Below are 72089 nucleotides of genomic sequence, written 5' to 3' on the forward strand. Positions count from 1 at the left end.
AAGGTCGTCTCCGCAAGCCATGTGAATATGGAGAAGAAAATCCTCGATCCATACCGCGGGATCGGTTGTTCCATCATATGATTCGATATTCACGGGTCTAAACCCCTATGGGAATTCATGCTTCATTCCTTCGTCAGTGAAGCGGAGTGGGTGTGCGGCGCCTCTATATTGGGCCACGTCGCGACGTAGCTTAGATGGAGTCCGTCTGCAGTTTTCGGCCCAGGCATAACTAGACTTGTCCCGTCCGAATAGGTAGCCGACATCGCGTGTCAAGGCACGTCCTCGTGATCCGTAGATCGACCTGTTGTGTCGTGCTCTACTGTCCAAGTTCTGCCGAGGGTCGTATGTATGACCCCGAGCTGTTTTGTCTCTATTTTTTCTTTGGGGTGAGGCGGGCTGCTGTTCGGCTTGAGCTGCCGCTTTATCCCGACTGCATAGTTGTCGGTTAGCCGCATTGCCCCGATCATGTGGTACAAGTGCCGGCGCCTCCTCATCGAATTGAGGTAGCAATCTGCGCTTCAGGTAACCCTTGGTCATGTGCTTGGGGCCGTATTCTTCGGCCACTAGGATGTCTATCCATCTATCCTTGAGCAGGTCTTGGTCAGTGTAACGCCCCGAGACCGATGTGCCAGGTGTCTTCCAGTTATTCGCTGTTGTTGCCTTGTCATTGCTTGCATGTCATGCATTGCATATCATGTCATCATGTGCATTTCATTTGCATACGTGTTCGTCTCTTGCATTCGAGCATTTTCCCCGTTGTCTGTTTTGCATTTCGGCGCTCCATTCTCCTCCGGTGGTCATTTCTACCTTTCTTTCATGTGTGGGGATTAAACATTTCCGGATTGGACCGAGACTTGCCAAGCGGCCTTGGTTTACTACCGGTAGACCGCCTGTCAAGTTTCGTACCATTTGGACTTCGTCTGATACTCCAATGGTTAACCGAGGGACCGAGAAGGCCTCGTGTGTGTTGCAGCCCAACACCCTTCCAAAGTGGCCCAAAACCCACCTAAACCTCCTCCATCATCTCGGTCGTTCGATCACGATCGCGTGGCCGAAAACCGCACCTCATTTGGACTCTCCTAGCTCCCTCTACCTATAAATATGTGGCTCTCCCCGATTTTTCGTGCAGTCCAAACCCTAGATCCAACTCCCTCATCGCTGCCGGACACTTCTCCACCGCGCCGGACAATGTCCGCCGCCGCTGCCACCTCACCCGGACCAATCCGGAGCTGCCACATCGTCACAGCCACCTCCCTCCTCCAATCCCGCTGCGCCACGTCAGCCTCGCCCGCGCCCACTTCGCCGCGGCCCGCGGAGCCCATCGCGGGCCCGCGCAGGCCCGCGCGCCGTCGCCGCTCGCCCGCTGCGGCCCGGACACCGCACCGCCCGGCCGCACTTGCTCTGTCGCCCCGCCGCCGCATGCCTTTGTCGCCGGTCGCCGGCTCCGCCATTCCCTGCCGGCGACTGCTTCTCCCGCCGGCGAGCCGCCCGCTCGCGCCGCCCAGCATGCTGCGCTCCACCGTCAATCGCCGCCACCACCGCGCCTCCCTGCGAGAGCCCGCTGCCGGCTCGGGTTCGCCGCCCATGGACGCTGCCACCCACTCCGGCCGGCGAGCGCGCCGCCGCACCTGCCATGGCCATGCCGACCCCCCTCCGCCCGCGCCATGACCGGATCCGAGGTCCTCGCGGCCGGATCCGCCCGATCCACGCCTCCCCGCACCTCCCCTGTGACTCCCTCACCCTCCGGCAGCCTTCTCCCTCCTCTCCGGCGAGGATTCCGGTGATCCTTGATTTCCGCGCCGGATGTCCCCGAGTTTTCCACGTTTCATATGCACATGTTCATCGCCTCGTAACTTTGCATCCATAGTTCCGATTCATGCATATAGTATATCAAAGTGTTCGTCTCAGAGAGTACATCATTTCATTCCATTGCATCATTTTCATTTGAGTTCATCTTGATGCCCGAAATACTGTTAGAAGAATGCTACTTGAGATGATTGTCAGATCTGCTGCTCCATTTAGCTATTTGTCATTTTTGCCATGATTATTGTGTGCATGATATGCCCATGAGCTCTACATGTGTTTTGTTAAGGGTTTTGCCATCTTTCCAGAGGTGCAACCCATGTATTTTTGTGATGTGTGTGGTGACTAGCACGAGCTTGCAAAGTGAGGCACTTGGCAATGCTGATTTCAGGGACTTAGTATTTCCACTAAGTCCTTGACCTATTTATCTCATTATGCCATATGTTCATGTTGTTTCCTAGTGATCCGTGCCTCTTTTGAGGATGATCAGTAAGGTTGTTTTGTTAATCTTGTAGTGCTCTATCCATCCATGCCTTTGTTTTCAATTATGGAGCATCCTAGCTTGAGTCAATCGAGCTCTACTTTTGCTACTTCGTGAATTTGGGCAGATTGTCTACTTGTTAGAGATTTTGCCGAGGATGTTGTAGTTGATCCGTGCATGCTATGTTATTGTTCTTGCCATGTCTAGATTGTATAATGTGTATTCTTGATGGGTGTATGCTTAGATTGTCATGACTTGCTCTGTAGTGAGTGCATCGAGCTCGTAAACATGCCTACTTGATATCTGTTTCAGCATGCTCCAGTTTTCACTAAGTCTGTGATCTGATTATGTTTTTGCCATGTTCACATGCTTGCAAATGTATTTTCTGATCCCTTTTGGCTCAAGGTCACTAAGGGACTTTTGTTAAGCTCTTTGAGTAGCTCCATGCCATGCTTTACTTTGACATGTTCAGGCCCTGTAGCATATAGTTTTCATGCTCCAAAGTGTGCTACCTGGTCTGAAATTCCAGACAAGTGTTAATTTCAGTAAGTCTGAGATCTGTTTACCATATGCATTTTTTCCATGCTTGTTTGAACCTGTTAATGGATGAATTGGCCGTAGCTCAGTGTTCATATTTTGTTAAGCATCTTGAATGGATTCCTGCCATGTATTTTGATGCCATGTTTGGGTGCTATAGTATGTTCATCTCATTGCATTTAGATGGCTACTTGCTGTAAATCGCAGACCGGTGTCATATTTGAATTGCTTGCCATTTCCAAACCGTAACTCCGTTTCCGGTGATCTTTATATCGTTTTCAAGCGATTTCATCTCATCTTTCCAGTGGCACCCTTGGTTTTCCATGTTGAGTCCAGGTTCATTCATTTCTTGTCCAATCATGCATATGCATCGCATACCGCATCCCGCATATCATATCATGTTCATGTGTTGGTTGTTTACTATCTTGTGTGCTTCTTTTCCGGTGTTTGCTTCTTTGGGTTGGTTCTGTTAATGTCGCGTTGTGAGGACCTGTTCGTCTATGTTCCGTTTGTCTTCTTCATGGACTCCTTCTTCTTCCTTGCGGGATTTCAGGCAAGATGATCATACCCTCGAAATCACTTCTATCTTTACTTGCTTAGATGCTCGCTCTTTTGCTATGCCTATACTGCGGTACCTACCACTTGCTTATCATGCCTCCTATATTGTTGAACCAAGCCTCTAACCCACCTTGTCCTAGCAAACCGTTGTTTGTCTATGTTACCGCTTTGCTCAGCCCCTCGTATAGCGTTGTTAGTTGCAGGTGAAGATTGAAGTTTGTCCCTTGTTGGAACATGGAGATGTTGTTCCTTGTTGGAACATGTTTTACTTGTTGGGATATCACAATATATCTTATTTAATTAATGCATCTATATACTTGGTAAAGGGTGGAAGGCTCGGCCTTATGCCTAGTGTTTTGTTCCACTCTTGCCGCCCTAGTTTCCGTCATATCGGTGTTATGTTCCTGGATTTTGCGTTCCTTACGCGGTTGGGCTATTATGGGAACCCCTTGACAGTTCGCCTTAAGTAAATCTCTTCCATCAATGCCCAACATTGGTTTTACCATTTGCCACCTAGCCTTTTCTTTTCCCTTGGGAGTCGCGCTCCTGAGGATCATCATTATTTTACCCCCCCCGGGCCAGTGCTCCTCTGAGTGTTGGTCCAACTTGTCAGCCGCCGGTGGCCACCAGGGGCAACTCTGGGCTGGCCTACCGGAAGTTTGGACGATCCGGTGTGCCCTGAGAAAGAGATATGTGCAGCTCCTATCGGGATTTGTCGGCACATTCGGGCGGTGTTGCTGGTTTAGTTTTACCCTGTCGAAATGTCTTGTAGAACCGGGATACCGAGCCTGATCGGAATGTCTCGGGAGGAGGTCTATTCCTTCGTTGACCGTGAGAGCTTGTGATGGGCTAAGTTGGGACAGCCCTGCAGGGATTTGAACTTTCGAAAGTCGTGCCCGCGGTTATGGGCAGATGAGAATTTGTTAATGTCTGGTTGTAGATAACTTGAACCTTAACTTTTTTAAAATGAGTCAACTGCGTGTGTAACCGTGATGGTCTCTTTCCGGCGGAGTCTGGGAAGTGAACACAGTGTTGGAGTTATGCTTGACATAGGTTGTTTTAGGATCACTTCTTGATCATACTTTTATCGACCGTGCTTTGCCTTCTCTTCTCGCTCTCATTTGCGTATGTTAGCCACCATATATGCTAGTCGCTTGCTGCAGCTCCACCTCATACCTTTACCTTACCCATAAGCTTAAATAGTCTTGATCGCGAGGGTGCGAGATTGCTGAGTCCCCGTGACTCACAGATACTCCCAAAACCAGCTTGCAGGTGCCGATGAGTCCGTGCAGATGACGCAACCAAGCTCAGGAGGAGCTCGATGAAGATCTTGTCCTTTGTGTTGTTTCGTTCTAGTTGATCAGTAGTGGAGCCCAGTTGGGGTCGATCGGGGACCTTGTCGCATTTGGGGTTCTTCTTTTATTTTGGTTTCATAGTCGGACCTTGATTGTATCTGGATGATGTAATGTTTTATTCATGTAATTGTGTGAAGTGGCGATTGTAAGCCAACTATGTATCTCTTTCCCTTATTGTATTACATGGGTTGTGTGAAGATGACCTCACTTGCGACATTGCTTTCAATGCGGTTATGTCTCTAAGTCGTGCTTCGACACGTGGGAGATATAGCCGCATCGAGGGCGTTACAGTCAGCTTGAAGCTGCTGCTGTTTCTTTTTCAGGCTCCTTGCCGTGGCTAATAGCCGGCGTTTAAAGCGCTCCTGCTCAGGAGGTTCCTCAGGCATGATGAAATCCTCGTCGCCGAGGCTCTCCTCATCCTCGGAGAGCGGAAGATAATTACTGTCCTCCGAGTCTTCATGTATGGCCTATTCATGCGGGCTATCATGTCCATCTTCCAGTTCATCCTGTTCGGATGTTGCCCCAACAGGGGCTTCATTGTCGTCGGCATCGTCCGGGGTGTTGTTTTCTCCGGCGCCGGTATTACTGTCTTTTGCGCGACGTGACTTAGAGTGGCACCGCTGACGCCGGCGTCTGGGCTGTGTCTCGGGAGGTTTATCCTCAACTGGATCTTCTTTGTCATCGTCGTTAGTTTCTTTAGGTGTATCCATCATGTATATGTCGTATGAAGAAGTGACCGTCCCGCGTCCGGTGAGTGGCGGGTTACGGCCCTGCTCTTCTTCGACATCGTCGTCTATACCGTCGAAGTCTTCGGCGCCATAATCGAGCATGTCGGTTAAGTCCTCGATAGTGGCTATGGAGTGGGTGGCGGGTGGGAAGCAAGATTCTCCATCATCAGCCCCTAGTTCGAACCGAGCATAGTTCGACGGTGAGTCCCCCGCCAAGGACATGTTTTTCAATGAGTTTAGCATGTCGCCCAAAGGCGAGTGCTGGAAGATGTCTGCGGCGCTGAATTCGAAGATCGATAAACAATCAAGTACGGCGTCCGCGGGCTCACATGGTTCGAAACTTACGGCCGGAGACGAGCCCGGAGTTCCGGTGGCATAGGTATCGTGTGAGATCAAGTCTATGTGCGGCTCCAACGTCAGGGAATCTGTGGCCTCCGTGCCGGGGTTGAGCTTCCCGTCCTTGGATGGTGCAGTCTGCTCCGGATCTAAGGCCAGAGCGGTTACGGGAGCTGTCTCCTGGATGCAGTCCGACGACATATTTAGGCCATGTCTCCCGGGGTGACCAGGAGTGGTAGCCGCGGTCTCGAATCTGGCGAAGATCAAGTCTCCACGGATGTCCGCAACATAGTTCAAGCTCCCAGATCTGACCTGATGCCCAGGGGCGTAGCTTTCGATCTGCTCCAGGTGGCCAAACGAATTGGCCCGCAGTCCGAAGCCGCCGAACACAATGATTTGTTCGGGGAGGAAAGTTTCTCCTTGGACAGCGTCATTATTGACGATTGAAGGGGCCATCAAACCTTTTGGCGACAACACAGTGGAACTCTCAATGAAAGCACCAATGTCGGTGTCAAAACCGGCGGATCTCGGGTAGGGGGTCCCGAACTGTGCGTCTAAGGTCGATGATAACAGGAGACAAGGGACACAATATTTTACCCAGGTTCGGGTCCTCTCTATGGAGGTAATACCCTACGTCATGCTTGATTGATCTTGATGAATATGAGTATTACAAGAGTTAATCTACCACAAGATCGTAATGGCTAAAACCCTAGAGGCCTAGCTTGTATGGTTATAATAATGAGTATCCCTCCAGACTAAGTCCTTCGGTTTATATAGACACCGGGAGGATCTAGGATTACACAAGATCGGTTACAAAGAAAGGAATCCACATATTTGGTCGCCAAGCTTGCCTTCCACGTCAAGGAGAGTCATATTCGGATACGAGTGCAGTCTTCGGTCTTTGTATCTTCACAACCCATCAGTCCGGCCCATGGCTAACAGGCCGGACGCCTGAGGACCCCTTAGTTCAGGACTCCCTTACCCCCCCTTCTTTTTTTTTCTTGTTTGTTTGTTCTGTTTTCTCCTCTTTTATTTTTTACATTTTAATTTATCCATATTAATTAAAATTTGCAAACATTTGAAAAACATGTATATTTTTATTTAAAAAAATCACATTATTGAACATTTCTAATTCATGAATGTTTGTAAAGTTTGTGATTTTTTTACAATAAGCAAATTTTTACAAATTTGTGAAACTTTTTCAAATTCACAAATAATGTTTGAAATTCATAATATTTTAAAATTCACGTTTTTTAATTCACAATTTTTTTAAAAAAAATCAAGATTTTTAAAAATAGTGCCATCTTTTTTATTGACCGAACTATTCAACCAAATAAAGTAAATACAATAGCCTGTTATTCCGAGCTAGAAGTGAAGCCAATGGGAAAAAAAACTAAGCGAGTGAGCATGGCATGGAGCTGAGCTGAGCGAGCGGGAACTTCAATTGCCATCCCATGTAAGTTACATAAGCAATTTCATGGTTTCAATGTGGAATAGTAGCTCACAGGGGGCTCACATAACCATCATCGACTAACAACCATGTAGCAACTCCACTCCCCATGTAGAATAAATACAGTCTTTAACAGCAGCCCCACACGATATATGAATGAAAATAAAACACCACAAAGAACAAGAACGTCACGGTGAAGCATGCGTTAGCCTCCGGTAGGCTAGTATGGTCTAAATCCAATGCAAGAAGGAACATTCTCTTGGTAGAAGAGGCTGGAAAAGATGATGACTGACTCGTCATAATGGGGAGTAACTTAGACTAGTAACATCACATTTTACTAGGCTATGTTACTACCGGTAGTAACATATGTGTGTTGTCATGTTATGGTTCATTTATTAGTCTATAGACTCATATTGTCTTGGTATGTGTGATGTTACAGTAACTAGCTAAGTTACCATCATCACCTCTCTCATCATTAAATATGTGCCACATAAGCAAAACTATCTTGAAAAGTGTGATGTTACTCCCACTGTGGCCAGTCTAAGGCTAGCCATAGTGGGATAACTTAGGTAGTAACTTAACACACCCTAAGACAATTTTGCTTATGTGGCAAGTATTTAATGAGGAGAGAGGTGCTTGAAGTAACATAATATGTTACTGTAACATAGCGTTTCCCGAAGTAAAATGAGTCTATGAGGCAATAAATGAAACTATCTATGACACTACTATTAAGATACTTTGCACTATGAAGGTAGTAACTTAGACTAGTGTCATATGCATGACACTAGTATAAGTTAGTTCCCACTATGACCAGCCTAAAGGTGGTGTAACAGTGAGCTTGTAGAAGTTGCACGAAAATGATATGCTTGATGTTCTTATTAGAGAGAAAAAAAAAAGGATAGCCCTATGTCGTGTATAGTCATACACTTGCAATTTTTCATAAAGAATTCGGCACTTGAATGTGTGACAATCCATGGAAGGCCTGATTAGTTACATCAAAGAATACACAAACCCAATCGTAATACAAATGAAGATTGAATAAAAACAACATGTACCATCAAATCAATAATCCAAGCATGGGGAACGAATCCTCTGACCAAACACACCACACAAGCAAAGCAAACACACACCGCATAATATGTACGTGCACGGGACTCCCCGTCGCGCGGCCCTGCACCAGCACCACGTACGTACCACTCAGATGTGCACGTGGCAGTACACCCGGTCGAAGGAGCTGGGCGAGGCGAAGTCGACGGGCACCAGCGGGCAGCTCGCGCGCATCTTATACCGCCGCGTCCTCACCAGGCCGTACTTGAACCACACCTTGCCCCGGACGTGCACGTCCAGCGGCAGCGTCCCGGCGGACCGGTCCTTCTTCATCTCCCGCTCCACGTCCCGCGGCACCGGCTCCCGCGCCGCGGGGGCCGCCACCACGATCCTCGTCTCGTTGCGCGGCGGCTGGCGGAACCCCGGCACCTCGGCGCCGCCCAGGTACGTGTCGCCGTACCACACGCCGACGTCGAGCGAGCGGTACACGGCGGTGCGCTTGTTGGGGTTGTAGGCGCGGAGGACGAGGGCGAAGGTGCCCTGCAGCGCGCCCCCCGACGTGAAGTTGAAGCCGCGGACCGCCGCGTGGTCGACGGAGAGCTGCAGCTTCCCGGGCCGGACCGCCAGCCAGATGATGACGATGATGGCGACCACGACGAGCAGCGCGAACAGCGTCGCCGCGATGCACTGCCCCGGCGTCGGGCGCGTGCGCCGCGTCGCGCTCAGTGGCCCCGCCATTGATCCCTTCCTTCCTTCGCCCCGGAGCTCAAGACGACGCACTGCTTGAGCTAGCTAGGTTCTGTGGGAGAGAGAGGTGCTCTGTCTTGGCTTGCTGGAAACGGATTGCGTCGCCGCGTCTCTATATAGTGAGCTGCGGGACGATGCTTTGAGTGGCGAGGAGAGGTTTCTGCGAGGTGTCACAACCTGTGGTTGGAGTATACGTAGCAGGCGGTTTTGGTACGTTTTGCATGCGACGAGCCGCCGGCCGTGGCGGTGGTGCAACCAGTTCTTTTCTTTCACAGGCAGCGGTCAATTCGCCGTGGGCTCTAGAGTTTGGGCGGAGCTTTGGTTTTGGAATCCTTCTGGCTCACTCCTACGTAGGAATCGATGCGCGGCAAGGAAGGGAAAGCATATTGACAGCCCACGAATGGTGCGCTCACATCACATGTGGAGCTTTTTTTACTTTTGGATCAAAAGACGGGGGTTTACGGAAGAACCCAAGAATGCGGAGGACTCCGGAGAAAGGTCTCGCGCCTTCTTGAGTTTTTTTTTTTTGAACATTGGCAGTAGAGCAGCCAAATTCATTGATCAGAAGAATCGTTACAAGAACCCAAGAATGATGAATATTTACTTTTATACATGATATGCATATTTTATTTGAAATATATGAACATTCATAATGATGTGTATGAGCATATCCCATTGTTTGCAATATATGAATATTTTTCATTATTTAAATGGATTATGGTCATATGTTTAGATGATATCGGTTGTAATAAGATCATATGGGATGAAGGAAGTATTAAATAACCACATATTTCTGGAAATGTATAAAAAATATATATAATGTGGGTTGTACTAGTGGCTAGGCTATATAGGAGCTCTTGAGGCGATTTGTTTCTTGTCCTTTGCTAAAGTCTAAATTTGAAAGAAAAAAAATAGAAGCACTCAGATTAGCAAAATGGCTGAAAGTGGCGCTTACAGCTGCGTTTACATGGAAGTCCAGGGCACCTAACCAGTGCCGCTTCTTCGCATGGCTTGCCATCAAGGACGACGTCCGACAGATTAGCAAGGAAAGGACTACCGCACCAAAGCGGCTGCCCGTTGTGTGACCAGCATGAGGAGACCATGAATCACATCATGATTGGTTGTGTCTTTGTTCAAGAGACCTGGACACAGATTTGCAAGACTATGGGAAAGTCGGAAAGGGCCCCACTATCGCAAGAGACACTACCTGACTGGTGCATCAGGCACGAAGAGAGTGGAGAGCATCGGAAGGCGGTGAGGGCCATGTGCCTCCTCGCCTTGTGGGAAATTTGGAAACACCGCAATGTTATGGTGTTCGACGGAGCTATGCCTTCCACACGACAGGTTTTACATCGACTTGTTGATGAGGGACGAATACTGATTCTGGCAGACCTACTACGCGGTGTAGCTGAGGGGTTCTTCAACAAGGTGGCAACATGGGCGAGTAGTGAGTAGTCTGCATAGGACAATTATTATGATGGAGGTGGCCGTTAGGTCGCTTGTAATTAAACTGTAACCGAGATCGCGGAGGAAGACTTCCCTATCCTCTTTAATATATGATACGCACACTCATGCGTATTTAAGAAAAAAAAGGATGAGCCTTCGCTTTATGAACCGCTAAGGAACAATCAATTTGACAACCAGCTTATTAGTTTGGGCCCACAATCAGATTTTTCTCCTTAGAATCAAGCAGGTTATGCGTCCAATTTGTTTGAGCAAACTCGGTGCAGTTAAATACTTCCTATGTCCCATAATGTAACATGTTTTTGCAAGTAGTTTGAAAAAACGTTTTACATTATGGGACGAAAAGGAGTACTTTTCATGTTTCTGTTTTTTTAAGTTTCTTGTTTATTCTTTTCATCAGCTTCCAAAACATCACGAAGTGTACACAACCCACCTTAATGGCCCAGTTTATTAATAAACATGTTAGGGGGCGAGTGAGGTGTTTTGCCTGCCAAAATTAACACGCTTCGAAGTTTCAGAATAAAATGTAAGCATATATGTATGTGTGTGGCCCCAGATAAAAAATATTGCTTTCAGAAATTTTAGACAAATATTTTAGTGGCAGCGTATATGTATGCTTTTTATGGAAGGGCGTATATGTACGAACTCACTAGTTAAGTAACCCCTTGCAAAAGTCATTCCCTACCTTCTCAGGCGTTGTCAAGTGGTGCACTGCATGTCGAAATCTTACAAACCGTGCGTCCAAATCTTGATCCGTTTCATCATTGAATTTCTCGCGTTGAGATCTTCGAAGTTAAACCCATGTTAATAGGTTTCACAAACTTTTTTCAGTAAAAAGAAAACGAGAAATCAAAAAAATACAAAAAAACAAAAACTGGTAAAACAAAAACAAAAAAGGTAAAAAAAGAATAACATTAAAAAAAACCAGAGTCCGGAAATGAGGTTGCAGTTTTCACGTATTTTTTGCATTTACGAGAAGCACAAACTTATTTTTTCCCTAAAAGCACATTTGTGCTTCTCGTGGGAGAAAATCTGTGCTTCCACACGAAGCGGAAGCATATTTTTTTCCTTTTTGAGAAGCACAACTCTGCTTCTCGTAGAAGCAAATCTATACATCCATAAGAAGCAAATCTATACTTTTTGTGCAATCATAGTTTTTTTTTCCTTTTTGAGAAGCATAGGTGTGCTTTCTCGAAAGCAAATCTTGCTTGTGTGAAAAGCTAATTTGTGCTTTTTTTTCTCTCCAAAACCTAGAAAAACTCAAACGAACAAAAAATCAAAAAGCAAGAAAATCATCAAAAACATGAAAACATGTGCAAAAAGATAAAATTAAAATTCAGAGGGGCGCCAAACATGGGACACATGGCGGCGGCTAGCCGTATCACTTGGCGCACTTGCAGGCCAAGAAAGTGAACCTTGCAGGCAGATCCTATTTGACGCTCGTTAGCTTCAAAATGTAGTGGCTTCGCTAAAGCTCTTCCTCTCGACGCCCCGGTTTGGGCCGGCTCACGTTCGCTTCGTTGTTTCTTATCTTTTCTGTTTCCTTTTTCTGTTTCTGTTTCTATTTCTATTTCTATTTTATTTTACTTTTTACTTTTCTGTTTATTTTTTTCGTGTAATATACATAGTTCATTAAGTGTTACAAAAATGTTCATTAAATATTAAGAAAATATTCACGGTATACTACAAGAAGTTCACCATGCATTATAAAAATGTTTATCGTATATTAGAAATTGCTCCTCGAATAATACAAATGTTAAGTTTGTTTTTGAAATTTGTTCATACTATGTTACACAAATGTATAATGTGTATTAATAATTTGTTCAAAGTATACTACTCCCTCCATCCCAAAATAAGTGACTCAAATTTGTATTAACTTTGTACAAATTTGAGTCACTTATTTTGGGACGGAGGGAGTACAAAATTTTCAGTGAATATTTGAAAAAATTTCAATGTACACATTAATATTTTTCTAATATGTTCATCATATATTAAAAAATTCATCGTATAATACGAAATGTTCATTATGTATTATTAAAATGTTGATTGTATGTTTAGAAGATGTTCAGTGTGTGTTTTGAAATAATGTTCACTATATATAAAAATTTGTTTATACCACAGAAATTTCTAAAAAAAAAGTGAAAAAATAAACGTGAAAAAACATGTTCTTAGAAAAGACTATCATGACTACTACCTCTCTCTCAGTTTACAGGGCGTGCGCGTACTCTTAGGTCATCAATTTGACCAACCTAATACAAGTCATATATTACAAAAAATATACCAATATAAACTTCAGATGTTCTATTTTCAAACGATATAATTTTTGTGTTATATAGTTTATATTAGGATGATAAAATTGACAACCTAGATATACACGTAAAACTTGTAAACTGAAACAGAGGTAGTAGCTTTATTTATCTGTAGATACATCATCTACAAACTTAATGACCAACACATCAGGAGGCTCGTGCATCCAAACCAAAGAAAGCTTATTGCAATAACTATAATTTGCTAGCACATGCAGTGCTTGATTAGACGATCTATAATACTCCTTTCTTTTTTATATACAAGGCCACAAATCCATATTACAGGTACTAAGATAGAAATTAATGGCTACTTAAACCAATATTACAAACTAGTCTTTTCTCCTTGCTTGACGTGTTAATTAATGTGTATTTTTCTCTCAACACACAACAAGACAACTCTCTCACTCCTTGTTGGTTGATTAATATGGTGCATGCAAATCAATTTTTCTCACTCCCGCATGCATGCATGAGGTATTAATGTCTTCGGTTGCTAGTACGATGCAAACCTCATCAATTTTACATCGACTGTGTTAGTGGCCTTGTATAGCTGCAAATTGTAATTTTGATAATGGCTTTGTATACAAAAATGGAGGGAGTAGTGCTTATAGACGTCCTTCCCAATTGACATAGTTGTATCCACACACTCATTGTTGCCGCTGCATCCCACCATTTTCTATGACCGGTACAAAAAATAATCACTTGCAAGGAATTAATGACCAAAAACGGGCCACTACAGTAAACGGACTACTAAAGTGTACATTTAGATTGCTACAGTAACCATATCTTAGTCCAGTACAATAACGCTTGTTGGGCAGGCCCAATGCACCCGACCCTGTGCTTTGCCTCCGTTGTTTGACACCTGCGGGCGTCGAACATGAGCAGGGGCGGAGCCAGGATTTCACCATGGGGGGGCGAGGAACACATTGAAGCACACATGAGACATAACACAAAAATATTTCAAGTCTTGAATATTGTATCGATATCAAACATGTAATAGTATAAGCTTTACAATAAAAAGACTACATTTCTACTAGTTTGAATGCAGATCTACGCCCCCCAGCCGGTCGATCAAACAAATCAATAATCTCATTAACATTGAACTTTGCAGCTATTTCCTTCCCAATGTATACAACCATGTAAGGTCGAAGAAAATCGTCACCCATTTTACTTCGGAGACCTGTCTTGATAATCTTCATTGCTGAAAAAGCTCTCTCCGCAGTTGCAGTTGACACCGGGAGAGTGATGACCAAGCGCAATAATCTATCAACCATTGGATACACAGAGGCTTTACCTGTTTTATGCAATGCAACGGTCAAATCAGCCAGTGATGACGAAGAATTCAGCTCTGGATGGTTGCAAACATCTAACTAATAGTGTGGAAGTTGTGACTCCAGGCGAGCCTGCTCTTGACTAGAAAAATTCGCTGGATAGAATTTGTCCACAAGCATGCAAATCTTTGATATGTCAAACGAGTCATGCCTTGGATCCAAGGATGCACAGAGTGTCATTAGCTCTGTTGTCTGAACGTTAAAACGGTCATTTAGCTCAACCAGTTGTTGATCTATCGCCACATTGAACACATCTGCTTTGTAGTGGTGAAGCACCGTGATGTTATTATGTTTATTCCGAGACTTAGTCACATCAACATACCTGTAAATTACAAATACAGTATATGTGTTAGAGTAAAGCATATGTGATCAATATTATTCTATTATACAGTAGAGGAAAGGGAGTAAGGGACATACTTGCGACTCATATCGGGGATCTCAACTTCATGCTTCACACAAAAGGTCTTAACCTCCTCTATGAGAGGTTCCCATCCTTCCTCTCTTAGATCAGCGAGGAGCACCTTAGTGTTAGAGAGTGTATCTAATGCATTCAAAATGTCCATAGATTTCTTCTGGAGTGTTTGGCACAAGACATCTGTGATTTTCATAATCCTCTCCATGAGGTGCAAAATGAACACAAGATCAAAAGAAACAATTATCCTTAGGGCGCCTCCAGCATCTCCACGGGAATATTGTGTCACCGAACGATCATTCGCTATACTTCGTAGGACTGTAATTGTGGCACCAAACATCTTCCTCAAGCTCCGAATTGACTTGAAGTGCGAACTCCATCTAGTGTCTGCTGGTCTCTGTAAAGAACCTATCTGGTTTGCCCCTTTTCCCGTATCAAGATCCCCCAGCTCAATTTCACGTGCAATTTCGGTGGCTTGATTTGCTAGTAACTCATCATTGCATTTAGGTGAAGTACTAACAACATTTATGACAAAATTGGCATGTTGAAAAAAATTATGCACTTCATGTACCTCTCGTGATGCTGTAACAAGGGCCAATTGAAGCTGATGCGCCATACAATGAATGTAATACGCATAAGGGCACGCCTTCAGAATTAAAGCCTTCAATCCGTTCCACTCCCCTCGCATATTACTGGCCCCGTCATAGGCCTGACCTCTGATATCTTCCACATTTAAATTGTTATCTGCTAGAACAGTGCAAATTGTCTCCTTGAGAGTCAATGCAAGAGTGTCATTCACATGAATGACATCAACAAAACGCTCCTGTATGAACCCTTCAGTGTCAGGAAACCGGAGGACCAACGCCATTTGCTCTTTCTTGGATTCATCGCGAGCTTCGTCAACCATTATACAAAATTTGCTATCACCAATTTCTTCTCTAATTGTTCTTTGCACCTTTCGAGAAAGTATAGCAAGAATTTCCTCTTGAACCTGATGAGATGTGTACTTTGCGTTTCCAGGAGCATTTTCCAAGACAACATCTTTCACCTCCTTGTTATAAGAAGCCAAAAGTTTTACCAGTTCTAGGAAATTACCCCGGTTAATGGATCCCGGAGATTCATCATGCCCTCTAAAAGCACAAGCCTGGAATGTTAACCACCTGCATCATGTCATATAATTGTTTTGTTAGGATACTACAAGATATAATATTTTAATTATTGTAACATAAGATGGAAGAAAAATATTGCTTACCGGATGGAATCAATTGTAACTTTGAGCCTTAGCCTTGCATCTAAAATCGTTTTTGCGGTTGCTTTCCCATACACCTTATCAATATGAGTCATGCTGTTTTTGAAATTATCATAACAACGAACTGAGAAGTTATGGGCTGAACCAGCATCTTTACCCATATGAGTTAAAAAAGCACACTCTTTCCCATTATTCACCTTCTTCCACCTATCAAAGCCCAAAACAGTAAATGTTTCTGAGCCGCACTTCCCAATCAGCTTTCTTGAGAAGAGGAAACAATGGAAGCAATATGCACGCTTTGTGTAAGGTGAAAACTCAAGCCATCCAAAATCCTTGAACCAACTGTACTGGAAACGCCGACGATGTTTTGGTGGATCATCATTATATGGATACTCTCTCATGTATGGCATGTATCGGCCTTCAGAAATATAGAATTGGCGTGCTTCATTTTGCTTATCAAGAGGGAGTTCCCAAATCTGTTTGCGCTTTCCAGGGTCTCGCTCAAATGGTGTGCTTCCGATTCTTTGTTGTTCTAGAACTTCTACTTCTACAGATGCCTCAATATTTTGCTTGGGGGGTGGCATATCAACTGAACTGAGATTGGGGACACTGTTATCAGTGGGTTGCTCTGTGACATCGACCTCCACGGTTGCATTTGCATTTTCAACTGTAGAGTTTGAAGCAATTGGCTTGAAAAAATTACTTATCGGTGGTGTCTTCTTCTTCCTCATGACCTATGCAGTTCTTATATAAGTACAAAGCAGATATGTAATCTGGGATTGATGTGACAAGTGCCAAAATATACTAAGTCACTAACCACTAAGTAGTAAGTACTAACAGTTGATCAATTGATTTATTGAATCAAACTGACGAGTAGTATGAACCTGACAATAATACCTCCTTCTCTGATCACGGGACATGATCAGTTAGGAATTCAGTGTGGGCTTGTGGCGATTCCGTGCGGCTGCCTGTACTGGATTGATGCGCGGTCGGCGGCAGCTTCGCGAATCAGCAATCGACGACGGGCGAAACACGGCGGCGCGACGCCTGGCGGCCGGCATCAATGAAGCCCTAGCGCCAGCGGCTAGCGGCGCGTCGCGGACGAAAGAGTCCAGGTCTCCAGGAAGCTAGTCGCGTGCGTGTCGTTCATCGTTGATCGATTGAGATGTGGATGCTACCAGCGTATACATGCGTAGTATGCAGGCTGCAGCCTCGGGCCTTGGCCCTTCTTGCGTTTTGGGCTTGACATGAGTTTAGCCCATGCACTAATGGCCTGATGGCCGGATAATTATGCCTAAACTATTAGTACTAGTCCCCGCTGGAGTTCGTTGGGGGGGGGGGCGAACCATGGGGGGGGGGTGTCTGGCCCCCGCTCGCCCCCCCACTGCGTCCACCTCTGACATTAGCCATCGCTACGGGCGACATATAGCTCTGGTGGGAAGCAACATCTAGTTTCTTGTTTATAATGCATGTGCATTCACCAAAAATGTTGTTTCTACTTCGGTAATTGGTTATAATGTATGTGCATTCACCTCAAAATGTCCTAATTTTTACATTCCTGGGAGCATCTACAGGCGAAAGACACCAAATCCAACCCCTCCAACGCCCGCAGACGCATTCAGACACATTCAGACACATTCGCGGGCACTGACCGGGCACTCCTCATTTTGGTGCGTCCGTATTCGTGTATCTCAAATCTGGTCCCTCATATCCATGAAACACCTACACGTATGACAATAAACATACGTAGATCAATGAACTAGCACCAAATCTACTTAAATCGGACATAATTTAAGCATAAACGATTAGTGGACAACCAAAATATGTAGTTTTAGTCAGACAGTACGTAAACATACAATAAAAAAACTAGATTAAACGGGGGAGGGCGGAGGAAAGCACCATTTCCTGGCCCCCTTCCCTTATGGAGGGAGCACCGCAGGACACGATGAGCGCATTGTTGGGATAGACCAGTGCACGCACAATTGCCCCGCGCCTCGCTGACGCGTCGCCCACAGCCGCTCGCGCCATACGACCCGCGCCTCCGAATCAGGCTTCCTCAACCGGTCCAGCACCAGCGAGGGCACAAGCACCCAACGGTGCCCGTGGACGCCCTTCGGAGGTAGATTGGATGTGGTGGCGGGGGGACGGCGTAGCTGGAGTGGGGCGGAGTGGGCGGCGCTCCCACCAGCGCTGGGCACCGGACGGGAGGGTCCAGCAACATTGCTCGCACTACGACGCTGGGCAAAAGGGGACGACATGTCGCTCTCTGAGTTGTCGCCCTGATCTAGACTCGAGCGGCGCGAAGCGATGCGGAGAGCGACCTCATAGACGTTGCTCTCATCGCCGCTCGAGCCGGAGCTGCTGTAGTCATCCGCCATGGATTAGAAACGGAGAGGAAACGATGGATTGGGAAGAGGGGTGGACAGAGAGAGTGGAATGGACTGAGCAGATTGTGGTCTAGGGTTTCACCGGAGGGGATATTTGTGAGGTCGTGGTGGGCCGAGCTGACGTGGCGGGGGCGCCCGGGCCGCCCCATATCCACCCTACATTATGGCTGGATATGACGGGTGCCGGACAGCCCGGGCTTTTGAGGCCGGGTTGAGGCCTCCGAGTGGGGTCGATTTTTTGACCGGTCAGTGACCGGGCGTTTGAGGCGGTTTTGAGGTGCCCGGTTGTAGATGTTGTAAACTAAAAGTTGTTAAGCAGCCCAAAATAGGAGATAATAAAGACCACCTAAAGCTGAGGCATGTTAACTGAATGTCACATAATGAACCCATGTATATCCTGATATTGTTAAAGATCTTTGGTTTCCAAATCAAAAAGCTTGGAATGCTAATTTGATGTACTCTTTCTTCACTCCTGAGATAGCTAATAATATTCTTCAGACTCCTATAGTTGTAGCTGTTGGGCAAGATGATTTAATTTGGAAACTAACACCTACAGGAAATTTCTCCTCCAAAAGTGCATATAAGCATTGCTTCAACAACCTTCACCTATACCGGGTAGGCAACGACCAAAAGAGGTTCATCCACAAACAATTGCTCTTCTAAACCAAGTTTGGAAAGACAAACTCATGGTGCCACGGATTCAGACATTTGCTTGGAGGCTTGTTAGGAAAGCGCTTCCTACGGGTAAGAGAGCAAGTAAATTCTCTAAACACATAAATGAAAATTGCTCACCATGCTTTTCCTTTGCCCTTTCTCTAAAACAGCCTGGTTTTGCTCACCATGGTTTATTAAAATAGAAATTCTTACTATACCTAATCATTCTATTCCTGACATGATCCAAACTTTGCTTAACTTAGGTCATCCAGATATTAATCTTTCTAACTTATATACTTTTCTGTGGTGCCTTTGGAAGTCTCGAAAGGTGCCTTTGGAAGTCTCGAAAGGTGCCTTTGGAAGTCTCGAAACGATGTTCTCTTTGCTACAAAATACTGCAGACCCTTTCAGGTGTATGCAATAGCAAATGCAATCATACAAAGAACCATATTAGGAGAGAACCCCGGTGAAGATCATGGTGCGCATTGCTTACAGGACCAACTGGTGCAACCAGTGATAAAAAATCCGGACTCTTTTACAGGCAACACAATCTTCTGTGACGCTGGATGGAAAATACGACCAGCCAACACTTCTAATCAGGCAAGAATTGGAGTCTTTATCCAGGTCCAAAATGACGATCGCATACAGCAAATTCACATTGCCACAATGTCCCCTCCTGCTTCTTCTCCTCTTCAAGCCGAGACTTTTGGTCTTATGCTTGCAACCAAGCTGGCTGGCATACATACTCAATATTCAGGATCCTCCCTTCTTCACAGATTGCTCAGTGTTAGCTTTGACAGCAAAAACGACGAACATTCTCTCTGCTCCCGGTCCTTGGGACAACAGGCCGCTACTTGCTCAAATACAAAATAGTCCTTCTTTCCAGCATAAAAAGTTGCTCACATCTACAGGGAGAACAACGTCAAGGCCCATCATCTTGCACGCCTACCTTTGAAAGTCCAAAATAGACCTGTATTATTTCATTGCTTATATTTTGATGCAGGTCTTTGTTCAGTCAGGGAAACCTTTCTGTATCCAGCGTGTTTCCTTTCATGCTTGTCTCAGTAAAATGCTCCTAACTTAATAAAATATGTTTGTTAAAAAAAAAGAACCCATGTCACCTGGAGCCCCGCAAGGAGACCTCATGTTCAGAAGTGGAGGCAGTGGTGGTGGGGGGGGGGGGGCGAGCGGGGGCCAGACACCCCCCCGGTTTGGCCCCCCCCAACGAACTCCAGGCGGGGACTAGTACTAATAGTTTAGGCATAATTATCCGGCCATCAGGCCATTAGTGCATGGGCTAAACTCATGTCAAGCCCAAAACGCAAGAAGGGCCAAGGCCCGAGGCTGCAGCCTGCATACTACGCATGTATACGCTGGTAGCATCCACATCTCAATCGATCAACGATGAACGACACGCACGCGACTAGCTTCCTGGAGACCTGGACTCTTTCGTCCGCGACGCGCCGCTAGCCGCTGGCGCTAGGGCTTCATTGACGCCGGCCGCCAGGCGTCGCGCCGCCGTGTTTCGCCCGTCGTCGATTGCTGATTCGCGAAGCTGCCGCCGACCGCGCATCAATCCAGTACAGGCAGCCGCACAGAATCGCCACAAGCCCACACTGAATTCCTAACTGGTCCTGTCCCGTGATCAGAGAAGGAGGTATTATTGTCAGGTTCATACTACTCGTCAGTTTGATTCAATAAATCAATTGATCAACTGTTAGTACTTACTACTTAGTGGTTAGTGACTTAGTATATTTTGGCACTTGTCACATCAATCCCAGATTACATATCTGCTTTGTACTTATATAAGAACTGCATAGGTCATGAGGAAGAAGAAGACATCACCGATAAGTAATTTTTTCAAGCCAATTGCTTCAAACTCTACAGTTGAAAATGCAAATGCAACCGTGGAGGTCGATGTCACAGAGCAACCCACTGATAACAGTGTCCCCAATCTCAGTTCAGTTGATATGCCACCCCCCAAGCAAAATATTGAGGCATCTGTAGAAGTAGAAGTTCTAGAACAACAAAGAATCGGAAGCACACCATTTGAGCGAGACCCTGGAAAGCGCAAACAGATTTGGGAACTCCCTCTTGATAAGCAAAATGAAGCACGCCAATTCTATATTTCTGAAGGCCGATACATGCCATACATGAGAGAGTATCCATATAATGATGATCCACCAAAACATCGTCGACGTTTCCAGTACAGTTGGTTCAAGGATTTTGGATGGCTTGAGTTTTCACCTTACACAAAGCGTGCATATTGCTTCCATTGTTTCCTCTTCTCAAGAAAGCCGATTGGGAAGTGCGGCTCAGAAACATTTACTATTTTGGGCTTTGATAGGTGGAAGAAGGTGAATAATGGGAAAGAGTGTGCTTTTTTAACTCATATGGGTAAAGATGCTGGTTCAGCCCATAACTTCTCAGTTCGTTGTTATGATAATTTCAAAAACAGCATGACTCATATTGATAAGGTGTATGGGAAAGCAACCGCAAAAACGATTTTAGATGCAAGGCTAAGGCTCAAAGTTACAATTGATTCCATCCGGTAAGCAATATTTTTCTTCCATCTTATGTTACAATAATTAAAATATTATATCTTGTAGTATCCTAACAAAACAATTATATGACATGATGCAGGTGGTTAACATTCCAGGCTTGTGCTTTTAGAGGGCATGATGAATCTCCGGGATCCATTAACCGGGGTAATTTCCTAGAACTGGTAAAACTTTTGGCTTCTTATAACAAGGAGGTGAAAGATGTTGTCTTGGAAAATGCTCCTGGAAACGCAAAGTACACATCTCATCAGGTTCAAGAGGAAATTCTTGCTATACTTTCTCGAAAGGTGCAAAGAACAATTAGAGAAGAAATTGGTGATAGCAAATTTTGTATAATGGTTGACGAAGCTCGCGATGAATCCAAGAAAGAGCAAATGGCGTTGGTCCTCCGGTTTCCTGACACTGAAGGGTTCATACAGGAGCGTTTTGTTGATGTCATTCATGTGAATGACACTCTTGCATTGACTCTCAAGGAGACAATTTGCACTGTTCTAGCAGATAACAATTTAAATGTGGAAGATATCAGAGGTCAGGCCTATGACGGGGCCAGTAATATGCGAGGGGAGTGGAACGGATTGAAGGCTTTAATTCTGAAGGCGTGCCCTTATGCATATTACATTCATTGTATGGCGCATCAGCTTCAATTGGCCCTTGTTGCAGCATCACGAGAGGTACATGAAGTGCATAATTTTTTTCAACATGCCAATTTTGTCATAAATGTTGTTAGTACTTCACCTAAATGCAATGATGAGTTACTAGCAAATCAAGCCACCGAAATTGCACGTGAAATTGAGCTGGGGGATCTTGATACGGGAAAAGGGGCAAACCAGATAGGTTCTTTACAGAGACCAGCAGACACTAGATGGAGTTCGCACTTCAAGTCAATTCGGAGCTTGAGGAAGATGTTTGGTGCCACAATTACAGTCCTACGAAGTATAGCGAATGATCGTTCGGTGACACAATATTCCCGTGGAGATGCTGGAGGCGCCCTAAGGATAATTGTTTCTTTTGATCTTGTGTTCATTTTGCACCTCATGGAGAGGATTATGAAAATCACAGATGTCTTGTGCCAAACACTCCAGAAGAAATCTATGGACATTTTGAATGCATTAGATACACTCTCTAACACTAAGGTGCTCCTCGCTGATCTAAGAGAGGAAGGATGGGAACCTCTCATAGAGGAGGTTAAGACCTTTTGTGTGAAGCATGAAGTTGAGATCCCCGATATGAGTCGCAAGTATGTCCCTTACTCCCTTTCATCTACTGTATAATAGAATAATATTGATCACATATGCTTTACTCTAACACATATACTGTATTTGTAATTTACAGGTATGTTGATGTGACTAAGTCTCGGAATAAACATAATAACATCACGGTGCTTCACCACTACAAAGCAGATGTGTTCAATGTGGCGATAGATCAACAACTGGTTGAGCTAAATGACCGTTTTAGCGTTCAGACAACAGAGCTAATGACACTCTGTGCATCCTTGGATCCAAGGCATGACTCGTTTGACATATCAAAGATTTGCATGCTTGTGGACAAATTCTATCCAGCGGATTTTTCTAGTCAAGAGCAGGCTCGCCTGGAGTCACAACTTCCACACTATTAGTTAGATGTTTGCAACCATCCAGAGCTGAATTCTTCGTCATCACTGGCTGATTTGATCGTTGCATTGCATAAAACAGGTAAAGCCTCTGTGTATCCAATGGTTGATAGATTATTGCGCTTGGTCATCACTCTCCCGGTGTCAACTGCAACTGCGGAGAGAGCTTTTTCAGCAATGAAGATTATCAAGACACGTCTCCGAAGTAAAATGGGTGACGATTTTCTTCGACCTTACATGGTTGTATACATTGGGAAGGAAATAGCTGCAAAGTTCAATGTTAATGAGATTATTGATTTGTTTGATCGACCGGCTGGGGGGCGTAGATCTGCATTCAAACTAGTAGAAATGTAGTCTTTTTATTGTAAAGCTTATACTATTACATGTTTGATATCGATACAATATTCAAGACTTGAAATATTTTTGTGTTATGTCTCATGTGTGCTTCAATGTGTTCCTCGCCCCCCATGGTGAAATCCTGGCTCCGCCCCTGGCTAATGTCTATCGCCTCTAGCGCCAGACCCACTCGCTGCTTATGGTCTGGCCCAGAAAGGAACACGTTGAGGAGCGATTTTGGGGAGTAACTAGTTAACGAGCGCTTCTTCGGGAGCTTCGCAACGATCAGCGCCATTTGGCGCGCTCTTAGCCATTTGCCACGTGTCGTGCTCTAGACGCTCCCTTCGGATTTTGTTTTTTTATTTTTCCGCACGCGTTTTCGGCTTTTTAAACGCCTTTTTCCGGGTTTTTTCGACGTTTTGGTTTTCTCCGGTCTTTCTTAGCTTTTCGATAAAAAAAATTCGAAATTTTTTTTAAGCGAAAAAATGCGTTTTCTTTTTTTTCTTTCGTGAAAGTCACGGTTTTTCTTCCGCGAGAGGCACGGTTGTGCTTTAGCGAGAGTCACGGCCGTGCCTCTCGGAAACAAAAAAAACACGTTTTCTGTTTTTTTTTCTTTCGCGAGAGTCACGGTTTTGCTTTCCCGAGAGGCACGGTTGTGCTTTCACGAGAGTCACTGCTGTGCCTCTCGGAAAGGAAAAAACAAAACGCGTTTTCTATTTTTTTTCGTCCGTGAGAGTCACGGTTTTGCTTCCGCGAGAGGCACGGTTGTGCTTACGCGAAAGTCACGGCCGTGCCTCTCGGAAAGGGAAAAACAAAACGCGTTTTCTGTTTTTTTTGTTCGTAAGAGTCACGGTTTTGCTTCCGCGAGAGGCACGGTTGTGCTTATGCGAAAGTCATGGCCGTGCCTCTCGGAAAGGGGAAAAATACGCGTTTTCTATTTTTTTTTTCTTTCGCGAGAGGCACGGTTGTGCTTTCGCGAGAGTCACGGCCGTGCCTCTTGGAAAAGGGAAAAAACGTGTTTTCTGTTTTTTTTCCTTACACGAGAGTCACGGTTTTGCTTCAACGAGAGGCACGGTTGTGATTTTGCGAGAGGCACGAGCGTGCCTCTTTTGGAAAGGGAAAAAAACCGTGCTCCCGGTTTGGTTTTTTCGCCTGGTTTTTTCATTCGGTTTTTTTCGTGAAAAAAGGTTTGTCAAAACCTATCAACATGGGATCTAGTTTTGAAGATCTCGACGTGAGGAATCCAATGGTGAAAACGGTTCGAGATTTAGACGCACGGTTTAAGAGATAAAACGTTTTGAATAAACTGATCTACGAAAAAAGGGAAAACTCCCAGGTTGCGACAAGTGGCGCGCTGCATGTGGGCCACTTGTCGCGACCTGGGAAAGTGGAGTGTTCTTTACAACGAGTACTCCTTAATTAGTGATTTCGGCGATTTTGCATCGGGTTTTTCTGCGGTCTTCCTCCATTTCTTCTATTTTCGTTTTTTCTTTGATTTTCTTTGTTTATTTCTCAGTTTTATTCGGTTTTATTTATTTATTTTATTGGTTTTCAATTTTCTTCTTCTTATTTTTTCATTTTCTAATCCATTTCTATATTTTTCATATGGATTGTACATTTTTCATACACAACAGGAACATTTTTTACACATTTAACCAAATACATGATTAATATTTTTTGAACATTTTTCTGAATATGTGTTAAACATATTTTCATATACACGTTGGAATATGTTTGTGTACTATGCAATTTTTTTCATCGAATAACTTTTTTCTAAAGATGTCGCAAACATTTGTTTGATATGCGTGAACATGTTCCTAAATGTAGCGTACATTTATTTGAATGGTACATTTTTTAATTACACGAACATCATTTTTACATTGTATGACATTTTCTTTTCAAATGTCACATACATATTTTTGAAATTAGTGAATATTTTTGAAATGTTCATAGATTTTTTTAATGGTAAAATCATTTCCTAAAATTTGAGCCAACATTTTTTCACTGCTCTTACATTTTTGTCAGGTGAACCAAGTATCCTAGTAAGTTAGATCTCCTCGGGGAATATCCAACCTCCGACGAGGCCTCCCCTCTAAAGATAATCTCAATAACATAAGCAGGAGTAGCGTGTTATCTCCTCCCGGAGGGCCCGAACCTGGGTAAAATCTCTCGCCTCCACGTTAGTTTCATGAAGGATCTAATGATATTGATTTTTTATTGCAAATGTTGATATTTCTTTCTATAAAGTTGGTCAAACCTTTTGAAGTTTGATTTTAGGCAAATCTTACATGCGGAGTAAAAAGACTGGGGGTACTAGAGAAGAGAGCCATGCACATGAGCTTGCCCTTTATTTATTACTTGTGGGCTCCATGTTATAAACGGTTATAACCTCCTTACACTATAGAATTTTCAGCTAACATAGAGGTAAGTTCATGGGGCCAATCCTATGTCTTGCACAAAAAGGCAGGTTGCAATCGCCTTATTATTAATTCGGATAATATGGAAGTCAATGGAGAATGGAGGACCACCTGCCGTGACAAAACCACGACAGGAGCGGCGGCGACAGTTTTTTGATGATTGCTATTCTTGGCCTTTTGATTTTTCTTTTACTAGTTTTAAACATTGTAACAGTGAAACTAATAAAGTTGCCCATAAACTTGCTAGGTTAGCAAAAATTGCAGCTATAAGGGATTGGTTTGAGGAGCCCTTGGATGAGATTGTATCTCTTATTGATGATGTAACCATTATTTACAATTAATAAAATTTTATTATTGTTCAAAAAAAAGTGTGCAGGCCAATCTTAGAGACGGGTTTGCCTCCACACACTATTGATGCTCCCAGACAACAACTTTTGCTTCAACCGCAAAAGTGTTTGCCCATAAACTTGCTAGGTTAGCAAAAGTTGCAGCTATAAGGGATTGGTTTGAGGAGCCCTTGGATGAGATTGTATCTCTTCTTATTGACGATGTAACCGTTATTTACAATTAATAATTTTTGTTATTATTCAAAAAGAAGTGCGCGGGCCAATCTTAGAGACGGGTTTGCCTCCACACACTATTGATACTCCTAGACAACAAGTTTTGCTTGAACCGCAGAAGGGTCTAGTTTTTTTAAGAGAAAAATTAAAGGGCATATGGTTCTTCTTTTACCGTTTGAGAATTGAGAGTAGCACCTTATAAAAGGATCGAAATTTGTAATTTCCTAACGTTCTCAATTTTACATTAGATCCGAACGACCTGGAAACACTCGGATCACGATCTCGTGGTCCTTCGCGCATGCAGGCGCCTGCAATTTGCGCTGACCAGCTGCGGGATGGGATCGCTGTCTCGTGGCTGTGTGCGACAAAAAATAAATTGAATGCAATTCCTAGGATTCAAAACCTGGCTGATGGGAAGCAGCATGCCCCTGCTAACCAACGCCCTTACGTGACTTCTTATCTCCAAACGTATGAACATACTTATTTGGACTGTGATATATACCAAACGTTCGTACCTATAGTAAAGGTCCGAACGATCCCACCTTCACGAGGCCGAGTGCGCGTAGCGCGCGAGGCCGAGCCGTCGAGCGCACGAGGCTGAGTGCGTGTAGCGCGCGAGGCCGAGCTGTCGAGCGGAGGCAATCGCGAGGCCCATCTCAACGCCCCTCGCGTGACCCTGGCCCACAACCATCACAGACCCTCCTCCCCCTAAAAACCCAACTTTCTTATCTCCACAGCAAGAAAACGCAACAAACACTCTCCATCGACCCTCCTCTTTTATTCCTCTTTCCCTGGCGACGAACTCAACCATTCATCTCCGTCCCCTACCCCCCCTCCAATTGCTTCACAAAACATGCAATACACTTGAGAAAACTGAAGTTACCACCGGATCTCGGCTTGATCTACCACCGGGTAGACAAGAACTCACCAAGCGTCCAGAATCCAGCAAAATCTTCGCAAAATCATGCAGAAACGCTTGGGGGGCTCAAGTTACCACCCGATCTCGACTTGATCTACCACCAGGGACACCAGAACTTACCAGGCGTCCAGAATCCAGCAAGAATCCAGATGGATCAGGTACATCTAAGCACTCCCTACTGTATCTGAATTCCATTTCAGTTCAACCCAAAAAAGCCCCATGAAAAAAGGAAGAAAAAAGTGGCATTTTTTCCTAATTTATGGTACTATGTGCATAGAAGCTATCATGACAGAATAATGAGTTATCAGGGCATATGCAAAGGTTTTTCTTGAAAAAAGACAACTCCTTTTCAACTTATTGCACAAAAACAGTGAAATTAGGCTAAAAAAATACTTGTTGTATGTAAAATAGGAAGTCACAACACCATAACAGAATCCACTCTTGTTACAATTAGGCTATAATTATTGTGTAGAGAAAGCTACCACATTTTTTCATACAAAAGTTATCATCAGGATTGTCATCTGTTACCATGACATCATGGTGCTTCTATGCAAAAAGTTACCATCAAAAAAAACTTGAACTAATTTTTGAAGCAGGGAATGGTGTGCCGAGTAGAGTAGAGTCCCGAATGAGTAACAAATTGTTACCTGCAGAAAAAAATGATAATATCCATGCCAACTCAAAAAGAATCACAAAAAAAGTACAAAAAGATAGGATGCACCATGTGCAAAAATATGATTTATGTATGTAAATAGTAGTGTTATTTTTAGTTGTCTCACATATGCTATTAACATGTGTAAGCAGGTGCTTCAATAACATGTCGAAAAACCATGGATATAACACAAATGCCACAGATAGTGCTGGACGAGAGAAACAACATGATGATGATGCACGTACGATTAGCTTTGGTTCAGGTAAGTGGCAATTCACTTACAAAAGTGTCACACTATATGTTTATGCTGGAAGCAGAATGTTATCATCACAGCATACTACAACTTACCACACTTGTTCAATACAAGTTACCACTAAACAATGATAAATCATGATATGACAAAAGCATTTCATGTGAAAAACATGCAGGTGCTCCACCTACATCTAACCAGAGGATCCATGAGCCAAGCAAGGAAGCAAGTTCTAGCATTGGGGAAGAAGAAAGGTTCTTTGATGTGTCGGTCAGCGAGCCAGCAAGTCCAGAAACAGGAGCGCTCAACGCTGATCAAGGAGGAGTTAACACTGAGGCATACTCCACACTAAGGGTCCTGATACAATAATGAAGTTTGAAAGTTTTGAGGAGGCTGTTGATCACTACGAGCTATATGCACTCAGAAATGGATTTGGGACAAGGATAGAGTACACAAGAACACTGAAGGACAACACAGTGAGCAGAGCACTCCTGGTATGTGGGAAAGGCGGCAAGCCAAAGAAGAAGAAGGAGGAGGTGCAGGATGTACTGAACCTAAAAGGCATCGTGAAGAAGAGAAAAAGGCGTAAGGTTAAGAGGACTCAGTGACCAGCCCGCCTTTACCTTACGCACAAGGATGCGTGGTGGAGAGTCGAACGCTTTGATGACAACCACAACCATCCACTGATAAGAAAGCCATCTCTGACAAAATTTCTAGCCTCACATAGGAACATTCCCAAAGACGAGCAAGATTTCTTACGGATTCTACATGAATGCAACATAGACACCACAAGGCAAATGCAACTAATTTCATGGTTCTATGGTGATGCTGAGAATGTACCATACACAACACATGACCTTGCAAATCAGCGAGCCAAATTTCGCAAGGAGTACCGTAATGCAGACGTGGGGAGCACAATTTCATACTTTGAGGAGCTCAGGGCAAAGGATCCAGATTTCTATTGGAGAATGAAATTTGATGATGAAGACAGGGTGGAAAACGTGTTCTGGATAGATGGTGCATCACGTAGGGCATACGCAAAATACAACGACATTGTGTCATTCGACACAACGTACATGACTAATATGTACAAGATGTCGTGTGCCCCCTTCATTGGCATTAACAACCATGGGGAATCAATCCAATTCGGTCGTGGTTTCGTTCGAAATGAACTGACTGACAATGTTGTGTGGTTGTTTAACACATTTTTGCATGCCATGGGTGGGGTTGTACCAAAGAACATAATCACATATCAGGACTTTGCCATGAGGAATGCTATTGACGAGGTGTTCATCGGGATAGTACACAGAAATTGCAGATGGCACATTATGAAGAAAGCACATGAGAAGCTTGGGAGGTTAATGGCCGATGATGAACCACTGAACAAAGCATTCAAAGATTGTGTTGACAACAGCTTGAATGGTATTGTATTTTCACACAACACACTCCACTCATATTGCCGTAAATTACATAAATGTGCCGCGATATCCAATGTTACCATGCTGAATTATAATAAATTATGACCAACATTACACATTTTTCCCACATTGATAAAAATAAGGTTTCATGTGAAAACCTGGACTGTTGTGAAAGAGTTACCAGTACACATGTTCTTAAGTAACCGTGACCACTTTAGCATGTTTGCCATGTAGTTATAGTTCCCAAAATCTGCATCGACTACGGCCACCTAGTGTTGCATGAAGGAAGTTATCATGATAAGTGCATCAAAAGTTATCATGATATGTGTAGTTAACTTACCATCTTTTTCACTTTTGCATGTAGTGGAAGAGTTATATGAGATTGAGTCACATGTAACTATGTAGTTGAGTTGTGTTAAATATATCATAACTATGTGCATTGGGGGAGTTCCCCATTTTGCATGAACCAGAACCACATACTGTCCCCTGAAGCAAGTTATCATGTTAAGTGTATTAGAATTACCATGAGGTGTGCACTGAAATTACCACATACTGTCCCCTGAAGCAAGTTATCATGTTAAGTGTATTATAATTACCATGAGGTGTGCACTGAAATTACCATCTACTTGGTTTTTGAACGCAGTTGAGGAGTTTGAGGAAAAATGGTGGAAGATGCTAGACGATCATGGGCAAACGGACAACGAGCATTTCCACTGGCTGTGGGAAAACACGGAATGTTGGGTCCCAGTGTACTACATGCACGACTTCTTCCCATTCTTGTAGACAACGGCAAGGAGCGAGGGATTCAACGCTGTGTTGAAGAAGTACGTCAACCCAAATAACTTGCTAGTGGAATTTGCAAAACAGTACACTGCAATACAGGAGAAGGTGATGGTGAGCGTGTCAAAAGAGCACCTGGAAACAATGTACAAAGAGGTGGAAACATACTCCTTCAACCCACTCGAGTTATAGGTGCAGGGCTTCTACACGCATAATCTTTTCACCAAATTCCAGATGGAGATGAAGGTGAAAACTGGCTACAGATGTGACACGTTGCAAGATGGGTCATTCAAGGTTGGCTCAGTCAGAGGAATCATACCAAAATATGGGGATAGGGACTACCATGTGCAAGCAAACAAGGATGAAGGGATATGTTCATGCACTTGCTGCAAGTTTGAGCGAGATGGTATACTCTGCGCACATGTGTTATGAGTGATGGACCAAATCGGGGTGTACGAGATACCTGAGAAGTATATTCTAAAGAGGTGGACTTGGGATCAAGAGGAAGATCTAATCAAACCTGATTTTGAACAACCAACAGTTAGTAAGAGCATTCCAGAGGAGGGAAAGAGCGTCATGCGATATACATCAATGCTAAGGGACTTCAAGGCAACAACCAAGGATGCTTGCCTCACAGATGATGGGGCTAGGGTGGCCAAGAAGCACCTATATGCTTTCAAGGAAGAAATGGATGCGCTAACAAAAAGCCAACGTAAGAAGGCCAGAAAGGACAAGGAAGAAGCTAGAGGATCGTTCCAATCACAACAAGATCCATGTTCTATTCCAGTGGTCGCAACAAGTGAAGCTGTCCATGCCAAACATCAAACAAGCATACCTAACATGGACAAACCAAACACGGGACAAACAAGCATCCCTGTGACAATACAAGCTAGCGCCAACATGCCTGCCGCTGCATCCCATTCCTCGAACACAAAATCGATACTAGACCCTCCGAAGACTGTCACGAAAGGACGGACGAAAATAAAGAAGCATCAGCATCCCTTTGACATTGCAAAACCAGCAAAACAAAGAAAGTGAAGTGTCTGCGGCAGCGTGCACCACGACAAGCGCAGGTGCACATCACCTCTAGTAAGATGAATGAAAGAGAAAACAAGATCGTCGCTACAAATGAATGGATAAGAAACTTATCTTCATTTGTTTTGATGATTGTTATCAGTGCAAAAAAAATGTAATCCGAATTATAGCACCTATATTTATGTAAGTTATCAGCACATTTGTGGGCTGAAGTTTTAAGTATTTTGTGGTGAAAGTTATCGTAAGCACATTGGGTAAGTTATTTGTGGGCTATCCTCAGTTTCCTATATGTTTTACATGTGTCATTTCACTACAATGAGTTTTCAACACTATCTACAAGCATCCCTGTGATAAAGTTTTCCTATATGTTTTTGGAAAACTATCAGCTTGTATTCATACTAGTTATCAACAACACAAAAATGCAATTTACCGGATAAATTGTGATCACATTATTTCATGACCAAAAAAGAATGAGAGAACCAACTAGTTATTAGACTATTTATATAAGAAAAGGAATAGCAGCCACGTAAGGTATATGTTACCATCTGGTACCGAATTTCTTCTATGTGTGATGACAAGACACTAAAAACAACCAGTGTGCCAACAAAGAAAATGCTAAACTACTTCTTTCGAGTAGTTAACATCAATTTATGACCAGCACTGAAAAGTGCTCTCACAAACGAAAAAAAGAAGAAGATGATGACAGTTGATACCTCACGAACTATTGCCAAACAAATGATAGCGCCACTCTTTGCATCTGTTTTGAGTGTGATTTAGCCACCTCGATGTCAAAAAAAATTCTGAGTGCAGGTACTTGCTCTTGGGTGAAGGCAGGAATAATTTTCCCATTCCACAGCTCCAAAGACATGAAAGTGAAGTAGCCACAATCAATGTTGAAAACAGTGTGTGTGTGAGTACATAAAACATGATATCGAACAAATGGGGCTACATCTAAATTAGGGAACACAGATAAACAACTAACCCATTTTCTTGTTTAGAAACATCAATATACACGAGTTCATAATCTTGAATTTGCTTGTGCGAGTCCTTGTATGAAATCAACCAAGCCTTCTTTATAGCATTCATATACCTTGTTGCGTGCTCAATTAAAGATGGACTATCTTCTTCACGCAACTAATCCAGCACCTCAAATCGTTTCGCCTTAAGATTTAGCGACAGTACATACCAATGACCGTCATCTGGTCCCCATCCCAACTTTTGCAGAGCAGGGAATAGAAGCTACAATAATCATAGCATTAACAAAAAAAGAGGAAGCCATATTTAAATACAGGGAACACAAGAAAAAGTTATCATGGCAGAAGAAACAAAGTTACCAGAAACTGAGTGCTAAAGTTACCATGCAAAACAAATCTAAGTTGTCATACCATGGAAACTTAATTAAAAACAAGAATATGGATGCTGACGCTAACATTAAAACACAAAAAACAGGCATTGGATGCTCAATTTACCAGCAAAAGTAAATGAATTATCATACCAGACTATGTATAATGAAGTTATCATGAAAAAAAGGCACTGCAAAAAATAAAAAAAAGTGTAAACAATGGATATTAAAAGTGTAGAGTGGCAAGAAAACTCAGAAAAGTACCTCATTTTGATGGCTTAGAATGTAGTGTTGGTCCCGCCGGAAATGATGAAGTACACATTTATAGTTGAAGTCTCCAACAAACAGATAAGCAGACAACAGCCAAGGGAAGATAATCTTGTTTGGCATTTCCAAATATTGAAGAACACGAACATGCAACTCAGCAATACTGGTTGAAACTTGCCCCGTTTCTCTCACACAATTAGCAAGCTCGCCGAGTGTGACCCACCTCCCATCAATGTTGATTACCTTGACACTGCAATACCAAGGGGGAAGCGTCTAAAAACAAATGGAATGGCAAAAAAATGCATGAAAAACTAAGAAATGGTCGTTTATTACTCCTTAATCTTGAAGTTTGAATCAGTTGTGTGCTTGATAACTTCAGCGTAAACAGCCTCTTCATCTTCGCTGGGGATAGTTACTAGTACAATCCAATGGATGTTACCAGCAAAAAGTAATGAGTGAATTATCAACACAACAAAAAAAAGAGTGTTGTGAAAAAACCATATTGGGTAAGATAAATATGTGGTTAGAGTCAAATTTATCATACCAAAACAATAACATTTATCAGGACGTCATTCTTTCATGCAAAAACAAGATGAATTATCAACACAACAAAAGGACTGTTGTGAAAACCTTATTGGGTAAGATAATATGTGGTTAGAGTCAAAGTTATCATGCCAAAACAATTGCATTTATCAGGACATCACTTGTTCAGGCAAAAACAAGAAAAAATGTTCAAAAAATTGTTATTGACCGTGACCAGAAAAAATGCAGAAGATGTCATGCAAAAAAAACTGGTTAGCTTAGATCACCATAGAACATATGGTCCAAGACAAGGTAGTGGAGCATGTTGTCAGAGTAATGAGAGGTGTTACCATAGTATAGCAAATCAAGTTACCAGGTAGTTAGAAGGTATGTTACCAGGTGGGAGAAGGGGATGTTATATTATGAAAACAACACACAGTCATGTTGTCATGGGAGGTAAAAATAATACATTGTAATCAGTAATCACAAATAGGAGGACACACATACAGAAAATAAATACAAAAGCACAACACACAAATTATGGTGAAAGAGAATCAAAAAATGGTTCATTTCACATAACACAAAAGCGTAAAGAGTCATATTACATTCATCCACACACGCACACCGATATAGGGAAAAGGAAAAGAACTGACTTAAATACGGAAGAAAGCACATAAAAACAGTTAAAAAGGTCTTCGATTAAGTGCCTCCATCATTCACTCGTTGCTGTGAAGCGAAGACACAAAAAGGTCTTCACTTACCGGAGTTGGCAAGCAGCGCCCAAGCAACCGGTTCAACGTCAATGCCCTCGACATTCTCCGCGGCAGTAGAGGCAAGTGCTAGGATCGCGTCTGAATCAGCTAATGTTGTAGCTGTTGCATGTGGTACTTCTGCTGCTTGCGGTGCGGCTACTGATTCTAGCACTTCTCTTGCTTGTGGTGCTCCTGCTCCTGTTTGTGGTGCATGAGGTGATTCAGGAATACCCTGAACCACAGCTGCCACTGGTGGAACCACTGGTGAATCTTCAGGCATCACACCAAAAATGGAGCCAAGTCCAAGAGAGCAGCTTGGTGGGGTGAAATCACCAGCAACTCTAACTGCAGCATCATCACTTGCAGCTTCTGGAGTAACAACAACGTCTTCAGCTTGAACTTGATGATGCAATTGGACATTCTGGGAATCATCCACAACTTTAAGTTCAGCAGTTTCATCTTGAGCATCAGAATTGTCAGCTGGGACTGCAGTATACAAGTACACTTACCATCAGAAAATACTATATTTACCATCATAAAAAGTAAGAGTTACCACCAGGAAAATGTTATAGTTACCATCAGAACAGTCCATACCTGGAGCTCTTTTTCCTGCATCAACACCAGTTACTACAACAGCCACTCCGGCTTCAGGGGGCACGGACACTTGGGAAGCTTCGGTGACGGGTTCAGTAACATGTTGAGCTGCATCAAATGAGAGGACAAAAAAAAGTTATCACATTGAACAAACTAGATATGTATGTTTAACATCAGACTATTTATCATTCAATGCATACTAGTGTCCACAACAGGAGTGTCATCAACATGAATCTCATCATTAACACTGCAGTGGCGAGCTCTTCAACGACAGCAGTGACGGTGGCCACTGTAGCTAGTTGTTCTACAGATTCAGCAGCATCAGATGCAACTTCAGGGGCAGCTGCTGCTTCGACGGACGCTGGCAAATAGCCCATTACAATAGGTTGTGAAACGACAACAGGAGACGTCAACGTGGGCTGATCTTCAAGATCCACAACCTCTATCGGCTTTGAAGAAGCTTCTCTTAGTCGAGGAGAAGACCTAGTCTTGGTAAACCGCACCTTTTTAGCGGCATTAATTCCACTTGACTTCCCTGCAAAAAAAGGCTAAGTTGTGAGATGTATTGTTAAAATGAACAGACACAACCTAAAAAAAGTTACCATCTAAAAAGAGCGTAGATGCATAGAAACAAGGAGACAGTTACAGGTTATCATTGTAATACTACTAAAATTACCAGACAAACAGTTCAAACTACCATGCAAAACAGTAATGAAAATCTGCAACATATTTTTAACAAAAGATAATCACGATGAATAATGAACCAGCTAAAAATATACTACGCGGATGTATATACTGTACAAAAGGGCAGCTAATTATAAGAAGTAGCAAGTATGAAATCTAAAAAGAAAAAGAAACTGAAATTCTTGATAAATTATGCAACACGAAATGAATAAAAAAGACAAAAAAGACCAATTGGTCCAACAGATTACCTAGATTTTGGGATACTGGATGACGCCTCAAGTGTACCAACTTGTTTGCAGGGTGCCCTGAAAAAATAAACTGGAGTAGTGAACAAAGAGGTTGGACCAGTAGTTTAGAACCAAACAAAGCGAAGATGTGTATAAGACAAAAAAAGGTGCAAGTTATCAGAGGGGTCCTACTGAAGTTATCACATACAATCAGTTGAAGCTACCATGCAGTGTTAGAACTGAAGAAATACAAAAAGTAGAAAAAATACAAAAGGATATTTCACCTGCGTGGAACCTGTTTAGTACCAGTTGAGGGTCAAATGACCTCACCGGTGCCCTTGTCAGCCACACGGATCCCAAGCTCTTCTACAACCACTTTCATGACAGATAAATGAATGTCCCTTTCTGACAGCTGGACAGGCTCAGATGGCGGAGTAGAACGGGGTAGTGATGGTAGCTTCAACTTCTTGCGCCTCCGCATGTAAGCCAAATTTTTGGCAAGCTGAGCACCGCATCTTTTAACAGAAGACCCAGTGGCCAAATCAAACTACGTGTCTGTCATATCACGCCCGCTGAGCACGCCATCCCCTGAGCTGCTTGACACCGTGTTAGAAGTACCAGTGAGCAAGATCTGGGACTCAATAACAGGTTCATCGCCCGCACGGTCAGATATCCCTTCGACATTTCCTGCTACACTGTCACACGCTTCAGCATTTGCATCACTTGATTGAGTTGGGTCCACAATTCCTACTACACTATCAGGTATGCCTTCAACATTTTCTGTTAAACTGCCACGCACTTCAGCGTTTGCATCGCCTGAGTGAGTTGTATCCACATCCGCTGCCCCGCTGCCAGAGGCCACATTCTTTGCCCCCCTGCGGGAATAAAAACCATGATACAAAACTGTAAAGTCATCATCACCATCATCAGATTCGTCCCCGTCATTTTCATCCGTATCACGGTCAGTATCAGACTCATCCATATTATTCTTGCCAGGGCTCTCCGATTGACGGGTACGGCGTGCAGGAGAGGGCTTTGCCATATTCCGGGTAGCAGAAGAAATCGCCCTAAGATCAGTGTCTAGTCGACGAGACACATGTGAACAGCCTTCATCATCAAGTGAGACGAACCCTTGCACAAAATCGCCAAGCAGGCCAACCAAGCCAGATGAAAACCGACCCACGAGCTCCGAAGCCTTTGCAAGTTTCTACTCATTAATAATAAATCAATAGAAAAAAAGGAACACTTTTAGTTACCAGACATTATTTTTTAGATGCAAACAATAATACACAAAACAGACAAAACAAGAGATCATAAGAGAATTAAAAGAATAGACAGGATTTCCATACTCAAGTTATCATGCGAGTGCAACAGAAAGTATCAACCAATTACAACACAAGTTATCAACAGTTAAAAAAATAAAAATTAGATTGGTAAAACATGATTTATCAGGTAAAACAAACACAAATTACCATGTGTATGCAACAAAAGTTACCATCATAAAACACAACATAAAAACAACAATGAAGAAAATATTCCAGATGTGTAATACAAAAACACTTATAAGGTTGCATAGTCATTAGTTACCATCAAAAAATGTATCAACAGCAAAGAAAAAGGCTACAAATTACCAGAATACATATAAACAATAAAAAAGCATACCTCTTCACTGCAGTTTGGTGGGACATGCACACGCATGAACTTCCCAAGACCTTGTAAACCGCCAAACAAGCAGAAATCAACGCCAAACTGGGGTTTCAACTGGTGATTTGTTGAGAATGAAAATGAGTAAAGAAAAGTATAAAGAACAAATGCATTTGCAGTAAGTACATGAACTGATTAGAAGGAAAAGAAAAACAAAGTTACCGGTAGTTTGTCGTAAGAAATTCCGTCCGCTTGGACATCCATACTAAGCAATTCAGATGTCTTCTCTTTTGTCCAAACATTTATAGGAAACGCACCATCGGGCAATGAGATACCAAGACCAGTAAGATCGATAGCATCAATGTACAGAAGCTGGTAAAAAGAGTCATTGATGTCAGAAATACACAACTAGACAACAGGAAAAGAAAAGAAAAAAAGCACCAACGCTTACATTGTAGAAAAGAAGACACCCCTTTGTAGGCCTCCCCTTCAAAAGTGCCTTATGGAGCTCATCAGCAATGAACTTGGAACAGTTCAAGTCCTTGACTCTATTAATGTTTTGCTGAAAAAATAAGGAAGTAAATGAACAAATTCTACATGATATAAAGCAATACAGTTACCATGTAAACATGATGCAAGTTATCAGCCACGTAACATAAGTTACCAGTACTTACCAGCACACCATACCATCTAGGGCTGATCTTGTTGGATGTAGTAGGAGCAATGACAGTATTGCCGACAAGCATAAGCCACATCCGCTTGAACTTCTCATCATAATTGACAGAACTTGTTATGAGATCAAGGACATCAGTCATTTTTGGAGTGTGGCCAAGCTCACCAAACATCTCAATCCCTAACTCAATATCAGCTTCTGTGGGCAGACTGTAAGGGACATCTTCCCCACCACGAGGCACACCCATCACACGATGAACGGACTCTTTGTTAACAGGGATCCTCCCACGCCCCGAAACAACCACTTCATGAGAGTCTGGCTCGTATAACCCAACAAGCCATTCACTAAGAAAACTGAAAAGGTGGTCGCACTTGATCTCTTGAAGGCTTTTCAAGTCCATTTCATCAATAGCATTTTTCCTACCATCAGACAGATCTTTACACGCAGCCAGAAGTGAGTTAGGCGAAGCCCTGTTCCGAGGTGGAGGGCGCTTCGGCTTTTTTGAAGGAACACCCTCATGGCCATCACCAGATCCTTTGCGCTTCCTTGGCATCGTGCCCTTGAGAAACAAAAAAATATTAAAGGACTGACAAGTAAGGAGTTACAGAAGGTGAATTGGAAGACACAACAACCAATGAGATAACAAAACAAAAAGTCTGGTAACTTGTATGAATGGGACTGATAGCCATAACTTACCAGCCATGATAACTTTCTTAAAATCTCATTAAAAATAGATACTGAGACATATGCGTGATTTGAAAATGCAGCTAGAGTAATTAAAATGGCAACAGCTTAACAATTCAAGTGCTAGTTTGAAGTAATAAGACATGGCAAAAATCAAACAGAATGCTAGATATAAAAACAAGTGGACCACGGAGGGGTTGCAGGGTAACCGCTAACAAAAATCAGTGGTAATGACAAGCAAAAAAGGACTTGGAAAAAACATTATGCAATAAGTTGTATCTGAAGCATGTGACCTAGCATGAATTTCGTGGTAACACATAATAATTCCGGTGGTAACTTTAGTGAACGAGTCCTGATAGATGTGCACCGGCCACAATTTATGGTTGCAATATGAATCTAAACAAGTCACACCTCGCGCAATACAACATCATAGATCTGCATCCCGAAACACATCAGGGAGGGGTGGATACAGAGTTCACATCCACATTCCAAAAATTTATCAAAAATGGAAGGAACCACGCGCTGATCAGACTCATACAAACCATCCACTGTCAAAATCGGTCTTCAACCACCTGTTTCATCGCCATCTATGCCTAATCCACAACTTATCCCCCCTCCCCCCGTACGACCTAGAATGGAAACGGATGAACTCACATATGCACTCGCAACTCGATCAAAACAACTCGACGAAAACAGGTCGCTGCAACATCAAAATCAACTATGGCGCTCTCATCCGCGGAAGCCCAGGCTTTACCCAACAACGGAAAGACAATGCGGGGGGGGGGGGGGGGGGGGGAGGAAATCTCATCGGAACAAGTCGCCGCCGACCGTCGTGGAAGCAACCAGCGCCCGTCCGCGCGATATCTGCAGAAACTCGAGCGATTTGGAGTCGAATCGCTCGGAGGAAGAGGAAGAGGAGAAGTAATGGCGAAGTGGGAGGAGTGGGGTGAGAGCCGTTGCAGTTCGGGAGAAGAAGAGAGAGGATCGTGCGCGAGGGAAGTGGGGATTGGAGGAAGCCGCGGCGGGCGGGGCCACTTGCCAGAGGGAGAGAGGGGCGCGGGGTAACCCCCTCGCGCGAGAGACGCTGAGATGCAACGACGGAATTCACTCGCGACGACAGATGCAGATCGGACGGTTGTGCAGTCGTTCGGACCTTTTGTCAATTCCAGAACGTTCGCTCGTTACATTTGTCGCAAAATGAATGGTCAGATTGTTTTTTCTTAACCTTCTGCTCGACCTCATGTTCACTTTCTTCTCTGAACCACTCAACGTACCACCTGCCGGCGGCTGGCGGCGCCCCCGCGCCTGCCTCCTCGCCTCACCCTTCCCCAATCGCCGCCCACCGCCGCGCTTGCACTGCCCTTGGTCATCCTCCTAACCTCGATCAACCTCCAGATTTTCCTGTCGAACCTGCACCCCTCCCTCCACCCTCAAGATAGATACCCGACGAGTCGGCCACCCTAACATAGACCTAGAGGCTGTTGCTTCACTGGCGAGCCGACGGCTGCTCCTTGTTGTTTCCTTCATCTGAAATCGTCTGACCCAGCTATCATTTCGAGTCGACTGACGTCCAGCTAAATTGCCTTTTTAAGCATCTATACTAGTGGTTAGCTCGCTGAACCTCGTTGGTTGCTGGATTAATGTGCTGAAAGGACGTGACACTGTTTGCATGCGCACCACCCTGAATAGAGCTAGTAGTACGTACCATGGTTGGTTTATTTTGCTGCCAATCGAGCAACATGTCTAGTCCTGTGAAAAACAACTGGCAGTAGCAAAAGACGTGCATGTCGTCAACCCGGGCACCCGTGCCAAAGCAAACACTGCGCCCGGAGCTACATGGACAAGCTTCACGTTTCCCTCGGGTGAAAGTTGATAACTGGCATCTACTTGGGGCAGTAGCAGACTAGCAGTAGATGGAGTTGGTTGACCCAACGGTCCCAAACAACGTCCCAACTAACAGAACAAGCTTTGGCCTCTGATCCGTGTGACATGGACTCGTGTCTCTCCCAACCAAGACGTGGCAAGCAAGCCCCAATTAACTAGTTATCGGCCAGAGCTTAGCCGCGCCGCACATGGCGCTGCCAGGCCGCACGCCGACATCGCTCCTTCAAGGCGGCCGGCTCGAGCTGGCCGGCCGGAGTCGCCGCGGCGTTTATTGTTTCCGCTCCCATCGTGTCCCAGCTGCATGCACAGCTGCAGTGCCCTGCATCGCACTCCACCCATGCACAATGCAGCACCGTCGCGTTGGTACGTACAGTGCTGTACAGGGAAGGGAAGGGAAGGGTGCATGGTGATGGTGGGTTGATGATGGACGGACGGTTGGATCTCCATTTAAGCGTCTCCACCCCCCTTGAATGCATTCAATGGGCTCCCCCCCCCTCTCCACCGTTGGGTAGCTAGGCGATCGATCGACCGATCGAAGGCGGGGCGATTGGCCTCGGCTGACCGCGCTGCTGGCTGGTTCTCCTTTGCTTGGGCCAGTTGGGCGCGCCCTGGTCGCTGGGTCGCCCAACGACCCCGGCGGCAATTTATGGCCCACCACCCCCCGCCCCCGTTTCTTCGTTCGTTCATCGGTCCAGACTCCAGAGCCCGGTCACTAACACTCACTACACACACGCAAAGAAATGAAAAGAAAATGAAAACACAAGGCTAGCTACCTCCCTCGGAGTACGTATATGCAGGTATCCTGCTGTAGATCGTAGTAGTACGGCATGCAGCTACAGCGGGACGCGCTGGCAGGCTACCAATAAATCGCCAGCCATCTCAACCAACTCTCAACACTGCACTGCTCCCATCGATAACCCACCACCTCTATAAAACCCTAGTCCCCCCCTGCCATCCTGCTCGCTCGCTTCCTCCATGTGGAGTCACTTATTACGCCCAGCCCAGCCCAGCCAGCACCTTAACTCGCCGATCCACCCCTTGGATCCACTCTACCCAGCTCGCTAGCCAGCGGGGTATATACACGCGCGTACGTACACTTGCAGAGCTTGCTTCAGGGAGGTCAGCCGGCAATGGAGGTGGGGACGTGGGCGGTGGTGGCGTCGGCGGTGGCCGCGTACATGGCGTGGTTCTGGCGGATGTCGCGCGGGCTGCGCGGGCCGCGGGTGTGGCCCGTGCTCGGCAGCCTGCCCGGCCTGGTGCAGCACGCCGAGGACATGCACGAGTGGATCGCCGGCAACCTGCGCCGCGCGGGCGGCACCTACCAGACCTGCATCTTCGCGGTGCCCGGGGTGGCGCGCCGCGGCGGGCTGGTCACCGTCACCTGCGACCCGCGCAACCTGGAGCACGTCCTCAAGGCGCGCTTCGACAACTACCCCAAGGGCCCCTTCTGGCACGGCGTCTTCCGGGACCTGCTCGGCGACGGCATCTTCAACTCCGACGGCGACACCTGGCTCGCGCAGCGCAAGACGGCCGCGCTCGAGTTCACCACCCGCACGCTCCGGACCGCCATGTCCCGCTGGGTCTCGCGCTCCATCCACGGCCGCCTCCTGCCCATCCTGGCCGACGCGGCCAAGGGCAAGGCGCAGGTGGATCTCCAGGACCTCCTCCTCCGCCTCACCTTCGACAACATCTGCGGCCTGGCGTTCGGCAAGGACCCGGAGACGCTCGCCCAGGGCCTGCCGGAGAACGAGTTCGCCTCCGCGTTCGACCGCGCCACCGAGGCCACGCTCAACCGCTTCATCTTCCCGGAGTGCCTGTGGCGCTGCAAGAAGTGGCTGGGCCTCGGCATGGAGACCACGCTGACCAGCAGCATGGCCCACGTCGACCAGTACCTCGCCGCCGTCATCAAGAAGCGCAAGCTCGAGCTCGCCGCCGGCAACGGCAAATGCGACACGGCGGCGACGCACGACGACCTGCTCTCCCGGTTCATGCGGAAGGGATCCTACTCGGACGAGTCGCTGCAGCACGTGGCGCTCAACTTCATCCTCGCCGGCCGCGACACCTCCTCCGTGGCGCTCTCCTGGTTCTTCTGGCTCGTGTCCACCCACCCTGCGGTGGAGCGCAAGATCGTGCGCGAGCTCTGCTCCGTTCTCGCCGCGTCACGCGGCGTCCACGACCCGACATTGTGGCTGGCGGAGCCCTTCACCTTCGAGGAGCTCGACCGCCTGGTCTACCTCAAGGCGGCGCTGTCGGAGACCCTCCGCCTCTACCCCTCCGTCCCCGAGGACTCCAAGCACGTGGTCGCGGACGACTACCTCCCCGACGGCACGTTCGTGCCAGCCGGGTCGTCGGTCACCTACTCCATATACTCGGCGGGGCGCATGAAGGCGGTGTGGGGGGAGGACTGCCTCGAGTTCCGGCCGGAGCGATGGCTGTCGGCCGACGGCACCAAGTTCGAGCAGCATGACTCGTACAAGTTCGTGGCGTTCAACGCCGGGCCGAGGGTGTGCCTGGGCAAGGACCTAGCCTACCTGCAGATGAAGAACATCGCCGGGAGCGTGCTGCTCCGGCACCGCCTGACCGTGGCGCCGGGCCACCGCGTGGAGCAGAAGATGTCGCTCACGCTCTTCATGAAGGACGGGCTACGGATGGAGGTACGTCCGCGCGACCTCGCCCCCGTCCTCGACGAGCCCTGCGGCCTGGACGCCGGCGCCGCCGCCACCGCCGCCGCAGCGAGTGCCACAGCGCCATGCGCGTAGAAGACCTGGCACTGGCACGGGCACGCGCCATGCATGATTCGTGCGTGCTAGCTGTTGAAGGGACGCCGGACATTGAATGTGTAGATAGGGCAGCAGTGCAAGACCGTAAGTAAAATTGATGATGGGTTTGGTGACAACATTCAAGTCACTCCTTTCCAGAATTTACGACCCGGATAGGAGAAACAGGGAAACTTTGCAGATCACAACACAAGATCTAGCCAGCCGGGGATCTGATCTGATCTGCGTCTGCTCAGAGCACGGGTGCATGGGAGACCAAGGAGGAAAGCATAAAATAACAGAAACTGAGTGAGCAATATTTGTGATTGTAGCCACGGGAGAGAGAGAGAGGAGTAATTAGTAATTCAGATTTGTTTGCAGTAGCTCGGTGTTGGTGACCAGATCATAGCCAACTAGGCTATTCTATTCTATTCTATTTTTGGAGATGATTTTTCAAAGCCGTGTACCCTTATTCTGTTCTTAGAGAGTTCATATCCTATCCATGAAACTTGTAAGTAGACTTTGCAGTAGACGTGCTCAAGGTTGTTTGCTTCTTTGACACCATGTTCATCGTTTCTTCTTTAGTGGTCTGATTCGCTGCAGTACGTTTCTAGCTTCTCTAGCTAGCTAACCTTGGTGCTGGATCTGCATGCGATGACATTGACTCTCGTGCATGCATGTATCGGTGCCTTGATGAGGTCTGTTGCGCGCGCCGTCCGATCTGGTGAGGGATAGCAACCAAGAATCTCAGGTGCGTAAAAGCAAGTTTGATGTGGATGGCTCCCAACATCAACATGCACATATTTGGCAGCCGTTCTCTCTGGCCTGCAGGCTCGTCCTCATGCACTCTCTCTAATTGTCGTTCTCACGACAGCGATGGGATCGCGCGATACGAGAAAAAGGAACTGAAGTTGACGCGGTACGATTTCGACGGGTGTTTGTTGGCATGGTTGGTTCGTTTGATGCAACGATTTTAATCTACCTCCAGCTACCTTATGTTCAGAGTGTTATTGTGACTTGATTTGATCGACAGAATTATACCCCACATCGGTATCAGTATTTCTTTTTTTACTAAATGATCCTACGAGAAACTTCAATCCGCTCATTGACCCCCCTGAAAAACCTTTTTTTTGTGGGAAATACTTTTGTATTACTCAAGAAGCCATGCTACCCTCCAGATTACATTGTTCAACAACTTTGTCCGGTCCATCAGGGTTTCAGTTCTGGTGCTCGTATTTATTCCTGAATTTATTTCAGGATTTCCGGCGATGCGCATTTAGTGAAAGGAGACGTTCCCGTTAACGATGAGGTGCCTATGGTGACTTCGTAAATTTCAAGATGATATGTTGGCTTAGTCTTTTGGAGGTGCTCATAGGGTCAGGGTGTATGTGTGCGCATTCATAGGGGTAAGTGTATACACGTGTATATGAGCACTTGCATCTGTACTATGTTAAAGAAAAACTTTGTCCAGTCCAAAACCCAATCATACAACAGTTCGGCCATTAGCTCTGCCATAACTTGCCAAACAATAACTAACAAGATTGTATTCGCAAAGCAAGTATTTCATTGTCCCGTGAGAAGCTCGTGGTCGTGGACAATAAATCCATAACGTGTCCTATCCATACCTTCCTTCTTTAAGAGATGAGTCAATTCGCGAACCAATCTATGATTGGATGGTTAGAGAAACTGTGGTATCCTAGCCCATCAGGGTTCAAGTCCTGATGCTCGTATTTTTCCTGGATTTATTTCAGAATTCCCGCGATGCGCATTCAGTGGGAGGAGACGTTCCCGTCGACGAAGAGGTGCCTATGGTGACTTCGTAAATTTTAAGATGATATGCCGATTCAGTCTTTCGGAGGTGCTCATAGGGGTAGGGTGTGCGTGTCTGCATTCATAGAGGTGAGTGTATGCGCGTGTATATTAGTGCTTGCGTCTGTACCGTGTTAAAAAAAGATGAGTTAATTCTATTTTTTGCCCTCAAAATATACGCGTTTGATAAATTGTACCCCCAAGTTGACATTCGATCAAGTGATGGCCCATAATTTAAAGATTACTTTTACATTTTGCCCCAATATAAATAAAGAATGAGTTCACAATAGTACAAGAATGAGTTCACCAAAAGTATGAAACAATTGCTTGGGTTGTCATCGGGGTTGTGCATGATTTAAATATTTTGTATGATGAAGATGGAGCATAGCCAGACTATATGATTTTGTAGGGATAGCTTTCTTTGACCATGTTATTTTGAGAAGACATAATTGCATTGTTAGTATGCTTGAAGTATTATTGTTTTTATGTCAATATTATACTTTTGTTTTGAGTCTTATGGATCTGAACATTCATGCCACAATAAATAAAAATTACATGGATAAATATGCTAGGTAGCATTCCACATCAAAAATTCTGTTTTTATCATTTACCTACTCAAGGAGGAGCACGAATTAAGCTTGGGGATGCTTGATACGTCTCCAACGTATCTATAATTTTTTATTGTTCCATGCTATTATATTATCTGTTTTGGATGTTTTATATGCATTAATATGCTATTTTATATTATTTTTGGGACTAACCTGTTAACCTAGAGCCGAGTGCCAGTTTCTGTTTTTTCCTTGTTTTTGAGCTTCACAGAAAAGGAATACCAAACAGAGTCCAAATGGAATAAAACCTTTGCGATGATTTTTCTTGGACCAGAAGACACCCAGGAGACTTGGAGTGCAAGTCAGAAGAGCCACGAGGCGGCCACAAGGGTGGAGGGCGCGCCCAGGGGGTAGGGCATGCCCCCTACCTTGTGGGCCCCTCGGTGACCCCCTGACCTAGATCTTCCTCCTATATATTCACATATATTTCCAAACCACCAGAAGCATCCAAGAAAACACTTTTCCACCGCCGCAACCTTCTGTTCCCGTGATATCCCATCTTGGGGCCTTTTCCGGCATCCTACCGGAGGGGGATTTGACCACGGGGGCTTCTAAATAAACTCTATTGCGCTTCCGATGAAGCGTGAGTAGTTTACCGCACACCTAAGGGTCCATAGCTAGTAGCTAGATGGCTTCTTCTCTCTCTTTGATTCTCAATACCATGTTCTCCTTGATTTTCTTGGAGATCTATCCAATGTAATCTTCTTTTGCAGTGTGTTTGTCGAGATCCAATGAATTGTGGATTTATGATCAGCTTATCTGTGAATACTATTTGAATCTTCTCTGAATTATTATATGCATGATTTGATATCTTTGTAATTCTCTTTGAACTATCGGTTTAGTTTGGCCAACTAGATTGGTTTTTCTTGCAATGAGAGAAATGCTTAGCTTTGGGTTCAATCTTGTGATGTCCTTTCCAAGTGACAGTAGGGGCAGCAAGTCATGTATTGTATTGTTGCCATTGAGGATAAAAAGATGGGGTTTACATCATATTGCTTGAGTTTATTCCTCTACATCATGTCATCTTACTTAAAGCGTTACTGTGTTCTTCATGAACTCAATACTCTAGATGCAGGCAGGAGTCGGTCGATGTGTGGAGTAATAGTAGTAGATGCAGGTAGGAGTCAGTCTACTTGACATGGACGTGATGCCTATATTTCATAATCATTGCCTTAGATATCGTCATAACTTTGCGCTTATCTATCAATTGCTCGACGGTAATTTGTTCACCTACCGTATTATTTACTATCTTGAGAGAAGCCTCTAGTGAAACCTATGGCCCCCGGGTCTATTTTCCATCATATAAGTTTCCGATCTACTATTTTGCTATCTTTTAATTTCCGATCTATAAACCAAAAAACCCAAAAAATATACTTTATCTTTTGTTTAGATTTATCTATCTCTATCAGATCTCACTTTTGCAAGTGACCGTGAAGGGATTGACAACCCCTTTATCGCGTCAAACAATCAAACACTTGCACCCAACGCGATAAAGGGGTTGTCAATCCCTTCACGGTCACTTGCAAAAGTGAGATCTGATAGAGATAGATAAATCTAAACAAAGATAAAGTATATTTTTTGGGTTTTTTGGTTTATGGATCAGAAATTAAAAGATAGCAAAATAGTAGATCGGAAACTTATATGATGGAAAATAGACCCGGGGGCCATAGGTTTCACTAGAGGCTTCTCTCAAGATAGCAAATAATATGGTGGGTGAACAAATTACCGTCGAGCAATTGATAGAAAAGCGCAAAGTTATGACGATATCTAAGGCAATGATTATGAAATATAGGCATCACGTCCATGTCAAGTAGACTGACTCCTACCTGCATCTACTACTATTACTCCACACATCGACCGACTCCTGCCTGCATCTAGAGTATTGAGTTCATGAAGAACACAGTAACGCTTTAAGTAAGATGACATGATGTAGAGGAATAAACTCAAGCAATATGATGTAAACCCCATCTTTTTATCCTCGATGGCAACAATACAATACGTGACTTGCTGCCCCTACTGTCACTTGGAAAGGACACCACAAGATTGAACCCAAAGCTAAGCACTTCCCCCATTGCAAGAAAAACCAATCTAGTTGGCCAAACTAAACCGATAGTTCAAAGAGAATTACAAAGATATCAAATCATGCATATAATAATTCAGAGCAGATTCAAATAGTATTCACAGATAAGCTGATCATAAATCCACAATTCATTGGATCTCGACAAACACACTGCAAAAGAAGATTACATTGGATAGATCTCCAAGAAAATCAAGTAGAACATGGTATTGAGAATCAAAGAGAGAGAAGAAGCCATCTAGCTACTAGCTATGGACCCTTAGGTGTGCGGTAAACTACTCACGCTTCATCAGAAGCGCAATAGAGTTTATTTAGAAGCCCCCGTGGTCAAATCCCCCTCCGGTAGGATGCCGGAAAAGGCCCCAAGATGGGATATCATGGGAACAGAAGGTTGCGGCGGTGGAAAAGTGTTTTCTTGGATGCTTCTGGTGGTTTGGAAATATATGTGAATATATAGGAGGAAGATCTAGGTCAGGGGGTCACCGAGGGGCCCACAAGGTAGGGGGCACGCCCTACCCCCTGGGCGCGCCCTCCACCCTTGTGGCCGCCTCGTGGCTCTTCTGGCTTGCACTCGAAGTCTCCTGGGTGTCTTCTGGTCCAAGAAAAATCATCGCAAAGGTTTTATTCCATTTGGACTCTGTTTGGTATTCCTTTTCTATGAAGCTCAAAAACAAGGAAAAAACAGAAACTGGCACTCGGCTCTAGGTTAACAGGTTAGTCCCAAAAATAATATAAAATAGCATATTAATGCATATAAAACATCCAAAACAGATAATATAATAGCATGGAACAATAAAAAATTATAGATACGTTGGAGACGTATCAAGCATCCCCAAGCTTAATTCGTGCTCCTCCTTGAGTAGGTAAATGATAAAACAGAATTTTTGATGTGGAATGCTACCTAGAATATTTATCCATGTAATTTTTATTTATTGTGGCATGAATGTTCAGATCCATAAGATTCAAAACAAAAGTATAATATTGACATAAAAACAATAATACTTCAAGCATACTAACAATGCAATTATGTCTTCTCAAAATAACATGGCCAAAGAAAGCTATCCCTCCAAAATCATATAGTCTGGCTATGCTCCATCTTCATCACACAAAATATTCAAATCATGCACAACCCCGATGACAAGCCAAGCAATTGTTTCATACTTTTGGTGAACACATAAATCACCACTTTTTGTACTATTGTGAACTCATTCTTTATTTATATTGGTGTAATATATACTGTATTCCAACTTCTCCATGGTTCATACCCCCCGGTACTACCCATAGATTCATCAAAATAAGCAAACAACACATAGAAAACAGAATCTATCAAAAACAGAATAGTCTTATGTAACTCCAAAAATTCTGAAAAATTAGGACAAGAGAGGAAATTTTTATACCAATCTTATGTAAAAAGAATTAGTATTTTATCATGTTTCTGTGATTTTTAATAATTCTAGGACTGAGCGCAAAAGTTTCTGTTTTTTAGCAAGATCAAATCAACTATCACCGTAAGCTATCCCAAAGATCTTACTTGGCACAAACACTAATTAAAACACAAAAACACATCTAACCAGAGGTTAGATGAATTAATTATTGAATAACAGCAAGGAAAAATATTGGGTTGTCTCCCAACAAGCGCTTTTCTTGAAAGCCTTTTAGCCAGGCATTGATAATTTTAATGATGGTCACATGAAAGATAGCAATTGAAACACGAAGAGAGCATCATGTGAAAAACAAGTTTAAGTATAACATAATTCATATGCATAGGCATTTTATAGGCAAACAAATAATCAAGACAAGCAAAACCTAGCATATGTAAGGAAGAAGAAAGAAACAATAGCAATCACAACAAAACAAGAGGTAATTTAGTAACATGAAAATTTCTAAAACCATATTTTCCTTTGTCATTATAATTACATGTGGAATCATACTCAAACTCAACAATATAGCTACCACATAACATATTCTCAACATGATCCACATGCATGCAAAGTTGACACTCTTCCAAAATAGTGGGATTAACATTAACTAAAGTCATGACCCCTCCAAACCCACTTTTATCAAAAAATTCATAACATTGATCATACTCCAAAGTAGTGGGATCATTATTACCTAGAGTTGACATTATTCCAAACCCACTTTCAATATTATTGCCAACATAGTCATCATGAGGCTTAAATCAATTTTCAAGATCATAAGAAAAATCACCCCAATCATGATCATTGCAAAAAGTAGTGGACATAGCAAAATTTGCATCCCCAAGCTTAAGGTTTTGCATATTATTAGCACAATTGACATAGAATTTGTAATAACATCATTGCAATCATGCTTTTTATTCAAAGATCTATCGTGAATCACTTCATAAAGCACTTCATCACAATTTTCAGATTCACGGATTTCAAGCAAAACATCGTAAAGATAATCTAGTGCGCTCAACTCACTAGTAATTGGTTCATCATAGTTGGATCTTTTAAAAATATTAGCAAGTGGATGAGGATCCATAAAATCTTTGCTTCTGATGTTCAATAAACACACAATTATACTAAGTAAACGAGCAAACAAACCAAGTAAGACATAAGGGTAAATGAAAAGATGAACAAAAGAAGGCAAATAAAAAGGCAAATCTTTTCGAAAATCATTTTAGAAGTGGGGGAGTGGAAAACAAGAGGAAAATGGCGAATAATGCAATGCAAGAGATGAGAGTTTTATGATGGGTACTTGGTATGTCTTGACTTGGCGTAGATCTCCCCGGCAACGGCGCCGGAAATTCTTCGTGCTATGATACGTCCATTTTGCATCATGCTTTTATATCGATATTTATTGCATTATGGGTTGTTATTACACATTATGTCACAATACTTATGCCTTTTCTCTCTTATTTTACAAGGTTTACATGAAGAGGGGGAATGCCGGCAGCTGGAATTCTAGGCTGGAAAAGGAGCAAATATTAGAGACCTATTCTGCACAGCTCCAAAAGTCCTGAAACTTGGAAGTTATTTTTGGAATTAATAAAAAATACTGGAGAAAGAATCCACCAGAGGGGGCCCACACCTTGGCCATGAGGGTGGGGCGCGCCCTACCACCCTGGGCGCGCCCCCTGCCTCGTGGGCCCCCTAACAGGCCTCCGGTGCCCATCTTCTGCTATATGAAGTCTTCCGTCCGACAAAAAAATCATAAGCAAGCTTTCGGGAAGAAGCTCCGCCGCCACGAGGCGGATCCTTGGCGGAACCAATATAGGGCTCCGGCAGAGCTGTTCTGCCGGGGAAACTTCCATCCGGGAGGGGGAAATCATCACCATCGTCATCACCAACGATCCTCTCATCAGGAGGGGGTCAATCTCCATCAACATCTTCACCAGCACCATCTCATCTCAAACCCTAGTTCATCTCTCGTATACAATCTTTGTATCCAAACCTCAGATTGGTACCTGTGGGTTGCTAGTAGTGTTGATTACTCGTAGTTGATGCTAGTTGGTTTACTTGGTGGAAGATCATATGTCCAGATCCATTATGCATATTAATACCCCTCTGATTATGAACATGAATATGCTTTATGAGTAGTTACGTTTGTTCCCGAGGACATGGGAGAAGTCTTGCTGTAAGTAGTCGTGTGAATTTGGTATTCGTTCGATATTTTGATGAGATGTATGTTGTCATCCCTCTTGTGGTGTCATATGAACGTCGACTACATGACACTTCACCATTGTTTGGGCCTAGAGGGAGGCATTGGGAAGTAATAAGCAGATGATGGGTTGCTAGAGTGACAAAAGCTTAAACCCTAGTTTGTGCATTGCTTCGTAAGGGGCTAATTTGGATCCATATGTTTCATGCTATGGTTAGGTTTACCTTAATACTTCTGTTGTAGTTGTGGATACCTGCAATGGGGGTTAATCATAAGTGGGATGCTTGTCCAAGTAAGGACAGTACCAAAGCACCGGTCCACCCACACATCAAATTATCAAAGTACCGAACGCGAATCATATGAATGTGATGAAAACTAGCTTGACGATAATTCCCATGTGTCCTCGGGAGCGCTTTCCTTCATATAAGAGTTTGTCTAGGCTTGTCCTTTGCTACAAAAAAGATTGGGCCATCTTGCTGCACCTTATTTACTTCTATTACTTGCTACTCATTACAAATTACCTTATCACAAAACTATCTGTTACCGATAATTTCAGTGCTTGCAGAGAATAGCTTACTGAAAACTGCTTATCATTTCCTTCTGCTCCTCGTTGGGTTCGACACTCTTGCTTATCGAAAAGGCTACGATAGACCCCCTACACTTGTGGGTCATCAAAACTCTTTTCTGGCGCCGTTGCTGGTGTGACGCCCCCGATTTAATCGTACACTAATCATACACGCAAACGTGTACGATCAAGATCAGGGACTCACGGGAAGATATCACAACACAACTCTACAAATAAAATAAGTCATACAAGCATCATATTACAAGCCAGGGGCCTCGAGGGCTCGAATCCAAGAGCTCGATCATAGACGAGTCAGCGGAAGCAACAAAATCTGAGTACAGACATAAGTTAAACAAGTTTGCCTTAAGAAGGCTAGCACAAACTGGGATACAGATCGAAAGAGGTGCAGGCCTCCTGCCTGGGATCCTCCTAAACTACTCCTGGTCGTCGTCAGCGGGCTGCACGTAGTTGTAGGCACCTCCAGTATAGTAGGAGTCGTCGTCGACGGTGGCGTCTGGATCCTGGGCTCCAACATCTGGTCGCAACAATCGGGTATATGAAAGGGAAAAAGGGGGAGAAAAGCAACCGTGAGTACTCTTCCAAAGTACTCGCAAGCAAGGAGCTACACTACAAATGTATGCATTGGTATCAAATGGAAAATGGGGTATCATATGTGGACTGAACTGTAGAATGCCGGAATAAGAGGGGGATAGCTAGTCCTATCGAAGACTACGCTTCTGGTAACCTCCATCTTGCAGCAGGAGAAGAGAGTAGATGGTATGTTCACCAAGTAGCATCGCATAGCATAATCCTAACCGATGATCCTCCCCTCGTCGCCCTGTGGGAGAGCGATCACCGGGTTGTATCTGGCACTTGGAAGGGTGTGTTTTATTAAGTATCCGGTTCTAGTTGTCATAAGGTCAAGGTACAACTCCAAGTCATCCTGTTACCGAAGATCACGGCTATTCGAATAGATTAACTTCCCTGCAGGGGTGCACCACATAACCCAACACGCTCGATCACACACTTTTCTGGGTCATGCCCGGCCTCGGAAGGTCAACACGTCGCAGCCCTACCTAGGCACAACAGAGAGGTTAGCACGCCGGTCTAAATCCTATGGCGCAGGGGTCTGGGCCCATCGCCCTTTGCACACCTGCATGTTGCGAACGCGGCTGGAAGCAGACCTAGCCTAGCAGGCGTTCCCGTCCAGTCCGGCGCGCGCCGCTCAGTCGCTGACGTCACGAAGGCTTCGGCTGATACCACGATGTCGAGTGCCCATAACTGTCCCCGCGTAGATGGTTAGTGCGTATAAGCCAGTAGCCAGACTCAGATCAAATACCAAGATCTCGTTAAACGTGTTATTCTGAAATAACCACGAACGCCGACCAGGGCCAGGCCCACCTCTCTCCTAGGCGGTCTCAACCTGCCCTGTCGCTCCGCCACAAAGTAACAGTTGGGGGCCTTCGGGAACTCATGCCCACCTCTACCGGGATGGAGCCACCTGCCCCTTCAGCCCCCAACATCGGAATCACTCACGGGTACTCCTACGAGCCGACCCGACTTTAACCACCACAAGTATCATATATTATGTATGTATATACCTGTGACCACCTCCCAAGTGATCATGGCCCGATAGTATAGCATGGCAGACAGACAAGAATGTAGGGCCACTGATGGTAAACTAGCATCCTATACTAAGCATTTAGGATTGCAGGTAAGGTATCAACAGCTGGAGCAACAATGACAGGCTATGCATCGGAATAGGATTAACGGAAAGCAGTAACATGCTACACTACTCTAATGCAAGCAGTAGAGGGAAGAGTAGGCGATATCTGGTGATCAAAGGGGGGGGCTTGCCTGGTTGCTCTGGCAAGAGAGAGGGGTCGTCAACACCGCAGTCGTACTGGGTAGCAGCGGCGTCGGTCTCGGTGTCTAGCAAGAGAAGAGGGGGAAGAAACAATAAATATAATGCAAACAAATGCATGACGATGCATGACATGACAAAGCGTGATGCTAGGTGTGCCCTAACGCGGTACGAGGTGGTACCGGTGAAGGGGGGAAACATCCGGGAAATTATCCCCGGTGTTTCGTGTTTTAGGACAGATGAATCGGAGGGGGAAAGTTGTGTGTTCGCTATGCTAGGGATGTGTGGCAGACGAACGGGCTGCGTATCCGGATTCGTCCCGTCGTTCTGAGCAACTTTCATGTTGAAAATAATTTAATCCGAGTTACGGATTAAAAGATATGATTTTCTAAAGATTTACTAATTTATGGAATTTAATAACTATTTAATTTAATTTGAAAATGGATTTATGACATTAGCATGATGTCATGCTGACATCAGCAGTCAACAGGGGTTGACTGGTCAACCTGACCAGTGGGTCCTACTGGTCAGTGACACATTTTAATTAAACATATCTATTAACCTAATCAGGATTAATTAGGGGTGGGCCCCACTGTCATTGACTAATTAATTAGCTAATTAACTAACTAGGTTAATTAGATAACTAACGTTTAATTAATTTAGCTATTTGATTAGTTTAATTAATCAAAATTAATTAAGTTAATTATTTCTTTAATTAATTAATTAATTATTTTTATTTTATTTTTTTATCATTTTCTCTTCTTCTTTTTTTAAACGTTCAGGGGGCGTGGGGCCCCTTGTCATTGGCCCCAGGGGGCTGATGCGGGTTAACGGGCGCTGGGCGCCCGATTGGGGGGGTAAACCCGGGCGCTGGCCTTGGGCACTACTCGCCGGCGAGACAGGGCGCCGCCACGACGCGGGCGGCGGACGGCGCAGGGAACAGAGCAGCGCGGCGAGCGGAGGGCCCGGAGCGGGGAAATGGTGGAGGAGCAGCAGCAACAGAGGCAGCGGAGGGAGCCGGAGCGCAGGCGAGCAGAGGCATGCGTAGCGGCAGCGCGCGCGGGAGGACGGAGGGAGGGGCGCGGCCGTGCGCGACCGTGGCGAGGGCGCGGTGCAGCGGGGGGAAACGGGGCGGTGACGCGACGCGCGATGAGCGAGCGGTGCATGCGAGTCACGTCGGCGCGGGGCGACAGACACGTCTGGACGGAGCGGCGCGCGGCCAGGGCGCGGCCCGACCGCGGTGAGCGCGCGTGCGCGCGGTAGAGGAGGTCGGGGCGTCGCGAACGGCACCGACGGCAGAGGGAAATGGGGAGAGGGGGGGGGTCCTCACAAGGGGTTGCAGGGGTTCGGGCAGCGGTGCTTGGGAAGGAGGTCGAGGAGGCCACGGCGAGGTCGATCCGGCGATGGCAGCGGGTTCCGGGGCACCGATGAGGAGCAACGGGGTGGCGCGCGACATCGGCGTCGGCGGGGTCGGGGCGCGGCTATCTCCAGATCCAGAGGAGAGAGGAGAGATGGGTGCGACGGGGTCGAGGTGGCAAAGGCGGGGCGGCGTCGGGAGACGCCGACGGCGAGGTGGGCACCGGGGTCGGGGCCCGATCCGGATCGAGGGGGGGGTGAGGGAGGAGAGGGGAACGTGTGATGGGGAGTGGGGGTTCGATCTAGGTTACGAGGTGCGGGGAGGTTAAGTGGTGGGAGGCGGGCCGGTCGACTGGGCTAAAGCCCAGTGAGGGGGGAGGGGGTGTTCTCTTTTTTTTGTATTGTGTTTTTCTTAATTTTTCTTTTACTGTTTTGTTTTCTTTTTAGTTTCTGTTTTCAATCAAGTTTCCTTTTATTTATTTATTTTTAGTTTTATAAAATATAAACATAGCCCTAAAATTAGTATTACTATATAGGCTACTGCCATAACTAATTTGGCACAATAATAAAATAGGTTTGTATTTGTTTATTATTTAATGGTTTTAATAAAATGTTTTAGTCACTGTTTTATTCACAAAAGAGCACTTAAATACTTTTACATAAATTTTGGGTCAGCACCATAATTGGTTATAGAAATTTTGCCACATTTTGAACATTTTATTTTGCAGGTTTGAGAAATTTGAATTTTGGACTTTAATTGATTTTGAAATTTGAACCGGTTTCGAACCAACGCAAGTTATCAACAGTAAGCATGATGACGTGGCATCATTAACGGGGGATTACTGTAGCCTAATTATCCGGGCGTCACAATTCTCCTCCACTACAAGAAATCTCGTCCCGAGATTTAGGAGGGGAGTAAGGGGGAAAGACTAGGTTGCGCAATTCTATGGGTCTTCTCGGTCTTTGTTGTACTTCCCGAAGTAGTTGAACCTTTACGTTGATGTCTCCATTTCTCTAATTCAGGTCATCTTGACGAAGTCGCATCCTTTCTTCGGGGTCGGTCTCGTACTTACGAATAGGTAAGGGGCAATTCGACAATGATAGAATGCTATAAGGGTTAACCATTGGGGGTTACCCATGAATGAACACAGGGTATCTCTCGAGTTGGTCAAATGAAACACATCGAGAGCCAAGCAAGAGGGTATAGTAAGAAGTATCAAGCGGATAGGCAATCGTTCGATGCCCAATTAGAAGGTGAAAGGGTTTCAGGGCACGAGAATAAGTATTGCGTCTAATACCAGAGTAGATCACTAGGAAGGTGACCTGTCGATTACATATGTAGCCAGGATCAAGGAATAACTTTGGCAACAGGGTGTACAGGAGAGTCAGGTTTCGATCCCGTGGAACTGTGGGTTATGGGCCCACCATGTGGGTTAAAAGTAGGAAGGGCGGAGACGTCTTGCGTGATCATGCAAGAAAGGCATGTCAGAGGGTAGCATGTCGATTATGTCGGCAACAACATTGATACCAAGGGCGAGGGACGAAGAGAACCATTTTCCTGCTCGTTGAACGAGGCGGACCAATAGGAAAAGTTCTCGTCCATTGGTGGTTACCGAAATGTCATCAACAATGGTAACATGGTCTTGCTGACAGAATTGTACACCGAGGTGTTTACATAAGCAGTAGAATAATACTGCTTAGATTATATAGACCTCAAGAAAGGTTAAACCAAACAATGGAAAGGACATATGATTATCAGATTACTCAGGCGATGGAAAGGAAAAATGTGTTTTAGTCATATAATTCAGGGATATATCCTTCCCAAGGACAAGTAGAGCACGATATCCATGACAGGATATAATGTAGAAAACTCTTTAGGTAAGGGGAGAGAAATTTCAGGACATTACCCATACAACGGTGTTTGGATAATTGAGCAGGGAACATTTAACATTAGGATTTAAATGTTCTTGTTGAAAATTGGAGTACCATATATATGCTTCGAGATAGCATTGACATGGTCTTCAGGCAAAGGTTAGACTTTGGAAACACAAAGGATCCATCAGGAATAACTTGTAGAATAAGTCTTACAATTTCCTCATGGAAGAATGGATAACCTTGCTGAAAAGGAATCTATAACCATAGGGCCTCCGGCCAGGTGTGCTAAGCACGACATCCTTGATATAAAAGATGGTAATACTCCAAGGTAAAGAAGAACAAATGTTGGGTAGCAAGGAACTCAATGTACAACACGGAACACGAACAAGTTTGTGTTGGAGGGAAGGCAATAAAGTTGTCGATGATAACACAATTCATCGAGGGGCAAGGATGATATTTCTCATCATGACTTCGATTGATATTCTAGAAGAGCTCATAAGATTGATGATGATCACGACACAATTGTTGAGAGATTTCATGAAGATGGAATCCATCGGCGATGACATCAAGTCAAAAGAATGATGAAGCGAAAGGTTATTGGAACCACGGGTATGGCACAAACTCGAAACCAAGCTTGTGGTTTAAAGAGAAATGATATGATGAGGAAAATCGACGTAAGCTTAGCTCATCATCAAAAATTGTGCTCCGGGAAGAAGGACCAGGTAGCACAGTTAAGAGCAGCACGATAAGGAATAGCCGAGCAGGCTAGGGATGACGTGATCGAGTTCAAACTCGTAAGTAATGAAGGTTACCAAGAGTTGTTTAATCGCGGTGCGGACTTGAGTCAGTTATCGGTGTCTTTGAGTGTTAACTAACTCAGAGCCCATGAAAAATTGGAATCAATGAGAATGTATCACTTGATGAAGAACTCATAAGAAGTTATGCAGTCCCGTGATAATCTTAAGATACCAGGGGGTAATACTCGACGACAAATCAAAGTAGAGGTTGGACTGGGGGTATTACTCCGTAGAAGACAAGTGCTTAAACTTGCCCGTGAAATGGGGTCAAAGAAGAACATATGGTCGAAACCACGATTGAAAAAGGCCGGATCCCAGATATAAGAACTTATACCAAGGGGAAAATTTAATTTAAGAGAAGCTTTAACGGTAAGATCTACATCGTGTCCATGGGCATGAACACAAAGTTCAAGGTCGACTCCCACTTCTTCAATGCATAACCTTTCATTCACTTCTCTAGTTAAAAATGATTTCAGTGTCAAAACCTACCTGGTGAATTACCAGAGGAGTATGACCCGTGAAAACTTTCGGGTTCACACAGATTAAGAAAGGCATAGGTTCAACCCGTCAGGGTATCGTGGAATCATATACCACAAGCTCCAATCGTAAATAACACAAGCTCGAAAGTAGAGCATGGTTGACAAGGCAGAGGATACAATTTACCAAAGGTATTATATAACGGTGGAAAGGCTCACAAGGTTATTGAATATGATGTCAGATGAAATCCAACAATGGATCTGCCGATCCACAACGGAGCTGATGTGAGTATCGGTACTCTACCAGAAGAAGAAAGAATGCAAGGGGATCAGCTAATAAAAACAACTAACTAACTCAAAGCTCAATGTAAGGAAATTTTATGATTTCCAAATCAAGGGATCAGAAGCAATCGTTCTGATCGAAAATGAATAAGTTCAATAGACTTAGAAGCACAAACGATCAAGGCATTGATTGGTCAAGAACCGACTCATATCCAAATGATGTCTGGGCCGGAAGGATGAATCCTAGGATTCGACCGTGGAATGCGGGCATCCTCAACATATTGAATCAACGGACTTAAAATGATAAAGACAAGGGAGGCCAATAAGATTAAGAAACTTATGGGATTAACCATAATTCAAGCAAGCGAGAATTTCAAGAGCAATAGGCTGCTCGGGATTTTTGGAAGATCGAATGATATTTTGAAGTCTTTGGCGAAACACATGAACAACTTGGAATGAGCGGATACTCGATAAGTGCGAGAATTATCCGTAGGGGTATTTAGGTGACAGAGAACAACAAGGCAGTAAGCTCAAAGGATTCTCGGAACAACAGAGAGAATTTCGAGGTATCCCGTAATAACAAGATCAGCTGGGAAGCATCGTATGAAAGGCGAGTATACGTGGTTATCCACAGGGGTTTATCGGTGGAAGGGAATTGCAAAAGCGACGCCATAAAGTCTCAAGAGAACATCGGAGAGTTTCTTCGGATTCTTCTGGTGCAGCAGACGATCATCTGTAATAAGGGGCTCTCCGGAGAAAGCATTATCGAGAACCTAGAGTCAGAGTTAGTAAAATCGTTTAACCCGAATAGAAGAGATGTTAGAGTCCCAGAGTATAGGTTGAGGAATAAAAGATCCTACTACCACCCAATGGCGACGTGTGCCCGTAAGACACACAACCATGTTAGTAAAAGTTTTTCAATGTCTAGACTCAACTTCGGCCAAGGAGTTGAAAAGGGGATTCCTACAGGCAGTCGGCTCTGATACCAACTTGTGACGCCCCCGATTTAATCGTACACTAATCATACATGCAAACGTGTACGATCAAGATCAGGGACTCACGGGAAGATATCACAACACAACTCTACAAATAAAATAAGTCATACAAGCATCATATTACAAGCCAGGGGCCTCGAGGGCTCGAATCCAAGAGCTCGATCATAGACGAGTCAGCGGAAGCAACAAAATTTGAGTACAGACATAAGTTAAACAAGTTTACCTTAAGAAGGCTAGCACAAACTGGGATACAGATCGAAAGAGGTGCAGGCCTCCTGCCTGGGATCCTCCTAAACTACTCCTGGTCGTCGTCAGCGGGCTGCACGTAGTAGTAGGCACCTCCAGTATAGTAGGAGTCATCGTCGACGGTGGCGTCTAGATCCTGGGCTCCAACATCTGGTCGCAGCAATCGGGTATAGGCAAGGGGAAAAGGGGGAGAAAAGCAACCGTGAGTACTCATCCAAAGTACTCACAAGCAAGGAGCTACACTACAAATGTATGCATTGGTATCAAATGGAAAAGGGGGTATCATATGTGGACTGAACTGCAGAATGCCGGAATAAGAGGGGGATAGCTAGTCCTATGGAAGACTATGCTTCTAGTAACCTCCATCTTGCAGCAGGAGAAGAGAGTAGATGGTAAGTTCACCAAGTAGCATCGCATAGCATAATCCTAACCAATGATCCTCCCCTCATCGCCCTATGAGAGAGCGATCACCGGGTTGTATCTGGCACTTGGAAGGGTGTGTTTTATTAAGTATCCGGTTCTAGTTGTCATAAGGTCAAGGTACAACTCCAAGTCGTCCTGTTACCGAAGATCACGGCTATTCGAATAGATTAACTTCCCTGCAGGGGTGCACCACATAACCCAACACGCTCGATCCGATTTGGCCGGACACACTTTTCTGGGTCATGCCCGGCCTTGGAAGATCAACACGTCGCAACCCTACCTAGGCACAATAGAGAGGTTAGCACGCCGGTCTAAATCCTATGGCGCAGGGGTCTGGGCCCATCGCCCTTTGCACACCTGCACGTTGCGAACGCGGACGGAAGCAGACCTAGCCTAGCAGGCATTCCAGTCCAATCCGGCGCGCGCCGCTCAGTCGCTGACGTCACGAAGGCTTCGGTTGATACCATGACGTCGAGTGCCCATAAATGTCCCCGCGTAGATGGTTAGTGCGTATAAGCCAGTAGCCAGACTCAGATCAAATACCAAAATCTCGTCAAACGTGTTATTCTAAAATAACCACGGACGCCGACCAGGGCCAGGCCCACCTCTCTCCTAGGTGGTCTCAACTTGCCCTGTCGCTCCGCCACAAAGTAACAGTCGGGGGCCTTCGGGAACTCAGTCCCACCTCTACCGGGATGGAGCCACCTGCCCTTCAGCCCCCAACATCGGAATCACTCGCGGGTACTCCTACGAGCTGACCCGACTTTAACCACCACAAGTATCATATATTATGTATAAGTATATACCCGTGACCACCTCCCAAGTGATCATGGTCCGATAGTATAGCATGGCAGACAGACAAGAATGTAGGGCCACTGATGGTAAACTAGCATCCTATACTAAGCATTTAGGATTGCAGGTAAGGTATCAACAGCTGGAGCAACAATGACAGGCTATGCATCGGAATAGGATTAACGGAAAGCAGTAACATGCTACACTACTCTAATGCAAGTAGTAGAGGGAAGAGTAGGCGATATCTGGTGATCAAAGGGGGGGCTTGCCTGGTTGCTCTGGCAAGAGAGAGGGGTCGTCAACACCGTAGTCGTACTGGGTAGCAGCAGTGTCGGTCTCGGTGTCTAGCGAGAGAAGAGGGGGAAGAAACAATAAATATAATGCAAACAAATGCATGACGATGCATGACATGACAAAGCGTGATGCTAGGTGTGCCCTAACGCGGTACGAGGTGGTACCGGTGAAGGGGGGAAACATCCGGGAAATTATCCCCGGTGTTTCGCGTTTTCGGACAGATGAATCGGAGGGGGAAAGTTTTTTGTTCGCTATGCTAGGGATGCGTGACGGACGAACGGGCTGCGTATCCGGATTCGTCTCATTGTTCTGAGCAACTTTCATGTTGAAAATAATTTAATCCGAGTTACGGATTAAAAGATATGATTTTCTAAAGATTTACTAATTTCTGAAATTTAATAACTATTTAATTTAATTTGAAAATGGATTTATGACATTAGCATGATGTCATGCTGACATCAGCAGTCAACAGGGGTTGACTGGTCAACCTGACCAGTGGGTCCCACTGGTCAGTGACACATTTTAATTAAACATATCTATTGACCTAATCAGGATTAATTAGGGGTGGGCCCCACTATCATTGACTAATTAATTAGCTAATTAACTAACTAGGTTAATTAGATAACTAACGTTTAATTAATTTAGTTATTTGATTAGTTTAATTAATTAAGTTTATTATTTCTTTAATTAATTATTTTTATTTTATTTTTTTATCATTTTCTCATCTTATTTTTTTAAACGTCCAGGGGGCGTGGGGCCCCTTGTCATTGGCCCCAGGGGGCTGATGCGGGTTAACGGGCGCTGGGCGCCCGATTGGGGGGAGGGGGGGGGGGGGGTAAACCCGGGCGCTGGCCTCAGGCACTGCTCGCCGGCGAGACAGAGCGCCGCCACGACGCGGGCGGCGGACGGCGCAGGGAACAGAGCAGCGCGGCGAGCGGGAGGGGCCGGAGCGGGGAAATGGTGGAGGAGCAGCAGCAACAGAGGCAGCGGAGGGAGCCGGAGCGCGGGCGAGCAGAGGCATGCGCGGCAGCAGCGCGCGCGGGAGGACGGAGGGAGGGGCGCGACCGTGCGCGACCGTGGCGAGGGCGCGGTGCAGCGGGGGGAAACGGGGCGGTGACGCGACGCGCGGTGAGCGAGCGGTGCATGCGAGTCGCATCAGCGCGGGGCGACAGGCTCGTCTGGACGGAGCGGCGCGCGGCTAGGGCGCGGCCCGACCGCGGTGCGCGCGCGTGCGCGCAGTAGAGGAGGTCGGGGCGTCGCGAACGACACCGACGGCAGAGGGAAATGGGGAGAGAAGGGAGGGTCCTCACAAGGGGTTGCAGGGGTTCGGGCAGCGGTGCGTGGGGAGGAGGTCGAGGAGGCCACGACAAGGTCGATCCGGCGATGGCAACCTGTTCCGGGGCGCCGACGAGGAGCGACGGGGTGGCGCGCGACATCGGCGTCGGCGGGGTCGGGGCGCGGCTGTCTCCAGATCTAGAGGAGAGAGGAGAGAGGGGTGCGACGGGGTCGAGGCGGCAAAGGCGGGGCGGCGTCGGGAGACGCCGACGGCGAGGTGGGCACCGGGGTCGGGGCCCGATCTGGATCGAGGGGGAGTGAGGGAGGAGAGGGGAACGTGCGATGGGGAGTGGGGGTTCGATCTAGGTTACGGGGTGCGGGGAGGTTAAGTGGTGGGAGGCGGGCCGGTCGACTAGGCTAAAGCCCAATGAGGGGGGAGGGGGTGTTCTCTTTTTTTTGTATTGTGTTTTTCTTAATTTTTCTTTTTCTTTTACTATTTTGTTTTCTTTTTAGTTTCTGTTTTCAATCAAGTTTCCTTTTATTTATTTATTTTTAGTTTTCTAAAATATAAACATAGCCCCAAAATTAGTATTACTATATAGGCTACTGCCATAACTAATTTGGCACAATAATAAAATAGGTTTGTATTTGTTTATTATTTAATGGTTTTAATAAAATGTTTTAGTCGCTGTTTTATTCACAAAAGAGCACTTAAATACTTTTACATAAATGTTGGGTCAGCACCATAATTGGTTATAGAAATTTTGCCACATTTTGAACATTTTATTTTGCAGGTTTGAGAAATTTGAATTTTGGACTTTAATTGATTTTGAAATTTGAACCGGTTTCGAACCAACGCGATTTATCAACAGTAAGCATGGTGACGTGGCATCATTAACGGGGGATTACTGTAGCCTAATTATCCAGGTGTCACAGCTGGGGAGTGAAGCGCCTTTGGTAGGTGGAATTTGGTAAGGAAAAATTTATATAGTGTGCTGAAATTTACTGTCACTTGTTACTATGGAACATAATCCTTTGAGGGGCTTGTTCGGGGTATCTTCACCCTGACTAGTAGAGCAAAGAGTTGCTCCTCAACCTACTGAACCTACTGAAAATGTTTACTTTGAAATTACTTCGGGTATGATAGATAAACTGCTAGCTAATCCTTTTGCAGGAGATGGAACATTGCATCCCGATTTACACTTAATCTATGTGGATGAAGTTTGTGGATTATTTAAGCTTGCAGGTATGCCCGATGATGTTATCAAGAAGAAGGTCTTCCCTTTATCTTTGAAGGTAGATGCATTGACATGGTTTAGGCTATGTGATGACATTGGATCATGGAATTACAAACGATTGAAATTGGAATTTCATCAGAAGTTTTATCCTATGCATCTTGTTCATCGTGATCGTAATTATATATATAATTTTTGGCCTCGCGAAGGAGAAAGCATCGCTCAAGCTTGGGGAGGCTTAAGTCAATGTCATATTCATGCCCCAATCATGAGCTCTCAAAATAAATGATTATTCAAAAAATTTATGCTCGGCTTTCTCTTAGTAATCGCTCCATGCTCGATACTTCTTGTACTGGATCTTTTATGATGAAGACTATTGAATTCAAATGGGATTTATTGGAAATAATTAAACGCAACTCTGAAGATTGGAACCTCGACGAAGGTAAGGAGTCAGGTATAACACCTAAGTTTGATTGTGTTAAATCTTTCATGGATACTGATGTTTTCCGTGAATTTAGCACTAAATATGGACTTGATTCTGAGATAGTAGCTTCTTTCTGTGAATCCTTTGCTACTCATGTTGATCTCCCTAAGGAGAAGTGGTTTAAATATAATCCTCCCATTGAAGTAAAATTAATTGCACCTATTAAAGTTGAAGAAAAGACTATCACTTATAATGATCCTGTTGTTCCTACCGCTTATATTGAGAAACCACCTTTCCCTGTTAGAATAAAGGATCATGCTAAAGCTTCAGCTGTGGTCAACAAAAGTAATATTAAGACACCCAAACCCCCTGAGGAAATTAAAGTTGAACCTAGTGTTGCCATGGTTAAAGATCTCTTGGCCGATAATATCGATGGGCATGTTATTTACTTCTGTGATGAAGCTGCTAGAATTGCTAGACCTGATACTAAAAATAAACATAGACCTGTTGTAGGTATGCCTGTTATTTATGTTAAAATAGGAGATCATTGCTATCATGGCTTATGTGATATGGGTGCTAGTGCAAGTGCAATACCTCATTCCTTATACAAAGAAATTATGCACGATATTGCACCTGCTGAGATATAAGAGATTGATGTTACAATCAAGCTTGCCAATAGAGATACTATTTCACCAGTTGGGATTGTTAGAGATGTTGAAGTCTTGTGTGGGAAAGTTAAATACCCTGCTGATTTTCTTGTTCTTAGTTCCCCACAAGATAACTTTTGTCCCATTATATTTGGTAGACCCTTCTTGAATACTGTTAATGCTAAGATAGACTGCAATAAGGATATTGTTTCTGTTGGTTTGGGGGATATGTCCCATGATTTTAATTTTGATAAATTTTGTAGACAACCCCATGATGAAGAATTGCCTAGTAAAGGTGAAATTATTGGTCTTGCTTCTATTGCCGTGCCTCCTACTGATCCTTTAGAACAATATTTTCTAGAACATGAAAATGATATGTTTATGAAAGAAAGAAGGGAAATAGATGAAGTATTCTTTAAACAGGGACCTATTCTGAAACACAACTTGCCTGTTGAAATCCTAGGGGATCCCCTCCACCTAAGGGCGATCCTGTGTTTGAGCTTAAACCTTTACCTGATACTCTCAAATATGCTTATCTTGATGAGAAAGAGATATATCCTAATATTATTAGTGCTAACCTTTCAGAGCATGAAGAAAAGAAATTATTGAAAACTCCGAAGAAGCACTGTGCTGCTATTGGATATACTCTTGATGATCTTAAGGGCATTAGTCCCACTCTATGCCAGCACAAAATAAAATTGGAGAAGGATGCTTAACCAGTTGTTGATCACCAATGACGGTTAAATCCTAAGATGAAAGAAGTGGTAAGAAAAGAAATACTAAAGCTTCTTGAGGCAGGTATAATTTATACCATTGCTGATAGTTAGTGGGTAAGTCCTGTCCATTGTGTCCCTAAGAAGGGAGGTATTACTGTTGTTCCTAATGATAAAGATGAATTGATCCCACAAAGCATTGTTACAGGTTATAGAATGGTAATTGATTTCTGCAAATTAAATAAAGCCACTAAAAATGATCATTACCCCTTACCTTTTATTAATCAAATGCTAGAAAGATTATCCAAGCATACACATTTTTGCTTTCTAGATGGTTATTCTGGTTTATCTCAAATACCTGTGTCAAAAGAGGATCAAGAAAAGACAACTTTTACTTGCCCTTTCGGTACCTTTGCTTATAGACGTATGACTTTTGGTTTATGTAGTGCACGTGCTACTTTTCAAAGATGTATGACTTCTATATTCTCTGACTTTTGTGAAAAGATTGTTGAGGTTTTCATGGATGATTTCTCCGTTTACGGAACTTCTTTTGATGATTGCTTAAGCAACCTTGATCGAGTTTTGCAGAGATGTGAAGAAACTAATCTTGTCTTGAATTGGGAGAAGTGCCACTTTATGGTCAATGAAGGTATTGTCTTGGGGCATAAAATTTCTGAAAGATGCCATGTCCTAAGAACATTAAAGGTATAAGAAGTTTCCTTGGTCATGCCGGTTTTTATAGGAGGTTCATTAAGGACATCTCTAAAATCTCTCGGCCTCTGACTAATCTCTTACAAAAAGATGTCCCTTTTCTCTTTGATGATGACTGTGTAGAAGCATTTGAAATACTTAAGAAAGCTTTGGTTTCTGCACCTATTATTCAACCTCCTGATTGGAATTTACCATTTGAAATTATGTGTGATGCTAGTGATTATGCTGTAGGGGCTGTTCTAGGACAAAGAGTTGATAAGAAATTAAATGTTATCCAATATGCTAGTAAAACTCTAGACAGTGCCCAAAGAAATTATGCTACTACTGAAAAAGAATTTTTAACAGTTGTATTTGCTTGTGATAAGTTCATACCTTATATTGTTGATTCTAAAGTAACTGTTCACACTGATCATGCTGCTATTAAATATCTTATAGAAAAGAAAGATGCTAAACCTAGACTTATTAGATGGGTTCTCTTGCTACAAGAATTTGATTTGCATATTATTGATAGAAAGGGAGCTGAGAATCCCGTTGCAGACAACTTGTCTAGGTTAGAGAATGTTCTTGATGACCCACTACCTATTCATGATAGCTTTCCTGATGAACAATTAGCTGACATAAATGCTTCTCGCACTACTCCATGGTATGCTGATTATGCTAATTACATACCACCTAGTGATACGTCTCCAACGTATCTATAATTTTTGATTGTTCCATGCTATTATATTATCAACCTTGGATGTTTTATATGCATTTATATGCTATGATTTTTGGGACTAACCTATTATCCTAGAGCCCAGTGCCAGTTTCTGTTTTTTCCTTGTTTTAGAGTATCACAGAAAAGGAAAATCAAACGGAGTCCAATTGACCTGAAACTTCACGGAACTTATTTTTGGACCAAAAGAAGCCCACGGAGTATCGGGGATGAACCAGGAGAGTCCCGGGCTGCCCACGAGGGTGGGGGGCGCGCTCACCCCCTGGGCGCGCCCCCTGCCTCTTGGACAACCCGGAGATCCACCGACATACTTCTTCCTCCTATATATGTCCATATACCCTAAAAACTTCGGAGAGCAGAATAGATCGGGAGTTCCGCCGCCGCAAGCCTCTGTAGCCACCAAAAACCAATCAAGACCCTGTTTTGGCACCCTGCCGGAGGGGGGAACCCTCACCGGTGGCCATCTTCATCATCCTGGCACTCTCCATGACGAGGAGGGAGTAGTTCACCCTCGGGGCTGAGGGTATGTACCAGTAGCTATGTGTTTGATCTCTCTCTCTCTCTCTCTCTCTCTCTCTCGTGTTCTTGAGGTGATACGATCTTGATGTATCGCAAGCTTTTCTATTATAGTTGGATCTTATGATGTTTCTCCCCCTCTACTCTCTTGTGATGAATTGAGTTTTCCCTTTGAAGTTATCTTATCGGATTGAGTCTTTAAGGATTTGAGAACACTTGATGTATGTCTTGCGTGGGATACCCGTGGTGACAATGGGGTATTCTATCGATCCACTTGATGTATGTTTTGGTGATCAACTTGCGGGTTCCGCCCATGAACCTATGCATAGGGGTTGGCACACGTTTTCGTCTTGACTCTCCGGTAGAAACTTTGGGGCACTCTTTGAAGTACTTCGTGTTGGTTTGAATAGATGAATATGAGATTGTGTGATGCATATCGTATAATCATACCCACGGATACTTGAGGTGACATTGGAGTATCTAGGTGACATTAGGGTTTTGGTTGATTTGTGTCTTAAGGTGTTATTCTAGTACGAACTCTATGATAGATTGAACGGAAAGAATAGCTTCATGTTATTTTACTACGGACTCTTGAATAGATCGATCAGAAAGGATAACTTCAAGGTGGTTTCGTACCCTACCATAATCTCTTTGTTTGTTCTCCTATATTAGTGACTTTGGAGTGACTCTTTCTTCCATGTTGAGGGATAGTTATATGATCCAATTATGTTATTATTGTTGAGGGAACTTTTACTAGTGAAAGTATGAACCCTAGGCCTTGTTCCAACGCATTGCAATACCGTTTACGCTCACTTTTATCATTAGTTACCTTGCTGTTTTTATATTTTCAGATTACAAAAACCTATATCTACCATCCATATTGCACTTGTATCACCATCTCTTCGCCGAACTAGTGCACCTATACAATTTACCATTGTATTGGGTGTGTTGGGGACACAAGAGACGCTTTGTTATTTGGTTGCAGAGTTGCTTGAGAGAGACCATCTTCATCCCGCGCCTCCCACGGATTGATAAACCTTAGACCATCCACTTGAGGGAAATTTGCTACTGTCCTACAAACCTCTGTACTTGGAGGCCCAACAACGTCTACATGAAGAAGGTTGTGTAGTAGACATCTCCTAGTTTCACATACCAGCAAAAGAAAAGTTTTTCTATGATTTAAGACATTACTTCTGGGATGAACCACATCTTTATAAAGAAGGAGTAGATGGTGTTATTAGACGTTTCATACCTGAGCATGAACAGGAACAGATCCTATGCAAGTGTCACTCCAAAGCTTATTGAGGACACCATGCTGGAGATAGAACTGCACATAAGGTATTGCAATCTGGTTTTTATTGGCCTACTCTCTTCAGGGATGCCCGTAAGTTTGTCTTATCTTGCGATGAATGTCAAAGAATTGGTAATATTAGTAGATGTCAAGAAATGCCTATGAATTATTCACTTGTTATTGAACCATTTGATGTTTGGGGCTTTGATTATATGGGACCTTTTCCTTCCTCTAATGGGTATACACATATTTTTGTTGCTGTTGATTACGTTACTAAGTGGGTAGAAGCTATTCCAACTAGTAGTGCTGATCATAACACCTCTATTAAGATGCTTAAAGAAGTTATTTTTCCGAGGTTTGGAGTCCCTAGATACTTAATGACTGATGGTGGTTCACATTTTATTCATGGTGCCTTTCGTAAAATGCTTGCTCAATATGATGTTAATCATAGAATTGCATCTCCTTATCATCCACAGTCTAGTGGTCAAGTAGAATTGAGTAATAGAGAGCTCAAATTAATTTTGCAAAAGACTGTTAATAGATCTAGAAAGAATTGGTCCAAGAAACTTGATGATGCATTATGGGCTTATAGAACTGCATATAAATATCCTATGGGTATGTCTTCGTATAAAATGGTTTATGGAAAAGCATGTCACTTACCTCTCGAATTAGAACATAAGGCATATTGGGCCATCAAAGAGCTCAATTATGATTTCAAACTTGCCGGTGAGAAGAGTTTATTTGACATTAGCTCACTTGATTAATGGAGAACCCAGGCCTATGAGAATGCCAAACTATTTAAAGAAAAAGTTAAAAGATGGCATGACAAAAGGATACAAAAGCGTGAGTTTAATGTAGGTGATTTTGTGTTGCTATTCAACTCTCGTTTAAGATTTTTTGCAGGCAAACTTCTCTCTAAATGGGAAGGTCCTTACGTTATCGAGGAGGTCTATCGTCCCGGTGCCATAAAAATCAACAACTTCGAAGGCACAAATCCGAAGGTGGTGAACGGTCAAAGAATCAAACAATATATCTCAGGTAATCCCATAAATGTTGAAACTAATGTTATTGAAACCGTAACCTCAGAGGAATACATAAGGGACACTTTTCGGAACATTTCAGACTCCGAAAAGGAATATGTACGTGGTACAGTAAGTAAACCGACTCCAACAGTTCTAATGGCAATTTTTCTCCATTTTGGAATATTTAAGAAAATAGGAAAATAAGAAGCAGTACGGAAAGGACACGAGGCTTCTTTGAGGGTGGAGGGCGTGCCCTACCCCCTGGGCGCGCCCCCTGCCTCGTGGGCACCTCGTGTGCCCTCCGGACTCTGTTTTCTTGCACGATACTTCTTTTGGTCGGTAAAAATTCATTATATAATCTCCCGAAGGTTTTGACCACCGTACCACGCAAATATCTTTTGTCTTTGTTTCGATCTATTTCTGCTGCAGATTTAGAATAAGATGTCTTCCCAAGAGTCAGTCGGGGAGAGTCGGGTGTCTCATCCGACACCGGGGCCAAGAGCAAACAGCAATGCTGACCCCTTTGGGCCATCAACTGAGGAAGAGATGGAGGCCGATTTGAAAATGATAGATGCCATGGAGGAGGATGAAGAAGTTACTTCTCGTTTCCGAGAAGGATTCACTATGGGGGAACCACAAAGCTCGGCTATTCCAAACTCGGTCATCCCTTCCAATGTTAGATTTCTTTCTTATGAAAATATGAAAAAGAGTGTTACTTGTTCTCCCGCAGCTATGCAACATCCTTGGGTGAAGGGAGCTTTAGTCGTCACGGGCAAGCTCCGTAAGGAAATAATGGACCTCAAGCAGCAAGTCAATAAGCTCGAAGAAGAGAATCATATCCTGAGGGGCATCATCGCCAAAAATATCACACCACCAACCCCGAAGAAGGAGACATAAACACATGGGTATGGGCACTCCCCTTGGCAACTGCCAAGCTTGGGGGAGTGTCCCGGTATCGTATCACCATCACTTTTATCTTTACCGTTTTTCTTAGTTCGATCCTTTTGATAATATGTCGATCTAGTAGAATAAAGTTTTAGTATGATCTAGTTGTGAGTTTTGCTTTATGATCTTCCTATGTAATCGAGTCCGTGAGCTATATATGATAAAGATTAGTGTTGAGTCAAGGGCTTGATTATTTTGCTATGATCTTGAGGGAATAAAATAGAGAAGAAATAAAAAGAAATAAAGAGATCATATGGATCTTATGGAGGGTAATGAGCTCACATATAAAGAGTATGATGAATAAAAATTATTGGGAGTTGACAAACATAGTTTTGGTCATCGTTGCAATTAATAGGAAGTAATAAATAAAGAGAGGTTCACATATAAATATACTATGTTGGACATCTTTTATAGTTGTGAGCACTCATTAAAGTATGATATGCTAAAGAGTTGACGTTGGACAAGTAAGACAACGTAATGGGTTATGTTTTCTTACATCTGAGATAAATTATATTGCCATGGATCATCCAACTTGTTGAGCTTGCCTTTTCCTCTCTTGCTAGCCAATTTCTTTGCACCAAGTAGAGATACTACTTGTGCTTCCAAATATCCAACCCAGTTTTGCCATGAGAGTCCACCATATCTACCTATGGATTGAGTAAGATCCATCAAGTAAGTTGTCATCGTTGCAAGCAATAAGGATTGCTCTCTAAATATGTATGACTTATTAGTGTGGAGAAAATAAGCTTTATACGATGTTGTGATGTGGAAGAAATAAAAGCGACGGAATGCATAATAAAGGTCCATATCACAAGTGTCAATATAAAGTGATGTTCTTTTGCATTAAGATTTCGTGCATCCAACCATAAAAGCACATGACAACCTCTGCTTCCCTCTGTGAAGGGCCTATATTTTATTCTTGTCTTATACTTCATGCAAAGAGTCATGGTGATCTTCACCTTTCCTTTTTCCATTTTATCCTTTGGCAAGCACAATGTGTTGGAAAGATCCTGATATATATGGCTAATTGGATGTGGGTTTTCATGAACTATTATTGTTGACATTACCCTTGAGGTAAAAAGTTGGGAGGCAAAACTATAAGCCCCT

General features: G+C 44.2%; 3 protein-coding genes and 2 pseudogenes across 3 annotated transcripts; 3 read left to right on the plus strand and 2 right to left on the minus strand.

Annotated features, from left to right (window-relative positions):
• Positions 1-8224: 8224 nt before the first annotated feature.
• On the minus strand, positions 8225-9147 carry LOC147965622 (uncharacterized protein At1g08160-like). Its single transcript, XM_087526865.1, has one exon. The coding sequence runs from the start codon at positions 9031-9033 to the stop codon at positions 8446-8448; it is 588 nt and encodes a 195-aa protein (XP_087382991.1). The 5' UTR covers positions 9034-9147; the 3' UTR covers positions 8225-8445.
• A 5032-nt stretch (positions 9148-14179) lies between these two features.
• LOC147965623 (uncharacterized) lies at positions 14180-16532 on the minus strand. The gene is made up of 3 exons (XM_087526866.1): positions 15805-16532; positions 14558-15712; positions 14180-14462 (listed from the first exon to the last, which is right to left on the minus strand). The coding sequence occupies exons 1-3, from the start codon at positions 16530-16532 to the stop codon at positions 14180-14182; spliced, it is 2166 nt and encodes a 721-aa protein (XP_087382992.1).
• Positions 16533-21235: 4703 nt separating this feature from the next.
• On the plus strand, positions 21236-23366 carry LOC147965624 (uncharacterized; annotated as a pseudogene).
• Positions 23367-28943: 5577 nt separating this feature from the next.
• On the plus strand, positions 28944-30776 carry LOC147965625 (protein FAR1-RELATED SEQUENCE 5-like). The gene is made up of 4 exons (XM_087530534.1): positions 28944-29568; positions 29929-29957; positions 30348-30458; positions 30579-30776. The coding sequence occupies exons 1-4, from the start codon at positions 28944-28946 to the stop codon at positions 30774-30776; spliced, it is 963 nt and encodes a 320-aa protein (XP_087386660.1).
• Positions 30777-41578: 10802 nt separating this feature from the next.
• LOC147965626 (cytochrome P450 86A2 pseudogene) lies at positions 41579-43967 on the plus strand (annotated as a pseudogene).
• The last annotated feature ends 28122 nt before the right edge of the window (positions 43968-72089 follow it).

The sequence above is a fragment of the Triticum urartu genome, chromosome 6A (genome assembly GCF_056163025.1).
Source record: "Triticum urartu cultivar PI428250 chromosome 6A, HENAU_Tu73, whole genome shotgun sequence".
Classification (NCBI taxonomy): domain Eukaryota; kingdom Viridiplantae; phylum Streptophyta; class Magnoliopsida; order Poales; family Poaceae; genus Triticum; species Triticum urartu.

What these genes read in the sequence shown, in the direction of transcription:
- LOC147965622 (XM_087526865.1), bottom strand. Translation starts at nt 9,033, where the DNA reads ATGGCGGGGCCACTGAGCGCGACGCGGCGCACGCGCCCGACGCCGGGG.
- LOC147965623 (XM_087526866.1), bottom strand. Translation starts at nt 16,532, where the DNA reads ATGAGGAAGAAGAAGACACCACCGATAAGTAATTTTTTCAAGCCAATT. An exon ending in GTTACAATTGATTCCATCCG is followed by an intron (nt 15,713 to 15,804) that starts GTAAGCAATATT and finishes GACATGATGCAG; the next exon opens with GTGGTTAACATTCCAGGCTT. An exon ending in ATCCCCGATATGAGTCGCAA is followed by an intron (nt 14,463 to 14,557) that starts GTATGTCCCTTA and finishes TGTAATTTACAG; the next exon opens with GTATGTTGATGTGACTAAGT.
- LOC147965625 (XM_087530534.1), top strand. Translation starts at nt 28,944, where the DNA reads ATGCAACTAATTTCATGGTTCTATGGTGATGCTGAGAATGTACCATAC. An exon ending in TATATGAGATTGAGTCACAT is followed by an intron (nt 29,958 to 30,347) that starts GTAACTATGTAG and finishes CCATTCTTGTAG; the next exon opens with ACAACGGCAAGGAGCGAGGG. An exon ending in CAATACAGGAGAAGGTGATG is followed by an intron (nt 30,459 to 30,578) that starts GTGAGCGTGTCA and finishes ACCAAATTCCAG; the next exon opens with ATGGAGATGAAGGTGAAAAC.